The 70,834-nt window shown below is 53.5% G+C and overlaps 1 long non-coding RNA gene across 4 annotated transcripts; it reads right to left on the bottom strand.

The window, feature by feature from the left end:
* Positions 38,682 to 70,431, bottom strand: LOC100628214. 4 transcript variants are annotated; one of them, XR_002337429.1, is made up of 6 exons: positions 70,269 to 70,431; positions 55,350 to 55,442; positions 54,510 to 54,588; positions 54,264 to 54,393; positions 51,196 to 51,320; positions 38,682 to 41,072 (listed from the first exon to the last, which is right to left on the bottom strand). It is a non-coding gene; the product is annotated as an uncharacterized LOC100628214 (long non-coding RNA). The 4 variants fall into 4 exon arrangements; XR_002337426.1 differs by lacking the exon at positions 38,682 to 41,072 and having other exon boundaries at positions 49,140 to 51,320; XR_002337427.1 differs by lacking the exons at positions 38,682 to 41,072; positions 70,269 to 70,431 and adding an exon at positions 61,343 to 63,672 and having other exon boundaries at positions 49,140 to 51,320.

The raw sequence follows: 70,834 nt of genomic DNA, 5'->3' as shown, positions 1-70,834 counted from the left end.
AGTAGGAAACAATAGCTAGGACGGGAGAGACAAATCCATCCTACGTCTCTCGTGAGCCAATAGCTTGGGTGGGAGTGGGTTGGAAGTGCCAGCCTGGGGGATGGCCAGCCTGGGAGTGGATGCTTTTGCCCCAGCAGAGTGGATCTGCATGCCGCACACGGGTGCAGGGGAACACCTGGGCAAGTCCATCCACTTCCAGACGAAGCATGTCTTTATCCTCATCACTTCCTCCTCGCCAGGGAATTTCGGTTGGGTCCGATGGCTAGGCTCGGCAATCTGGGACGGGATGCACGGAGTCCTTCGGCCCGTCTTCTTTCCGAGGGGCAGCACTCCCGAGCGGGACACCTTCTGTGGGGAGCGCTGAGACGCTCCTGTGTTGGGTGGAATGGTCAGGACTCCTTTTTGGCTGGTCGCTGAGCGAAGTGGATCCATTGCAGTTTCCCAACAAAGGGATCCCATCGGCCATGGCTATCCATCCTGTTTGGCTCCCCTTCGCTCCCTTGGGTTCCAAGAAGAGGGACTAGACCTCGTAGCATCTGCTCCATGGAAGGAGGGCTGTGGCACCCCCGTCCAGGGCAAGGGTTTGGATCTCGGACCTCCCCAATGCCAGGCATTCCCACAGCCTCACCCGCCCATTTGGCAAGCACCATCTGGATGGCAGTCCAGGGCTTGCTTCCTGGAAGACCGTTCCTGGGTGTCCCTGGTGAGATGGAGAAGGGCAGGGGTTCCCATGGGCTGGTGTCTCCCTCCCAGACTCTTTCATTTCGTGTGAGCATTTCTCTCCGCAACACGTGGCTGCCCTGGCACCGTTTCTGCGCAGGTTGATGCTGAGTCCGCTTTGTTGGGGCGAAGGACAGCTGCTTGCTCAGCCAAGCATCTGTCCATGGAATCGAATGTCTTTCCATGTGTTGCTTCGGGAAGAGGCTGCCTGAACGAGTGGGCGTTTCGCGCTGAGAAGAGACCCTTTGTCTGGGTCTATGGCCGTGAGGGGTAGCGCTGGGTCTGCGGTGGTTCAGGGTTCTTTTGGGGAGGCCCTGGATCCTGTGGTCCATCGCGTTGAACAACGGACGTCCACGCCCACCCGGTGGGAGGGCCCCTTCTTGCACAGCCTGCCCAGGGGTTGTCTGGAAAGGCGTCCTCAGGATGGCCATGGGGACAGGGCTGGAGGGCTGTCGAGCTGGTTGGGGTTTGGACTTCTCTAGGCATGCGTGATGGTGTTCCTTTGTCTGGTGCTGGCTGCCGGCTGGCTATTGGATTTGGCAGTGTTTCTTCAGGCCCCCTCCCCACCTGTGGCCTGGGTGGGTGGGTTTCTGTTCTCGTTCCTGGGTTCCGTGCTGGAGCTGATCCGTGTGGAAGCCCAGGGTGACCTGGGTTTTGGGATGCGCATCCAGGGCTGTGAGGCTTCCCCGGTGGTGCCCAAAGGGAGAGCGATTGGGAGAGCAGCGGTGCCAGGCGCTGGGCCTTGTTCTCTCAAGAGGGCTCAGGAACCTCCCTTTGTCTTTCCCAGGGAGGCTCGGCTCTTCTTTTCACGCACCTGGGAGATGATGGGAGCTCGAGCCAGGCCGGGCATTGCAGGCCGCTCTCTGACGGATCCCAAACCTCTGCCTGAGCTTCCTTCCGGCCCCTGGGAGAAGGGCTGATTGGGTCGGTTTTGTGTGGTTGGAAACTCTGTGCCTTGGGAAGCACAATGGGGATCCAGAGCAGGCACACTCCAGGTGGGGTCAGAAGAGTTTGGAAACAAAGGGAGAAAGCGAGACCTGGCCAGATGAACCAAGCCAGAAGGAAAGAATCGAGGCAAGCCTCATGGCAAGGAGATGGAATCCCAGGGCATGATTGAAGGGGGGAAAAACGACTCGTTCCATCCTTCCACACCTAGTCTTCCTAACTCCCAATATGGAGCCAGGCTCCTATCCACCCCGGTAGGCAAGGCTGGCAAACACCCCTGATGGATGGGGCAAGAGATTTCACAGGGCGAGGCATGCCTAGTGGGCATCGGCACGAAGAACGGCTTGAGAGAGGGAGTAGAGCCACAGGTGGAGAAGGGCCCTTCTTGGCGGGGATGGAGCCCCCAGCACTCGTCTGGGCCCCAGGCCCAAGGCAAGCCCACGGGGAACTTGCTGAAGCCCGAAGAGAAAGGACAAGCCTGAGAGGGGCTGTTCGAGCCTATGTCCACACGAGGGCGCCAGGGCCCCTCCCGGCCCCAGGTGCAGCTCCGAGGCTCAAGAGGTGGGAGTGGCAAGGCTCCAAAGGCGCAGGCTCCAGGTCGGGGCGGGGCGGGGTGGAGGCTTGAGCGGGACGCACCCACAGCAGGCACTCCGAGGATGTGCAGGGGTTTCCTGGGCACCAGGGACTGTCTCCTCGAGACCCTCCTGTCAGGCGCAGGGCGGAGGTGTGCCTTCCGGATTTGGAGGTGGGTTGGCCACCTGGTTGGGTGGCAGTGGGTTTGGAAGGCTTGAAACAGGTCCTGGGCTTTGGCGTGCTTGGGGTTCCTTCGAGGCAGGTGCCCAGTCACACACAGCCTCAGGATTGGGCCCCAGCTGGCCCTGGTCAAGCCCTCCGCATCAGGGCTTCAGGTAGGTGAGAAGGAGTGTGGTGCTGAGGAATCCATGGGGGCTTCGGGGGCAAGAGTGTTGGTAGCTGGGCTCATCCGCCTCTTTCCCTCCCTCTCTCTCTCTCTCTCTCTCTCTCTCTCTCTCTCATACACACACACACACACACACACACACACACACACACACATTGAGGAGGCTGAGGGAAATGTCCTTGTGTCGTTTTGAGAAGAGCCTCTCTTGGCAGCAGGGTGCCAGGCTATGGAGGCCTGATTGAAACCAGGTCTGATGCGTTAAGGACTCTTGATTGGTCTCCTCAAGCAAGCTCTCAGGGGAGTACCCACGTGGCTGCCAAGCTTCAGAGGCTCTCCTGGTCACTGCTGTGGCTGGCTGGGGCAAGAGCTGCACTGGGCGATCCCCCTCTGGCTAGACCACATCTCCGTGTGGCACGGGGCACCCAAATCCATGGACAAGGAATAAGAGGCATTGAAATGAATGAGCTGAATGGATCCAGAAAGGAGTGAAGGTCCATCTCTCGTCCTCTCCCTCGTTCTCTCATTCTCCGTCCCTCTCTCTCTCTCTCTCTCTCTCTCTCTCTCTCTCTCTCCCCAAACACACCCACACGCATACGCATGCAGATAGAGTAGGAAACAATAGCTAGGACCGGGATAGACACATCCATCCTACGTCTCTCGTGAGCCAATAGCTTGGGTGGGAGTGGGTTGGAAGTGCCAGCCTGGGGATGGCCAGCCTGGGAGTGGATGCTTTGGCCGAGCAGAGTGGATCTGCATGCCGCACACGGGTGCAGGAGAACACCTGGGCAAGTCAATCCACTCCAGACGAAGCATGTCTTTATCCTCATCACTTCCTCCTCGCCAGGCAATTCGGTTGGGTCCGATGGGCTAGGCTCGGCAATCTGGACGGGATGCACGGAGTCCTTCGGCCCGTCTCTTTTCCCGAGGGGCAGCACTCCCGAGCGGGACACCTTCTGTGGGGAGCTTTGAGATGCTCCTGTGTTGGGGTGGAATGGTCAGGACTCCTTTTGGCTGGTCGCTCAGCGAAGGGGATCCATTGCAGTTTCCCAACAAAGGGATCCCATCGGCCATGGCTATCCATCCTGTTTGGCTCCCCTTCGCCTCCCTTGGGTTCCAAGAAGAGGGACTAGACCTCGTAGCATCTGCTCCATGGAAGGAGGGTTGTGGCACCCCCGTCCAGGGCAAGGGTTTGGATCTCGGACCTCCCCAATGCCAGGCATCCCACAGCCTCCCCTCCATTTGGCAAGCCCACTGGATGCGGTCCCAGGGCTGCTTCCTGGAAGACCGTCCTGGTGTCCCTGGTGAGATGGGAGAGGGCAGGGGCTTCCATGGGCTGTGTGTTCCTCCCAGACACCTTTCATTTCGTGTGAGCATTTCTCTCCGCAACACTGTGGCTGCCCATGGCCGTTTTCTGCGCAGGTTGATGGCTGAGTCCGCTTGTTTGGGCGAGACAGCTGCTTGCTCAGCCAAGCATCTGTCCATGGACATCGAACGTCTTTCCATGTGTTGCTCTGGGAAAGGGCTGCCTGAACGGAGGGGCGTTTCGCGCTGCGAAGAAGCCTTGTCTGGGTCTATGCGTGAGGGTAGCGCTGGTCTGACGGTGGTTCCAGGTTTTTTGGGGAGGCCCTGGATCCGTGGTCCATCGCGGTTGACAAGACGTCCACGCCACCGGTGGGAGGCCCTTCTTTGACAGCCTGCCCAGGGGTTTCATGGAAAGCGTCCTCAGGATGGCCATGGGACAGGGCTGAGGAGGACTGTCGAGCTGGTTGGGGTTTGGACGTCTCTAGGCATGCGTGATGGTGTTCCTTTGTCTGGTGCTGGCTGCCGGCTGGCTATTGATTTGGCAGTGTTTCTTCAGGCCCCTCCCCACCTGTGGCCTGGGGGGTGGTTTCGTTCTTGCCTGGTTCCGTGCTGGAGCTGATCCGTGTGGAAGCCCAGGGTGACCTGGTTGGATGCGCATCAGGCTGTGAGGCTCCCCGGGTGTGCCCAAAGGAGAGCGAATTGGAGAGCAGCGTGCCAGGCTGGCCTTGTTCTCAAGAGGGCTCAGAACCTCCCTTTTCTTTCCCAGGAGCGGCTCTTCTTTCTCGCACCTGGGGATGATGGGCTCGAGCCAGGCCGGCATATGCAGGCCGCTCTCTTACGGATCCACCAAAGCTCTGCCTGACTTCCTTCCGGCCCCTGGGAGAGGGCTGATTGGGTCGTTTTGTGGTTGGAGACTCGTCCTTGGAAGCACCAAGGGGATCCAGAGCAGGCACACCCAGTGGGGTCAAGAGTTTGAAACAAAGGAGAAAGGAGCCTGGCCAGATGAACCAAGCAGAAGGAAAGAATCGAGGCAAGACTATGGAAGGAGTTGGAATCCCAGGGGATATGAAGGGGAAAACGACTCGTCCATCCTTCCACACCTCTTCCTAACTCCATATGGGCAGGCTCTATCCACACGGTAGCGGTGGCCACCGATGGAGGCTCAGGACCACGGCGAGGATGGCTAGTGTGGCATCGGAGAACGCCATTGAAGGAGCAGAGCCAGGTTGGCAAGGCCCTGTCTTGGCCCCGGGATGGAGCCACACTCGTCTGAGGCAGAAGACACCTGAGCCCAGAGAGAAGGCCAGCCGAGAGGGGCTGTTCGAGCTATGTCCACACGATGGGCGCAGTGGCCCCCCCGATGCATCAGGTTGCTCAGGCGGTCCTGAGTTGGAGTTTGGAAAGCGCGCGCTCCGTGAGGGACGGGGATGCAGCGGGGCGCGGCTACTTGAGCAGGCGCCCGTTCGATCGCGAGGCCCTCTCAGACGCCCCAGGGCAATGATGTCCTCGGTCTGGTAGGCGCAGGGCGGGCTGGCTGGATGGATTTGGCGAGTGGTTGGCCTGTGCTGGCAGTGGTGGGCTCTTCCAGGTTCCGGGCCGCATGGCAGCGATTCCTGTCCTCTTCGGCCGATGCCCACCTAGGCCATGCCTCGCCGTGGAAATCCTGAGCTCCCAATCCATCAGGGTGTGCCAGCCTGCTACCGTGTGGATAGAGCCTTGCCCATATGGAGTTAGGAAGACAGGTGTGGAAGGATGGAACGAGTCGTTTTCCCCCTTCATGATCCCCCTGGGATTCCATACGCCTTGCCATTAGGTCTTGCCTCGATTCTTTCCTTCTGGCTTGGTTCATCTGGCCAGGTCTCGCTTTCTCCCTTTGTTTCCAAACTCTCGTGACCCCACCTGGAGTGTGCCTGCTCTGGATCCCCACTTGTGCTTCCCAAGGCACAGAGTTTCCCAACCACACAAAACCGACCCAATCAGCCCTTCTCCCCAGGCGGCCGCAAGGAAGCTCAGGCAGAGCTTTGGTGGATCCGTCAAGAGAGCGGCCTGCAGATGCCCGGCCTGGCTCGAGCTCCCATCATCTCGCCAGGTGCGTCGAAAGAAGAGCCGAGCCTCCCTGGGAAAGACAAAGGGAGGTTCCTGAGCCCTCTTGAGAGACAAGGCCCAGCGCCTGGCACCGCTGCTCTCCCAATGCGCTCTCCCTTTGGGCACCACCCGGGGAAGCCTCACAGCCCCTGGATGCGCATCCCAAAACCCAGGTCACCCTGGGCTTCCACACGGATCAGCTCCAGCACGGAACCCAGGAACGAGAACAGAAACCCACCCACCCAGGCCACAGGTGGGGAGGGGCCTGAAGAAACACTGCCAAATCCACATAGCCAGCCGGCAGCCAGCACCAGACAAAGGAACACCATCACGCATGCCTAGAGAAGTCCAAACCCCAACCAGCTCGACAGTCCTCCTCAGCCCTGTCCCCATGGCCATCCTGAGGACGCCTTTCCAGGACAACCCTGGGCAGGCTGTGCAAAAGAAGGGGCCCTCCCACCGGGTGGGCGTGGACGTCCGTTGCTTCAACCGCGATGGACCACAGGATCCAGGGCCTCCCCAAAAGAACCCTGGAACCACCGGCAGACCCAGCGCTACCCCTCACGGCCATAGACCCAGACAAAGGGTCTCTTCTCAGCGCGAAACGCCCCACTCGCTTCAGGCAGCCCTCTTCCCGACAGCAACACATGGAAAGACATTCGATGTCCATGGACAGATGCTTGGCTGAGCAAGCAGCTGTCCTTCGCCCCAACAGAAGCGGACTCAGCAATCAACCTGCGCAGAAAACGGTGCCATGGGCAGCCACCGTGTTGCGGAGAGAAATGCTCACACGAAATGAAAGAGGTCTGGGAGGGAGACACACAGCCCATGGGAAACCCCTGCCCTCTCCCATCTCACCAGGGACACCCAGGAACGGTCTTCCAGGAAAGCAAGCCCTGGACTGCCATCCAGATGGTGCTTGCCAAATGGGAGGGCGAGGCTGTGGGCATGCCTGGCATTGGGGAGGTCCGAGAGCCAAACCCTTGCCCTTGACGGGGCTGCCAGAGCCCTCCTTCCATGGAGCAGATGCTACGAGGTCTAGTCCCTCTTCTTGGAACCCAAGGGAGGCGAAGGGGAGCCAAACAGGATGGATAGACATGGCCGATGGGATCCCTTGGTTGGGAAACTGCAATGGATCCACTTCGCTCAGCGACCAGCCAAAAGGAGTCCTGACCATTCCACCCCAACACATGAGCGTCTCAGCGCTCCCCACAGAAGGTGTCCCGCTCGGGAGTGCTGCCCCTCGGGAAAAGAGACGGGCCGAAGGACTCCGTGCATCCCGTCCAGATTGCCGAGCCTAGCCCATCGGACCCGACCGAATTCCCTGGCGAGGAGGAAGTGATGAGGATAAAGACATGCTTCGTCTGGAGGGGATTGACTTGCCCAGGTGTTCTCCTGCACCCGTGTGCGGCATGCAGATCCACTCTGCTCGGCAAAAGCATCCACTCCCAGGCTGGCCATCCCCAGGCTGGCACTTCCAACCCACTCCCACCCAAGATATTGGCTCACGAGAGACGTAGGATGGATTTGTCTCTCCCGGTCCTAGCTATTGTTTCCTACTCTATCTGCATGCGTATGCGTGTGGGTGTGTTTGGAGAGAGAGAGAGGAGAGAGAGAGAGAGAGAGAGAGAGTGAGGGAGACTGAGAGAACGAGGGAGAGAACGCGAGATGGACCTTCACTCATTTCTGGATCCATTCAGCTCATTCATTTCAATGCCTCTTCTTCCTTGTCCATGGATTTGGGTGCCCCGTGCCACACGGAGATGTGGTCTAGCCAGAGGGGGATCGCCCAGTGCAGCTCTTGCCCCAGCCACAGCAGGGACCAGGAGAGCCTCTGAAGCTTGGCAGCCACGTGGGAACTCCCCTGAGAGCTTGCTTGAGGAGACCAATCAAGAGTCCTTAACGCATCAGACCTGGTTTCCATCAGGCCTCCATAGCCTGGCACCCTGCTGCCAAGAGAGGCTCTTCTCAAAACGACACAAGGACATTTCCCTCAGCCTCCTCAGTGTATGTGTGTGTGTGTGTGTGTCTGTGTGTGTCTGTGTGTGAGTGAGAGAGAGAGAGGGAGGGAAACAGGCGGATGAGGCCAGCTACCAACACTCTTGCCCCCGAAGCCCCCCATGGATTCCTCAGCACCACACTCCTTCTCACCGACCTGAAGCCCTGATGCGGAGGGCTTGACCAGGGCCAGCTGGCGGCCCAATCCTGAGGCTGTGTGTGTCTGGGCGCCTACCTCGAAGGAACCCCAAGCACGCCAAAGCCCAGAACCTGTTTCAAGCCTTCCAAACCCACTGCCACCCAACCAGGCGGCGAACCCACCTCCAAATCCGGAAGGCACACCTCCGCCTCCGCCTGACAGGAGGGGTCTCGGAGGAGACAGTCCCTGGTGCCCAGGAAACACCTGCACATCCTCGGAGTGCCTGCTGTGGGTGCGTCCCGCTCAAGCCTCCATCCGCCCCCGCCCCCGACCTGGAGCCTGCGCCTTTGGAGCCTTGCCACTCCCACCTCTTAGAGCCTCGGAGCTGCACCTGGGGCCGGGAGGGGCCCTGGCGCCCTCGTGTGGACATAGGCTCGAACAGCCCCTCTCAGGCTTGCCTTCTCTCTCGGGCTCAGCAGTCCCCGGGGCTGCTTGGGCTGGGGCCCAGACGAGGGTGGGGGCTCCATCCCCCGCCAAGAAGGGCCCTTCCACCTGGGCTCTAGCTCCCTCTCTCAAAGGCGTTCTTCGGGCCGATGCCCACCTAGGCCATGCCTCGCCGTGGAAATCCTGAGCTCCCAATCCATCAGGGTGTGCCAGCCTGCTACCGGGTGGATAGAGCCTGGCCCATATGGAGTTAGGAAGACAGGTGTGGAAGGATGGAACGAGTCGTTTTCCCCCTTCATGATCCCCTGGGATTCCATCCTCCTTGCCATGAGGTCTTGCCTCGATTCTTTCCTTCTGGCTTGGTTCATCTGGCCAGGTCTCGCTTTCTCCCTTTGTTTCCAAACTCTCGTGACCCCACCTGGAGTGTGCCTGCTCTGGATCCCCACTTGTGCTTCCCAAGGCACAGAGTCTCCCAACCACACAAAACCGACCCAATCAGCCCTTCTCCCCAGGGGGCCGGAAGGAAGCTCAGGCAGAGCTTTGGTGGATCCGTCAAGAGAGCGGCCTGCAGATGCCCGGCCTGGCTCGAGCTCCCATCATCTCGCCAGGTGCGTCGAAAGAAGAGCCGAGCCTCCCTGGGAAAGACAAAGGGAGGTTCCTGAGCCCTCTTGAGAGACAAGGCCCAGCGCCTGGCACCGCTGCTCTCCCAATGCGCTCTCCCTTTGGGCACCACCCGGGGAAGCCTCACAGCCCCTGGATGCGCATCCCAAAACCCAGGTCACCCTGGGCTCCCACACGGATCAGCTCCAGCACGGAACCCAGGAACCAGAACAGAAACCCACCCACCCAGGCCACAGGTGGGGAGGGGGCCTGAAGAAACACTGCCAAATCCACATAGCCAGCCGGCAGCCAGCACCAGACAAAGGAACACCATCACGCATGCCTAGAGAAGTCCAAACCCCAACCAGCTCGACAGTCCTCCTCAGCCCTGTCCCCATGGCCATCCTGAGGACGCCTTTCCAGGACAACGCCTGGGCAGGCTGTGCAAAAGAAGGGGCCCTCCCACCGGGTGGGCGTGGACGTCCGTTGCTTCAACCGCGATGGACCACAGGATCCAGGGCCTCCCCAAAAGAACCCTGGAACCACCGGCAGACCCAGCGCTACCCCTCACGGCCATAGACCCAGACAAAGGGTCTCTTCTCAGCGCGAAACGCCCCACTCGCTTCAGGCAGCCCTCTTCCCGACAGCAACACATGGAAAGACATTCGATGTCCATGGACAGATGCTTGGCTGAGCAAGCAGCTGTCCTTCGCCCCAACAGAAGCGGACTCAGCAATCAACCTGCGCAGAAAACGGTGCCATGGGCAGCCACCGTGTTGCGGAGAGAAATGCTCACACGAAATGAAAGAGGTCTGGGAGGGAGACACACAGCCCATGGGAAACCCCTGCCCTCTCCCATCTCACCAGGGACACCCAGGAACGGTCTTCCAGGAAAGCAAGCCCTGGACTGCCATCCAGATGGCGCTTGCCAAATGGGAGGGCGAGGCTGTGGGCATGCCTGGCATTGGGGAGGTCCGAGAGCCAAACCCTTGCCCTTGACGGGGGTGCCAGAGCCCTCCTTCCATGGAGCAGATGCTACGAGGTCTAGTCCCTCTTCTTGGAACCCAAGGGAGGCGAAGGGGAGCCAAACAGGATGGATAGACATGGCCGATGGGATCCCTTGGTTGGGAAACTGCAATGGATCCACTTCGCTCAGCGACCAGCCAAAAGGAGTCCTGACCATTCCACCCCAACACATGAGCGTCTCAGCGCTCCCCACAGAAGGTGTCCCGCTCGGGAGTGCTGCCCCTCGGGAAAAGAGACGGGCCGAAGGACTCCGTGCATCCCGTCCAGATTGCCGAGCCTAGCCCATCGGACCCGACCGAATTCCCTGGCGAGGAGGAAGTGATGAGGATAAAGACATGCTTCGTCTGGAGGGGATTGACTTGCCCAGGTGTTCTCCTGCACCCGTGTGCGGCATGCAGATCCACTCTGCTCGGCAAAAGCATCCACTCCCAGGCTGGCCATCCCCAGGCTGCCACTTCCAACCCACTCCCACCCAAGATATTGGCTCACGAGAGACGTAGGATGGATTTGTCTATCCCGGTCCTAGCTATTGTTTCCTCCTCTATCTGCATGCGTATGCGTGTGGGTGTGTTTGGAGAGAGAGAGAGAGAGAGAGAGAGAGAGAGAGAGAGAGTGAGGGAGACTGAGAGAACGAGGGAGAGAACGCGAGATGGACCTTCACTCATTTCTGGATCCATTCAGCTCATTCATTTCAATGCCTCTTCTTCCTTGTCCATGGATTTGGGTGCCCCGTGCCACACGGAGATGTGGTCTAGCCAGAGGGGGATCGCCCAGTGCAGCTCTTGCCCCAGCCACAGCAGGGACCAGGAGAGCCTCTGAAGCTTGGCAGCCACGTGGGAACTCCCCTGAGAGCTTGCTTGAGGAGACCAATCAAGAGTCCTTAACGCATCAGACCTGGTTTCCATCAGGCCTCCATAGCCTGGCACCCTGCTGCCAAGAGAGGCTCTTCTCAAAACGACACAAGGACATTTCCCTCAGCCTCCTCAGTGTATGTGTGTGTGTGTGTGTGTCTGTGTGTGTCTGTGTGTGAGTGAGAGAGAGAGAGGGAGGGAAACAGGCGGATGAGGCCAGCTACCAACACTCTTGCCCCCGAAGCCCCCCATGGATTCCTCAGCACCACACTCCTTCTCACCGACCTGAAGCCCTGATGCGGAGGGCTTGACCAGGGCCAGCTGGCGGCCCAATCCTGAGGCTGTGTGTGTCTGGGCGCCTACCTCGAAGGAACCCCAAGCACGCCAAAGCCCAGAACCTGTTTCAAGCCTTCCAAACCCACTGCCACCCAACCAGGCGGCGAACCCACCTCCAAATCCGGAAGGCACACCTCCGCCCTCCGCCTGACAGGAGGGGTCTCGGAGGAGACAGTCCCTGGTGCCCAGGAAACACCTGCACATCCTCGGAGTGCCTGCTGTGGGTGCGTCCCGCTCAAGCCTCCATCCGCCCCCGCCCCGCCCCCGACCTGGAGCCTGCGCCTTTGGAGCCTTGCCACTCCCACCTCTTAGAGCCTCGGAGCTGCACCTGGGGCCGGGAGGGGCCCTGGCGCCCTCGTGTGGACATAGGCTCGAACAGCCCCTCTCAGGCTTGCCTTCTCTCTCGGGCTCAGCAGTCCCCGGGGCTGCTTGGGCTGGGGCCCAGACGAGGGTGGGGGCTCCATCCCCCGCCAAGAAGGGCCCTTCCACCTGGGCTCTAGCTCCCTCTCTCAAAGGCGTTCTTCGGGCCGATGCCCACCTAGGCCATGCCTCGCCGTGGAAATCCTGAGCTCCCAATCCATCAGGGTGTGCCAGCCTGCTACCGGGTGGATAGAGCCTGGCCCATATGGAGTTAGGAAGACAGGTGTGGAAGGATGGAACGAGTCGTTTTCCCCCTTCATGATCCCCCTGGGATTCCATCCTCCTTGCCATGAGGTCTTGCCTCGATTCTTTCCTTCTGGCTTGGTTCATCTGGCCAGGTCTCGCTTTCTCCCTTTGTTTCCAAACTCTCGTGACCCCACCTGGAGTGTGCCTGCTCTGGATCCCCACTTGTGCTTCCCAAGGCACAGAGTCTCCCAACCACACAAAACCGACCCAATCAGCCCTTCTCCCCAGGGGGCCGGAAGGAAGCTCAGGCAGAGCTTTGAGCTTTGGTGGATCCGTCAAGAGAGCGGCCTGCAGATGCCCGGCCTGGCTCGAGCTCCCATCATCTCGCCAGGTGCGTCGAAAGAAGAGCCGAGCCTCCCTGGGAAAGACAAAGGGAGGTTCCTGAGCCCTCTTGAGAGACAAGGCCCAGCGCCTGGCACCGCTGCTCTCCCAATGCGCTCTCCCTTTGGGCACCACCCGGGGAAGCCTCACAGCCCCTGGATGCGCATCCCAAAACCCAGGTCACCCTGGGCTTCCACACGGATCAGCTCCAGCACGGAACCCAGGAACGAGAACAGAAACCCACCCACCCAGGCCACAGGTGGGGAGGGGGCCTGAAGAAACACTGCCCAATCCAGATAGCCAGCCGGCAGCCAGCACCAGACAAAGGAACACCATCACGCATGCCTAGAGAAGTCCAAACCCCAACCAGCTCGACAGTCCTCCTCAGCCCTGTCCCCATGGCCATCCTGAGGACGCCTTTCCAGGACAACGCCTGGGCAGGCTGTGCAAAAGAAGGGGCCCTCCCACCGGGTGGGCGTGGACGTCCGTTGCTTCAACCGCGATGGACCACAGGATCCAGGGCCTCCCCAAAAGAACCCTGGAACCACCGGCAGACCCAGCGCTACCCCTCACGGCCATAGACCCAGACAAAGGGTCTCTTCTCAGCGCGAAACGCCCCACTCGCTTCAGGCAGCCCTCTTCCCGACAGCAACACATGGAAAGACATTCGATGTCCATGGACAGATGCTTGGCTGAGCAAGCAGCTGTCCTTCGCCCCAACAGAAGCGGACTCAGCAATCAACCTGCGCAGAAAACGGTGCCATGGGCAGCCACAGTGTTGCGGAGAGAAATGCTCACACGAAATGAAAGAGGTCTGGGAGGGAGACACACAGCCCATGGGAAACCCCTGCCCTCTCCCATCTCACCAGGGACACCCAGGGACTGTCTTCCAGGAAAGCAAGCCCTGGACCGCCATCCAGATGGCGCTTGCCAAATGGGAGGGCGAGGCTGTGGGCATGCCTGGCATTGGGGAGGTCCGAGAGCCAAACCCTTGCCCTTGACGGGGCTGCCAGAGCCCTCCTTCCATGGAGCAGATGCTACGAGGTCTAGTCCCTCTTCTTGGAACCCAAGGGAGGCGAAGGGGAGCCAAACAGGATGGATAGGCATGGCCGATGGGATCCCTTGGTTGGGAAACTGCAATGGATCCACTTCGGTCAGCGGCCAGCCAAAAGGAGTCCTGACCATTCCACCCCAACACAGGAGCGTCTCAGCGCTCCCCACAGAAGGTGTCCCGCTCGGGAGTGCTGCCCCTCGGGAAAAGAGACGGGCCGAAGGACTCCGTGCATCCCGTCCAGATTGCCGAGCCTAGCCCATCGGACCCGACCGAATTCCCTGGCGAGGAGGAAGTGATGAGGATAAAGACATGCTTCGTCTGGAGGGGATTGACTTGCCCAGGTGTTCTCCTGCACCCGTGTGCGGCATGCAGATCCACTCTGCTCGGCAAAAGCATCCACTCCCAGGCTGGCCATCCCCAGGCTGCCACTTCCAACCCACTCCCACCCAAGATATTGGCTCACGAGAGACGTAGGATGGATTTGTCTCTCCCGGTCCTAGCTATTGTTTCCTACTCTATCTGCATGCGTATGCGTGTGGGTGTGTTTGGAGGGAGAGAGGGAGAGAGACAGAGAGAGAGAGAGTGAGGGAGACTGAGAGAACGAGGGAGAGAACGCGAGATGGACCTTCACTCATTTCTGGATCCATTCAGCTCATTCATTTCAATGCCTCTTCTTCCTTGTCCATGGATTTGGGTGCCCCGTGCCACACGGAGATGTGGTCTAGCCAGAGGGGGATCGCCCAGTGCAGCTCTTGCCCCAGCCACAGCAGGGACCAGGAGAGCCTCTGAAGCTTGGCAGCCACGTGGGAACTCCCCTGAGAGCTTGCTTGAGGAGACCAATCAAGAGTCCTTAACGCATCAGACCTGGTTTCCATCAGGCCTCCATAGCCTGGCACCCTGCTGCCAAGAGAGGCTCTTCTCAAAACGACACAAGGACATTTCCCTCAGCCTCCTCAGTGTATGTGTGTGTGTGTGTGTGTGTGTGTGTGTGTGTGTGTGTCTGTGTGTGAGTGAGAGAGAGAGAGGGAGGGAAACAGGCGGATGAGGCCAGCTACCAACACTCTTGCCCCCGAAGCCCCCCATGGATTCCTCAGCACCACACTCCTTCTCACCGACCTGAAGCCCTGATGCGGAGGGCTTGACCAGGGCCAGCTGGCGGCCCAATCCTGAGGCTGTGTGTGTCTGGGCGCCTACCTCGAAGGAACCCCAAGCACGCCAAAGCCCAGAACCTGTTTCAAGCCTTCCAAACCCACTGCCACCCAACCAGGCGGCGAACCCACCTCCAAATCCGGAAGGCACACCTCCGCCCTCCGCCTGACAGGAGGGGTCTCGGAGGAGACAGTCCCTGGTGCCCAGGAAACACCTGCACATCCTCGGAGTGCCTGCTGTGGGTGCGTCCCGCTCAAGCCTCCATCCGCCCCCGCCCCGCCCCCGACCTGGAGCCTGCGCCTTTGGAGCCTTGCCACTCCCACCTCTAGAGCCTCGGAGCTGCACCTGGGGCCGGGAGGGGCCCTGGCGCCCTCGTGTGGACATAGGCTCGAACAGCCCCTCTCAGGCTTGCCTTCTCTCTCGGGCTCAGCAGTCCCCGGGGCTGCTTGGGCTGGGGCCCAGACGAGGGTGGGGGCTCCATCCCCCGCCAAGAAGGGCCCTTCCACCTGGGCTCTAGCTCCCTCTCTCAAAGGCGTTCTTCGGGCCGATGCCCACCTAGGCCATGCCTCGCCGTGGAAATCCTGAGCTCCCAATCCATCAGGGTGTGCCAGCCTGCTACCGGGTGGATAGAGCCTTGCCCATATGGAGTTAGGAAGACAGGTGTGGAAGGATGGAACGAGTCGTTTTCCCCCTTCATGATCCCCCTGGGATTCCATCCTCCTTGCCATGAGGTCTTGCCTCGATTCTTTCCTTCTGGCTTGGTTCATCTGGCCAGGTCTCGCTTTCTCCCTTTGTTTCCAAACTCTCGTGACCCCACCTGGAGTGTGCCTGCTCTGGATCCCCACTTGTGCTTCCCAAGGCACAGAGTTTCCCAACCACACAAAACCGACCCAATCAGCCCTTCTCCCCAGGGGGCCGGAAGGAAGCTCAGGCAGAGCTTTGGTGGATCCGTCAAGAGAGCGGCCTGCAGATGCCCGGCCTGGCTCGAGCTCCCATCATCTCGCCAGGTGCGTCGAAAGAAGAGCCGAGCCTCCCTGGGAAAGACAAAGGGAGGTTCCTGAGCCCTCTTGAGAGACAAGGCCCAGCGCCTGGCACCGCTGCTCTCCCAATGCGCTCTCCCTTTGGGCACCACCCGGGGAAGCCTCACAGCCCCTGGATGCGCATCCCAAAACCCAGGTCACCCTGGGCTTCCACACGGATCAGCTCCAGCACGGAACCCAGGAACCAGAACAGAAACCCACCCACCCAGGCCACAGGTGGGGAGGGGGCCTGAAGAAACACTGCCAAATCCACATAGCCAGCCGGCAGCCAGCACCAGACAAAGGAACACCATCACGCATGCCTAGAGAAGTCCAAACCCCAACCAGCTCGACAGTCCTCCTCAGCCCTGTCCCCATGGCCATCCTGCGGACGCCTTTCCAGGACAACGCCTGGGCAGGCTGTGCAAAAGAAGGGGCCCTCCCACCGGGTGGGCGTGGACGTCCGTTGCTTCAACCGCGATGGACCACAGGATCCAGGGCCTCCCCAAAAGAACCCTGGAACCACCGGCAGACCCAGCGCTACCCCTCACGGCCATAGACCCAGACAAAGGGGCTCTTCTCAGCGCGAAACGCCCCACTCGCTTCAGGCAGCCCTCTTCCCGACAGCAACACGTGGAAAGACATTCGATGTCCATGGACAGATGCTTGGCTGAGCAAGCAGCTGTCCTTCGCCCCAACAGAAGCGGACTCAGCAATCAACCTGCGCAGAAAACGGTGCCATGGGCAGCCACCGTGTTGCGGAGAGAAATGCTCACACGAAATGAAAGAGGTCTGGGAGGGAGACACACAGCCCATGGGAAACCCCTGCCCTCTCCCATCTCACCAGGGACACCCAGGAACGGTCTTCCAGGAAAGCAAGCCCTGGACTGCCATCCAGATGGTGCTTGCCAAATGGGAGGGCGAGGCTGTGGGCATGCCTGGCATTGGGGAGGTCCGAGAGCCAAACCCTTGCCCTTGACGGGGCTGCCAGAGCCCTCCTTCCATGGAGCAGATGCTACGAGGTCTAGTCCCTCTTCTTGGAACCCAAGGGAGGCGAAGGGGAGCCAAACAGGATGGATAGACATGGCCGATGGGATCCCTTGGTTGGGAAACTGCAATGGCTCCCCTTCGCTCAGCGACGAGCCAAAAGGAGTCCTGACCATTCCACCCCAACACAGGAGCGTCTCAGCGCTCCCCACAGAAGGTGTCCCGCTCGGGAGTGCTGCCCCTCGGGAAAAGAGACGGGCCGAAGGACTCCGTGCATCCCGTCCAGATTGCCGAGCCTAGCCCATCGGACCCGACCGAATTCCCTGGCGAGGAGGAAGTGATGAGGATAAAGACATGCTTCGTCTGGAGGGGATGGACTTGCCCAGGTGTTCTCCTGCACCCGTGTGCGGCATGCAGATCCACTCTGCTCGGCAAAAGCATCCACTCCCAGGCTGGCCATCCCCAGGCTGGCACTTCCAACCCACTCCCACCCAAGATATTGGCTCACGAGAGACGTAGGATGGATTTGTCTATCCCGGTCCTAGCTATTGTTTCCTCCTCTATCTGCATGCGTATGCGTGTGGGTGTGTTTGGAGAGAGAGAGAGAGAGAGAGAGAGAGAGAGAGAGAGAGTGAGGGAGACTGAGAGAACGAGGGAGAGAACGCGAGATGAACCTTCACTCATTTCTGGATCCATTCAGCTCATTCATTTCAATGCCTCTTCTTCCTTGTCCATGGATTTGGGTGCCCCGTGCCACATGGAGATGTGGTCTAGCCAGAGGGGGATCGCCCAGTGCAGCTCTTGCCCCAGCCACAGCAGGGACCAGGAGAGCCTCTGAAGCTTGGCAGCCACGTGGGAACTCCCCTGAGAGCTTGCTTGAGGAGACCAATCAAGAGTCCTTAACGCATCAGACCTGGTTTCAATCAGGCCTCCATAGCCTGGCACCCTGCTGCCAAGAGAGGCTCTTCTCAAAAGGACACAAGGACATTTCCCTCAGCCTCCTCAGTGTATGTGTGTGTGTGTGTGTGTGTGTGTGTGTGTGTGTGTCTGTGTGTGTCTGTGTGTGTCTGTGTGTGAGTGAGAGAGAGAGAGGGAGGGAAACAGGCGGATGAGCCCAGCTACCAACACTCTTGCCCCCGAAGCCCCCCATGGATTCCTCAGCACCACACTCCTTCTCACCGACCTGAAGCCCTGATGCGGAGGGCTTGACCAGGGCCAGCTGGCGGCCCAATCCTGAGGCTGTGTGTGTCTTGGTGCCTGCCTCTTTGGAACCGTTTCTTAAGGCGGTTCTCTTTGTCCCTGAAACCTTGTGGCCCCCCCTTCCTCCCTCTACTTCTGATAATTGTCTCTGTGTCTTATTTTATGTTAACTTTTTTACTCACGTTCTGCAGTACCTTTTTTTCAGCCCCATCCTGCTAAGCTGGTCTCAGCAACAGCGTGATGATAAAGCTGGCCCCTGTTTGGTGGCTTCCATCCTGCGCTGATGGGCACACATCACCATACAGGCTGAAGACTGGGTCTGCCTCTGGATCGTCCTCCTGGGGGTTTTTCATGCCCTTGTTTACACTCCACACACCCCCATGTTGCCACCCAGGTACCACCTGGACAAGAAGACGTGGTCTCTGTGCAGATCCAGGAATTCCCTCTGGTGTCATGTTGTTAATGGGCCCCTTGGGTAAGCTGTTCAGAGACTAGAGGAGGAGGGTAACAAAACTGGGATGGGGCTGGGGGCTGCCAGAATGTTTACCATGTAGCTGCGGTGCATGGGAGGGAGTGGGTTACATCCATATAGGTCAGTGCCCAGATGAGGGAACATCGACAGTGGGGTCAGGCCCCAGGCAGGCAGATGTCCAAATAGGCCAGGGTCCAGCTGTATGGACAACCAGAGTGAGGTCAGGGCCCAGATGTGGGGATGTCCATAGTATGGTCAGAGCCCAGATGGGGGACACTTACAGTGAGGTGAGGGCCCAAGTGGGGGCTGAGGTGTGATGCAGATTCCCCTGACTCTCCACTCCAGGCCCTCTTCCTCATGGGCACCCCTCACCTTTACCTGGGCCCCCTCTCCACCATGTGATGCTCTATTGGGAGGAGGACATCATGTGTGTTTGTCTAGATCCCCCAAAATGACACTGGAATGCCCTGAAGCTGCATTCTTCTTCCTAAGGTTGCTCCATCATCAGAATGGGATGTCCAGGTTGTCACATCGATTTAAACCCACAACAGTTACTCTCATTTCTTGATGGAATATTACTCAGCCATGAAAAGTAATGAAGTTCGAACACATGCTTAAGAAGTGGATGAAGCCTGAGGACATGGTGCTCAGTAAGAGAAGCCAGCCACAAAAGTCACATTTTCTTTTTACAAGAAAATTTTTGTTGCAGTTGATTTACAATGTTCTGCCATTTTTTACTGTACAGCAAAGTGAAAAATTCACATTTTCCCGATTCCATTTATTATGAGCCACTCAGAGCAGACAAATCCATTGAGACAGATGTAATCTGGTGTTTTCGGGGTGGGGGGGTAAGGACACTCAGAGTGATCAATGGGACAGGGTCTCCTCCAGGGGGATGAGGATGTGCTGGAACCAGATAGAGGTGGTGCTGGCACAACACTGGGAACGTGCTAAATGCCCCCAAATTGTTCTCTTTAACACAAAACAATTGTTAACAATGAAAAACCCACACCAAGGTTTTGGGTTGGTTTTTTTTGTTTTTGTTTTTCTTTTTCTTTTTAAGGCCACACCTGTGGTATATACAAGCTCCCAGGCTAGGGGGCCAGCCTACACCACAGCCATAGCAATGTCGGATCCTTAACCCACTGAGCAAGGCCAGGGATGGAACCTGCATCCTCATGGAGACTGTGACAAGTTCGTTTCCACTGAGCCACAACTAGAATTCCATAAAACCCACACCAGGGTTTTACAGAAAAGTTGCCCACTGCCCAGGCTTGGGAAATCGCAGTGCCTGTCACCTTGGGTGATGTCAGGGTCTTTATCCATGAGACACAGCTGCTGCTTCTCTGTAGGAGGCATTGCGCTGAGTTTCTGGGCTACAACATACATGGGACCTGTTCCCTGCTCCCTTGTGGGAGCAGCTTTCATCCCTGGTGGCAGGCCAGATGGGTTAGGGCCTATTCTCCAAGTCCATGATTTTCTTTTCTGTGGAAAAGTTCATTTGTGCCATATATTAGATTCCATATGTAAGTGATATCATACGGTATTTGTCTTTCTGACTTACTTCACTCAGGATGAGAGTCTCGAGTTCCATCCATGTTGCTGCAACTGGCATTATTTTGTTCTTTTTTCTGGCTGTGTAGTATTCTATTGTGTATATATACCACATCTTCCTAATCCAATCAGCTGTCAGTGGATATTTAGATTGTTTCCACGTCTTGGTTATTGTGAATAGCTCTGCAGTGAAGATGTGGTTTGCATGTGTCTCTTTTAAGGAGAGTTTTGTCTGGATAGATGCCCAAGAGTGGGATTGCTGGGTCATATGGTAGTTCTATGTGTAGTTTTCTAAGGTATCTCCCCACTGTTTGCCATAGTGGTTGTACTAACTTACATTCCCACCAACAGTGCAGGAGGGTCCCCTTTTCTCCACACCCTCTCCAGCCGTTGTTATTTGTGGAGTTATTAATAAGCGATGGTGTGAGGTGGTACTTCATGGTAGTTTTGACCTGAATTTCTCTAATCATCAGTGACGCCGAGCATTTTTTCATGTGCTTATTGGCCATCTGTATATCTTCTTTGCAGAAATGTGTATTCAGGTCTTTTGGGAAAAAACCCAGACACTTATGGTCAATTACTCTTTGACAAAGGAGGCAAGAACATACAATGGGAAAAAGACAGTCTTTTCAGCAAGTATTGCTGGGAAACCTGGACAGCTGCATGCAAATCAATGAAACTAGAACACACCCTCACACCATGCACAAAAACACCTCAAAATGGCTTAAATACTGAAATATAAGACAAGACACCATCAAATTCCTGGAAGAGAACATAGGCAAAACATTCTCTGACATCCACCTTACAAATGATTTCTCAGGTCAGTCTCTCAAAGCATCAGAAATAAAAGCAAAAATAAACCAATGGGAGCTAATCAAACAGGCGAGCTTTTGCATAGCAAAGGAAACCAAAAAGAAAACAAAAAGACAACTTAGGAATGGGAGAAAAGAGTGTCAAATCATAGAATGTACAAGGGCTTCATCTCTAAAATATGCAAACAACTTATACAACTCAATAGCATAAAACCCAACAACCCAATTGAAAAATGGGCAAAAGACCCCCATGCATTTGTGAAAGCCTCTCCTCATGCTCACTGAGTCCCATGTTGACTGAGAAGGCAGAGGGTGGCGTGGATACAGCTGAGGAAGTGCTCAGTGGAGGAGGCAGCAGGATGTGCAGGTGCACCTGGCTGACTCCCAGGGGTGCTGCCCGAGGGCTCGAGGCCAGGGCATGGGGTCACCTGGGTGGTTCTCGGCACCAGTGCTGAGCGCACCTGAATCTGTACTTGGAAACCAGAGATCTGGGGTCTGCAGCAAGGGAGAGGATGGGTGACCATATCTGTGCACCTGGGAGGAGGTGAGTGCCCCCTGGCAATTGCGGGATTGGTGTCCATGGGGATGGGACAATTTTCCTCCCATTACGGACAAACTCATGACCTTCTCAGGAGGGGGGGCAAATGGGAGGATGAGGCACTTAATACAAAGTGACACAGATTCTGATGAAACAGAGGCCTGGGGACATGGGGACAGAAGGGGACAGGGACCCAGAGATCAGATAACCGCAGTTATGGACCAGAGTAAACAGGATCCTCTTAGTGTCACATGACTTGTGTTTGGGGAGAGGTGCCCTTTGCAGTGGAGAAGCAGACACACATATGGGTCCCCACAATAGTGACAGACACAGAGGTGCCCCCGATGGTGACACAGGGCACACCAACAGGCACTCTACCTGATGGGGGACACGCATCCACAGGTGCCTCAGACTGCATGCCTGGACCCTGCAAGAGGTGATTTGCTGTATGTCACCTCTGCAGTCCCTTGAGGCCTATGAAATTCAAACCCAGTTAGAAAGGAAACTTTTATTTCCAAAGAATTACTGTGAGAAACCAGTCAGAATGGCCATCATTAATAAATCCACAAATAACAAGTGCTGGAGGGGCTGTGGAGAAAAGGGAACCCTCCTGCACTGCTGGTGGGAATGTAAACTGGTACAGCCGCTTTGGAGAACAGTTTGGAGATACCTTAGAAATCTATACATAGAAATTCCATATGACCCTGCAATCCCACTCTTGGGCATCTATCCGGACAAAACTCTATTTAAAAGAGACACGTGCACCCGCATGTTCATTGCAGCACTATTCACAATAGCCAGGACATGGAAACAATCCAAATGTCCATCGACAGATGATTGGATTCGGAAGATGTGGTATATACACACAATGGAATACTACTCAGCCATAAAAAAAGGATGACATCATGCCATTTGCAGCAACATGGATGGAACTAGAGAATCTCATACTGAGTGAAATGAGCCAGAAAGACAAAGACAAATACCATATGATATCACTTATAACTGGAATCTAATATCCAGCACAAATGAACATCTCCTCAGAAGAGAAAATCATGGACTTGGAGAAGAGACTTGTGGTTGCCTGATGGGAGGGGGAGGGAGTGGGAGGGATCGGGAGCTTGGGCTCATCAGACACAACCTAGAATAGATTTACAAGGAGATCCTGCTGAATAGCATTGAGAACTATGTCTAGATACTCATGTTGCAACAGAAGAAATGGTGGGGGAAAAACTGTAATTGTAATGCATACATGTAAGGATAACCTGACCCCCTTGCTGTACAGTGGGAAAATAAAAAAAAAATTACTGTGAGGAGGAAGGGGGACGATTACCTGGGATGAGGGTACTAATGGGGGGACCATTACAATAGAGGGGGGACGGTTACTGAAGAGGAAGGACTATATCCCTACAAGGAACACTAGGGAGGGGACTCCTGTACAGAGGTGATGAATGTGATGGGGATGTGACACTGAGTTGGGGCCAAGACAATGTGGGGCATGATACCCTGGTGAGGGGACTCTCACCGTAAAGGAGGACCACTGCTATACTGGGGGGAAGGTTCCTGCGGGGGGAAAGTTACGATGGGGGACTAGGATGACGTGGGGGTGCTGCAACAGGGAAGGGACTGTGACAGTACAGGGGGCTGCTGTGATAAAGGGAATTAACCCAGTAGAGGAGGCCCCTTCTGCAGAGAGTAATGATGACAGTACAGGAGGCAGTATTTCTGTGGGGTATTCTTACCATAGAGGGGGGTTATCACTGAAAGGGGGTTCATTCATGCTGTAGCTTGTGACAGAATTTCCTTCATTTTTAGGTGGAAAAACCTTCCATTGTGTGGGTGGACAGCATTCTGCTTCTCTATCCATCCATCAATAGGCGGTAATGTAACATCTACGTTAATTTCCCGTGTCATAAATTTGTGGAATAACTTCAGAAAGTCCTATGAATCAAAGGTCATTGACTAGTAACTTTTTTCTTAAACTTTTTATTTTGAAAAACAGTAAATTGAAGAAAAAGGGAGGAATACATGTGATCTTCACTTGTGTTCAGGAATTAACACTTTATGATAGTTCCCTGTGTGCGAAGTGTGTGCATGGACTGTGTGCATAGCTGTGTGTGGGAGCAAATGTTAGTGTGTGCAGGGCATATGTATGCTATGCATTGTGTGCATGGTAATGTGCTAGTGTGTGTGTATTTGTGCTGTGTATGTGCATATGTTAGAGTGTGTGTTCACCTGTGTGTTGGCCGGAACCACTTGCAAGTTGGTTGCAGACTAAATTGGGCCCCAAATACATCAGCACATCCTGCTCAGTAGATCCCGTGTTGCCATGTGAGATCACAGATCTTGGGCATTTAAGTGGATGGAGCAGGCTGTCCTAACAGAGTCTGTCTCCCCGCCATGGTGGCTGTCTCAGGAATGTCCTTCATGCCTTCTCCAAACCCCATTCAAGGTTCCACCTAGGCCCCCATTACATTCAGCCACCTGTCCCGGATCTCCTTTAAGCCACAATGTCGTGATGGGAGAGCCTGGCCAGGGCTGTGGACTCCCCTCCTGTGGGCCTCACCTCCAGGCCCTGAAAGTAGCCCCAGTGTCTACAACACTAAGCATGGCCCCGACTTGGATCAGCCAAACAGACTCCTTCCTTGGAGGGTCCTGAAACCCAGTCAAGGGGTTGATTCTCCCAAAACTCAGCATGAGGAGTGGGGGTTGATGGCCCCTCTGGGTGTGAGAGCCTGTGCTTTTGAAAGAGCAGGCAGTGGGCATGTGGGGTGGATGCAGGCCAGCTGAAGGGGGCAGGTGGGTGCAGGTGCAAACAGGCAGGTGCCCAAGGAGCTCAGGCTCTGGGTTCCCCAGTTGAGCAGCTTCTGTGCCCCAACCTCTCCCTGTGATCCCCCCACTCTGCACATGTTGCCATGAAGAAGAACATGGGGTCCAGGTTCTCAGCACCCTGAACACGCTCCACCCAGACTGTGTGGGACCATCCTGCCCCGGCTTCCAGGGCAGCCACTCCTGAGGAGACCAGGATGCTGGCATCAGGCCATATCTGGTCTGTCCTTGCTGGAGCCTAGGCTGCACTATGAAAAGCTCCTGGCTGATGCCTGGGTCCTAACCATCCTGTGGCCAGACAAATTGGGAACACTTTTTTTTTTTTTTGTCTTTTGTCTTTTTGTTGTTGTTGTTGTTGTTGTTGCTATTTCTTGGGCTGCTCCCGCGGCATATGGAGGTTCCCAGGCTAGGGGTTGAATCGGAGCTGTAGCCACCGGCCTATGCCAGAGCCACAGCAACGCGGGATCCGAGCCGCGTCTGCAACCTACACCACAGCTCACGGCAATGCCGGATCGTTAACCCATTGAGCAAGGGCAGGGACCGAACCCGCAACCTCATGGTTCCTAGTCGGATTCGTTAACCACTGCGCCACAATGGGAACTCCTGGGAACACTTTTTGTTTTGCATGGTGAAATGTTTAGTGACAGAGAGACTGTGCAGTTGCTTGAGGAGGGGGAGGTGTAGAGCCCAGTGTGGATTTATTCACTGAGAAATGGACATCCTACCTCCCACAGGAGCCTGAGCCCCTGTCCAAAGATGAGAGACTCCACGTGGGTGACCTGTGCCTCCCAGGAGAACAGCCCTAAGCCAGTTTAAACCTGACCAAGTTCTGGTTACACAGTAGATTTAGTCCTCTCCATGTGCTGTCTACACTAAGTGTGTTTAGACCTGACCATGTGCTGTCTACACTGAGAACACTTAGATTGCCCACACTAGGATGTGGGGACCTGGGTGGAGACCCGGCCTCAGTCCTGGGAAGTTCCACGGCTCTGTCTGAATGTCAGTGCTGAAGGGTTGGGTCTAGAGTTATGCGGGCTTGTCTGTTCGCAGTGTCTGCTCTGAGCATGGTGACCTGGCCTCCCAGGGGTCAGCGCCATGGAGGGCCCGAGTCCTACCCCTGCAATGGTCACCTTCCCTTGGGGTGGGTGCAGACCCCTCACCTGGGCTACCTCACAATGACTCCCATTCAGCAGCACACACAGGGCAAGGAGGGGGCAGGTTTCCCTGGTGAACTGATTGCTGGGCTCGTGGAGCTCAGTTTAAGGCCAAAGGGCAGAGGTGAGGCAGCCTTTAGAATCTCCTTCCGGTTGCCCGTCCCATTCAGCCGAGCCCAGACCTGTGTCTTCACTTTCAGCTCTGCTGTCCCATGAGTTTTCTCATCACCTCAGTGAGACGAAAGGGCTGAGCCTGCCGGAGTCAAGGTAATGTGTTCAACTTTATCATGAAAGCTTTAAAAGCAGTGACGATAACCCAGAATCAAGTGAGAAGAGGAGGGGACTGACTTCTCTGGGACAAGTGTTGGGGGAGGAGATGGACCCCGCATTTCTTTCTACGGTCCTAGCAGCTCCCAGAGACCCAGCTCACAACGGGGGCCCACCCAGCACAGCCCTGGTATCAACCAAGGGGATGTGAGCCGAGGCACAGGGTTTGGGGAGGTGGGGTCACTCTAAGGGTGGATGTGGTACCCAGGTAGGGAGGCTGGGGAGTTGGGGTGGAAGTCTCACTCCCCCCACCCAACCCCCCACAGTCCTGGCTCTGTGGTCCATGAGTTGTCAACTCCAGGCCCCCATTTGAGCGGATTCCTGCAGTGTTTGCTGAGGGGTCAGTTTGGAAGAGCCGAATTTCAGTGTGAAGCTCAGCCTGTTTGCATCTCAAGACCCTGCATTTAGGGATGGCATATGAGGGACAGTGTGTCTGGGGCTCAGATGAACCATGACCTGACTGGCCATGTGGGTCCCCCTGGTCCCATTTCTTGGGCTGAGCCTCATCTGTGTCATCTCTGTCCCTACTGGTGCTCTGGGGACTTAGGTGTCCCTGCTCCCCTCTCCCTGCAGGTTGGGGAGAGGCTGCTTCCTGGGTGGTCTCTGTTCCTGTGGCAGGAAGGACCCTGCAGGGGGGACCGCAGAGTGTGGGCTCTGATGCCAAGAGCATGGGGCCCGCATAGCACACAGCAGCAGGGCTGTGACAAGTGCTTGGGCTGTCCCATCACACAGAGTGTTCCCAAGATCCCATGGAGGAGGGCATGATGGAGGGAGACAGCACATCCACCCTGGACTCCGGGTTCACCCCGCGTCTCGGCCATCTCCCTCTGTCATGTCTTGAACCCAGGAAAACAACATGAACTGATCATTTTCCACAATATAGGCCTGGTCATGTCAGAATCAGGGTCTCTAATTTAGGCGTCCTGGAATAGGAGCTGTGTTTAGGTCTAAAGAGGGAACACCTAATGAATGTAAAACATTTTCAGGTGAAATTAATATTCAATGATTCTATTATTCAGCTGTTGACTTCTATTAGTCATAATTCTCCTGGTTCTCTGATGTAGAGGTTTAAATCTTCCCCATCTGTGTATTAGCAGCTTCAGTGTCATTGATGACCTGCGGTTTTTAGGGAGGAGTGACTGATTTCATGTATCATGTAAAGGACTGGCAATGCAGATGGGAAGTTAAGATTAGAACCGTGGGGCTTCCCGCTGTGGTGAAACGGGGTCACCAGCGTCTCTGGAGCAATGGGAAGCGGTTTCCATCCCCAGCCCTGCACAGTGGGTTAAGAACCCAGCATTGCCACAGCTGCAGCATAGGCTGCATCTGCAGCTCAGATCTGATCCCTTGCCTGGGAACTCCATATGCTGCAGTGTGGCCAGAAGAAGAAGAAAAAAATTGCATCCCAGTTCGTGGTGGATTCTGTAGGTCATAGACGGTGTCATGAATTTCCTCGCGCTGTAACAGGAAGCCAGTAAGGCATTTAAGAGCCAGAGTCACATAATTAGATTGACTTGAGGGGCAGACACAGGCACAATCGTGAGGTATTTGTGAAATGTAAGAATTCCGCTCTGACCTGAATAGAAGACGGCCACTAGAAAACCATGAAAAATGGGGTTATGATAGATAATGCCACCCAGAAATGGGTTTAGACTTTATGTATTTTTTTAAAAAAGATTAGAACAGCAGCTGGTAAATGGTTCAGATTGTCCATTCATACACATCTAGTGTATGTGTATGAATCAGTTTCATTGTCAATATTAGTAAAATAATATAAAAGACTAGAGAACTTATCCAACCATGGTTACTGATATGTGATCATGAAAATGTATGTCCTTCCATGATGGGTGATATCGCCTCTTAAGAGCCTACCTGAAATGGATACGCCTGGTGATATACAGGATTTCTGCCTATGGTTTGACTTTGACAAAGCAACGTAATTTTTACCTGATACGTCACTTACTGAGAAAGACAAAATGGTTATGGTGCTGGCTTGACACCTGTGGACAAGGATTGGATTCCTTTTTTATTTCACATGTACATGGGTAGCCTCTGCAAACACAGCACACGGAGGAGGCATCGTGTAACCATTCTAGGTTGGTAACCATTTCTCTGTGAGTAGTGGTAGTTGTAGTTGAAGAGAAGTCTTATCTGGATGCAAATACTTCTGAGATGATGAAGATAATTAGCATCACTGCTGCTACTGAGTGAATGAGCCTATAGATGAAGTATGTCATGTTGTGTGTGCATCGGGGTAATGGGAGTAATGTGGTGACATCGCTGAAAAACAAAGAAAGCACTGAGGGAAGGAGGTCATATTTACCACTACAAATGCAATTGCAAAGTGAATTTTTGCTCACGTTAACTGTAAATCTGAGAATAGTGGAACTCAGTGTACAAAGACTCCTGTAACAGTGCAGGCTGCTCCTGCTGACATTACATAATGGAAGTGCCCTGCCACAGAGTGTGTGCCATGGAGGACAGTGTCCAGGGATGAATGGAATAAGATGCTTCCTGTAAAACCACCTGTTGTAAAAAAGAAGAATAAAGTCTCAAGCTCAAGGGAGTTCCCATCATGGCTCAGTGGTTAATGAATCCGACTAGGAACCATGAGGTTGTGGGTTCAATCCCTGGCCTTGTTCAGTGGGTTAAGGATCTGGCATTGCTGTGAGCTGTGGTGTAGGTCACAGGCATGGCTCGGATCCCACGTTGCTGTGGCTGTGGTGTAGGTTGGCAGCTATGGCTCCGATACAACTTCTAGCCTGGGAACCTCCACATGCCACAGCAGCAGCCCAAGAAATGGCAAAAAGACCAAAAAAAAGTCTAAAGCTCACACAGATGTCATAATATACTACTTCAATGAAGAGTTGCTAATCAGTAAATGCTATTACTCCTATAGGAATAACAATATTTGTTACCAGAATCTGGGTTCTTGTTCACAGAGCCAAAGAATGAACTTCGCAAACACATACAGGCAGCAAGCAAGCAGAAAGTCTTTATTTCAGGAAAGCAAATAGCCCCCAGCACAGACACTGGGAGGGGGAGGAAGATTCCCCTTCTCTCATCTCTATGGAGGTTTTATCTCTTAGAGACAGAGGTACCAACATGGGGTCCTACCATCAGTTCTTTTTCACGTTGGCCTTGCCCACTTTACCTATATCAGGCCTTGTCCAGCAGGGACTTTAGAGTCAGGGTGTGTTCCATTAGTTTTATGGTACTTTTACTCTTCTTTCCCCTAGACTTAGAGTCGCCACTCTTTACATTCTTTTGATAATTGAATGTATAGGTCAGGGGTTAATTCCCACCTTGACCTAAAACAAATGTACTTTCAATAGTCATCTTGCACCAAGCAAGGCCTGTTTGTCTTGATTCATTTTTACAAATCTTAAACCGTGGACATTAATCACGGAATATAACAAAGCCCTTGTTCCTACACTACCTGAATTATGATTCTGCCTCATAATTATAGCAGCTGATGTAAAGTAAGTTCATGGGTCCACATCTATCTGTAGGGTAGATGGCCCCACAAGATAAATCCTAAAAAGCCAGTGCATGTGATTCATACCATTCCCATGTATCTGAAAAGCACTTTTTGATCTAAAGAGTATGTACTGATATGTGAGATAATTCCAAACCCTGGCAGGCTATGAGTACAGACTTCGGTGTGACTAAAAATCAAATTAGGTGTTGGTATAGAATTGGGTTTCCTCCTGCAGGGTCAAAGAAAGTATTTAGATTTTTGACCTAACAGTATGGTCATTCTGGCTGCTAGTGTTGCCAGAACTTGGCCGCTGCTCACCAGTGCTGAATACAAATGCAGAGACAGAGTTTTGGGTGAAGGAGAAAAAATATCTTTACTGTTTGCCTGGCAAAGGAGGGTCACAGCAGGCTAAGGCCTTAAAAACTGTGCCCACCCCCTGCCCCCACCCCCACCCACCCCAGGAGTGATTGGGAGGTGGTTTTATAGTTTTAGGAGGGAAAAATAGGGCTGCAGATAAGGATCAGAGTAGAGGCAAGCTTGCATTGTTTTCAAAGCTGGTGTTCAATGGTCTTCCTTCTGGAATAGAGAATGTTTCATTAACACCTTCCATGTGTTGGGGGTTCTGGTTCTGCAGAAGAACTCAAAGATCTTATTTTCCATATTCCTTGAGGGGGGACCAAGACCCTGCCCCAAAGCTGCACCATTGTTTCTTAATTGCTCCTCTCTGATCTCTGCATCCCCTCCCTTCCCTGTTTAGCAACTGTTTTAACCTGCCCTTTGGAACCCAGGGAAGGTCATGGAGGTGGAAGTGTATTCCCTAAAACCAAGCAGTGGAGGGCACAGAAAAGCTTGTGTGCCTAGGAGCCCTGCAGGGCACTGGCTTGGTCACACTAGGGCTGAGAATGATAATTATAGTGATATGGCTTTAACTGGGGCTGGTCAAACAATCATGTTTGGCATTGGAATAATGGCTGGTGGTTTTATATTAAAGATTGCAGTTATAAAAGTAATAGCAGCAAGATTTGAGGAAACATCTGCTAAAATTAAGGAGAAAATGGTTAGGTCGACAGAGGTTTCTGCATGTGCCAGATTGCCCGCTATAGGTGGATGTGTGCTTCCACTGGTACCAAAACCGGCTCTACTAGTGATGACACAAGTAGGAGTAAGAATGAGGGGGGATGTATCCAAAAGCTTATATTATGTATGTGGGGGAAAATGTGACATCAGGTGACCCAGTTATTAGTGGAACAAGACGGGAGTTCCCGTCGTGGCGCAGTGGTTAACGAATCCGACTAGGAACCATGAGGTTGCGGGTTCGGTCCCTGCCCTTGCTCAGTGGGTTAACGATCCGGCGTTGCCGTGAGCTGTGGTGTAGGTTGCAGACGTGGCTCGGATCCCGAGTTGCTGTGGCTCTGGCGTAGGCTGGTGGCTACAGCTCCGATTCATCCCCTAGCCTGGGAACCTCCATATGCCGCGGGAGCGGCCCAAGAAATAGCAACAACAACAACAAAAAAAAAAAGACAAAAGACAAAAAGACAAAAAAAAAAAAAAAAAAAGATGGTTCCAAACCTTCCAATCATAATAGGCACAACTATAAAGAAAATTGTTACACAAATGCAGGGGCTGCCGTGACTACATTACAGATTTGCTCATCTCCCGGAGGCTCCAGATCAGCCCAGCTCAGCATGGATTCCTGGACTTCAGGTGTTGCTTACTGTTCCAGCTCAGGCACCAAATAGTAAATACAAAGTGCCAATATCTTTGTGATGTGTTGAAAACAATCAGCAGTGTATGGACACAGGTAAAATGGCTGAGCAAGCATTAGAGTATAAATCTAAAGAAAGAGATGGAGCCCTCTTTTTGCCAAACCCTGTGACGAATCAACCAATTGATTTGCAAATTCAAAGAAGTAGCTTCAATTCTACACCTGCTTTTCCAGACTTTTACTTCTCTTGAAGGTGAGACAAGTAGATTATAGCCAACTGACTAGAATATTTACCTGTTAACCTAAAATTTCCTAGATCAGAAGCCCATCTTAAAGAGTGTGATTTGCAGGCTAGAGGTGTAGGCTAGAGGCTTGCAATCCTTATTTTCAGGAATTCAATTATATTTGCTTAGGATTTTCAAAACTCTTGGTCAAAACAAACCTAAATTCCTAGTCCAGCACTGATAGAATGGGTGTTAATTGTAGTAATAGAGGGAGTTCCCATTGTGGCTTTCTGGGTTAAGAATCCAGCTAGTATCCATTAGGATGCAGGTTCAATCCCTGGCCTTACTCGGTGGGTTAAGGATCAAGCACTGCTGTGAGCTGTGATGTAGGTCACAGAGGCAGCTCTGATCTGCCATTGTGCCTGTGGTGTAGGCTGGCAGCTACAGCTCTGATTCAGCCCCTAGCCTGGGAATGTCCATATGCCATAGGTATGGCCCAAAAAAGATAAATAAATAAATAAATGAAATAATTGTAATAATAGAGTTGATGTTAAGATTGGTAATCAAGGAAGGTTACTTGTTTTGTGACAAAGCCTGCTTGTCAACACAGGTCCTAAAGTTGGCAGTACCACAGAAATAAGAAGAAAGAGACAAAGAACTAGAGTGGGGATGAGGGGTCTACTGCCTTCAAGAGGCAATAGTAACCCTCGAGCCAATTCATGGTTTTTGTTGTTTTTTTAAATTTTATTTATTTATTTATTTATTTGTCTTTTTGCTATTTCTTGGGCCGCTCCCGCGGCATATGGAGTTTCTCAGGCTAGGGGTCCAATCGGAGCTGTAGCCACCGGCCTATGCCAGAGACACAGCAACGCGGGATCCGAGCCCAGAGACACAGCAACGCGGGATCCGAGCCGCGTCTGCAACCTACACCACAGCGGCAACACCAGATCGTCAACCCACTGAGCAAGGGCAGGGACCGAACCCGCAACCTTATGGTTCCTAGTCGGATTCGTTAACCACTGCACCATGACGGGAACTCTAATTCATGGTTTTTATTTAGTATTTTCCACTTCCTTGTACGTGCAGGGGATACATTGGTATTTTACTTCAAACAGATTGGAAGCAAGATATGCTAGGACAGGCATTCCTAAGCACATAAAGTAATCATAAATGTTTTAGCCCTCCCAGGCCTTAATTTGTTGTTTGCGTCAAGCCATCTATGGCCTCTTCCAAAAATCCCCCAAGGCTCCAGTCCTGGGAGGGTCAGAGCTGATGGTTTTCCATCAGCACCATCAATACTTCAGCAGTCTTGTTCTCAAGATGCCATTCTTTGATGATGTTCTCATTTGCCTTGCCTCAAGGGTCATGAGAGAGTCACAAGACTTTGTATAGACTGACTTCTACAGCCACTCTATGGTGCCAGCCTTTTCTTTCCATTCTGTGTCACGTCTCATATTCATGCCTCCAACAGTTTGGTATGTGCAAATTGTCATTGTGTCTTTATGTTTATTGAAGGGAATATAGTGATGGGGAGAATGATAGCCACAAGTAGAAATATATGCTGAGTAGTGCTCTGATGGCTACTAGAATGATGATACTAGAATGATGTAATCATTTTTGTTATTTCTTGAATAATTACGCACTTGGGTAAAGACTCTCATAGTGGTGGGAGACCTCCAATTGGTGCTCCTGTGGTGAGGAGAAGGGCTGTGGTGGGAGGTGTGTGTTTTTATGTGTGTGATGATGATGCTGTTGTGGCACCTGAGCTGGACATCGGTAGTAAGAAGACAGTGTTATGATGATATCAATCAGTGCATTAAGGATTGTGACAGCTGGATTGTGCATTGTAATAGCTGTCACTCATGCTTTGTAGACACTTGGTGCACAGGCCATAATTTCTGTAGTTGATCCTGGTTGAATCCCCTGCAGCCTCCACTTGTGATTCATGATAGAGCTGACTGATGGTATGTTTAGGTCATGAAGCAGGAGATAGCAAGGCTCCAGGGTAGACATTTACAACTAACCTCTTGCGGACCCTTCCCGAGGCGGGAGAAAGGTGTAACTAGCCTCTTGTTTTCATTTCCTGAGGCAGGAGATAGGTGGGCTCTGGGATAAATATTTACAAGAGTCACCTGTCTGTACTTCAGGATGGACATAACAATGGGCACAAGGCAAATACCTGGTGCTTGTCTTCTGTGACCTTGTTAAACAATGGCAATGACAGGATCACAAGAGAGGCTGAGCCCTGCTTGGTCAAAACACCAAGAGGTCACATACCTCCCATCCTCAGGGTCAGGGAGACCCCGACTGCACATGCCCAGAAAGACCCCTCTGGGTCAAGAAGTGAGGGATGCCAAGCCATAGTAAGTCTAGATAACCTTCCCACAGGCCTGACTTTGGAATCCATATCGGCCAAAAGATGTGCACACAGATCAGGGAGGGCCCTGGGTGTGAAAGATAAAACAGTTGGCCAAAGGAAAACAAAGACCCAGAAGAACAGGCCCGTGTAAGGGGTTTCCACCACCTCTCTGGGTGCTCCTCGTTCAGGGGGAGGCCTGAGTCTTGCTCCTCCTCTGGATGTGTTTTACTGCTTTGCTTCTGCCTCAGAGAAATAGGCTGCTTCTCTCTGTGCTTTCCCACGTGTTGGACTTTGTCTCTGACTCTAAACTTTATGCCTGTTTTTACAGTCTTTGCCTCCTTGAAATATTTTGCTTTCAACAGGGGGCAAGAATCAGGGGATTCTTTTTTTTTTTTTTTTTTTTGGTCTTTAGGGCCACACCAAGGCATATGGAAGTTCCCAGACTAGGGGTCAAATCAGAGCTGTAGCAGGCAGCCTACACCACAGCAACATGGGCTCCAAGCTGCATCTATGACCTATACCACAGCTCATGGCAATGCCAGGTCCCTAATTCACTGGGTGGGGCCTGGGATCAACCTGGCATCCTCATGGATACCAGCCACATTCATTTCCCCGGTGTCACAACAGGAACTCCCAAGAATCAGGGTATTCTGCTTCTAGCCTCTAGCTAGTCTAGTAGCCAGGGCTTCTCGTTCTCACCCAGGCTGCCCAGGTTCAATTCCTGAGCAGAGAATTAAGATCCTGCTTCAAGCCATCATTCATTGCTGTCTCTCTGAGATCAGATGAATGGTAAGATTTGGTATAAAACTGTTAGGGGTGCAGGTCTGTCCCATTATAGCATCGGGCCTGCTCTTCATGGAAGCCTTATGTCACCTCAGGCAGTCAGAGATGAAATTGGGAGTGTTCCAATTTTATGACAAAAGCTGTTGTTTTGATGGTAGATGCTGTTGTACTAAAGATTTTTGTAATTTATTGTGTTCCCTGAACAGAGTATATTAGATTAATAATAATAGCCATCATAAGTAGTATTGATGTGTTTTGGAAAATATTTGCTGGATGCTTCTATGGCTTATGGGTTAATTTTTTTTACTAGAATGTGGCTAATGTTAATAATTGTGCACCTGGGAGTTCCCATCATGGCTCAGTGGTTAACAAATCCAACAAGGAACCATGAGGTTGCGGGTTCAATCCCTGGCTTGGTTAGGGATCCGGTGTTGCTGTGAGCTGTGGTGTAGGTTGCAGACATGGCTTGGATCCCCGCATTCCTGTGGCTCTGGTGTAGGCCAGTGACTGCAGCTCTGATTCAACCCCTAGCCTGGGAACCTCCATATGCTGTGGGAGTGGCCCAAGAAATGCAAAAAGACAAAAACAATAATAATAATTGTGCGCCTGTTACTGCGATTATGCTTCCTGAACTGATGGTCAGTAGAATGACAGTAAAAGCAATAGGGTTCATTAGCACAGGAAGGATCTAAGCAACCTCTTGGGGGTATAGGCCTGAGAGCTCACTCTGTGGACCTCTCTCTCGCATGTGATATAACATGGAAGCAGGGAGCATGTAAAACTCTTAACAGTAGGTTCAGTTCCTAGAATTCTAGGAATAAGAGGGTTTAGACCTTTTTTATTTGCTCTAAGTAACTTTTTTGTCAGACATACTAAATTTATGGTGGGATTTCTGATGTGAGGACAGGTAGTGAAACCTCTCATTTACGGGGGCTAATGGTAAAAAAAAAAAAAACATTATTAGATATGTAAGTGGATCATATCAAAACTGTGGGTAAGGTGCTCAAATTCATAGAAGGGAGATTGTTAGGGAATGTTTTAATTATGACATTGGCTGTATGTAATTCTGACCTGTAGGGGTTGTGAAATGCTCCTAAAAGTAGGATTATTATGAAAAATTCATTACAATGATGTTGACACAGTATCTAGGAAGAACAAGGAGATGGGCCTGCTACACTTTCTATATTGAAGCCTAATACAGATTTTGATTCTACTTCTGTTAAATTACAGGGGACTCCACTGGATTTCTGCTAGAAGAATCAAGTTCTGGTCAGGGGGTCAAGGTGGGAAAATCAGCCCAGGTGCTCTTGTGTAACAGTTACTGGTGAAAGCGTAAAGGTCCATTTATCAGTAGGACTGATAAGAGAATAACTGCTGGTGTTACTTTGAATGAGATGGTCTGTGCTGTTGCCCACAGAGAGCTGCAATGAGTGTGCATTTTGAATCTGAAGCTCATCCAGACCAGCAGATGGAATAAACGGCTAGGCTTCATATAACTAATATAAAGGTATAGCTGGGTTTATGTCACTGAGTGGATGTGACATGGGGAGAGGAATTCATAATGGGACAGCCAGTGTTAATGGTAGCATTACTGCCACAATGTACAAGTTGATGATGGTGTTGGTCGTAGTAGCTCTTTAATAAGCAACTTGACTGCGTGAGTAATGGGTTATGATAAGCCATAGGGGCTGACGCTATTTGACCCTTTCTGGATTGGTAGACAGCCTAGGAGTTTTAATTCACTTAATGTGAGGAACACTATAGCAGGTCAGACTGGGTGATTAGTGGAAGAATGCTGATTGTAAGCATATTAGGAAGAGGACTTGAACCACTGTGGATAAAGGTTCCAGTTTTATGCACTTGCTGGGCTCTGAAAACCGTAACAAACCCTGTTCTACAGTAGGGGGTGTATAAATTAATCGAAGGTAGATTATATCCTCAATTAGTTTGAAGACATTTTGAAAATTAGGCCTCATCTCTCTTTTCCTTTCTTACTGGGAGAAATCTATAGTAGATAGAAGGTGACCAGGACCGCTCCATTCTGAACTCAAGCCGTGTAGGACTTTCACTGTGGGACAGACAGGCCCTTCATAGCAGTTACACCATTGGGGTGTCCTGATCCAGCATTGAGGTTGTAACCCTACTGTGGAAATCTAGAATAGGATTATGGGAGTTCCCATCGTGGCTCAGTGGTTAATGAATCCAACTAGGAACCATGAGGTTGGAGGTTCGAACCCTGGCCTTGCTCGATGGGCTGAGGGTCCAGTGTTCCCATGAACTGTTGTGTAGGTTTCAGATGTGGCTCAGATCCCCCATTGCTGTGGCTCTGGCATAGGCTGGCGGCTACAGCTCCGATTTGACCCCTAGCTTGGGAACCTCCATATGCCACGGGAGCAGCCCTAGAAAAGGAAAAAAAAAAAAAAATGAATAGGATTATCCTGTTATCCCTAAGGTAACTTGTTCCAATGGTCAGTCCTTTAGATCAGTAGGTGATAAGATGTTTTGATTAACTGGTCTGAATTTTAATCACTCCAAGATTGTTTTGAGGCAGAAGATAAATAGGCTCAAGGTTATATATTTACAACTGCCTCCTGCTTATACTTCAAGAGAAAATAACAGGAGCAGGATAAATAGCTGGGCTTTTTCTCCTGTGGACACTTTAAAATAATGGTAAGGCAGGGCAGAGAGGGGCTAAGCCCTGCTTGGGTAAAAGATCAAGAGGTCACATACTTCCCATCCTTGGGGTCAGGGAGACCCCAACTACACATGTGCAGAAAGACTCTTAGCATTAAAAAGGGAGGGGTACCACCCCGTAATTGATGCTCTCAGCCTTCCCATAAACCCCTGTGCTGGAATCCGTCTGGGCTAAAAGATACACACACACACCTAGGAGGGCCCTGGGTTCAATCGAGTGTGAGAAAGCAAGATAGCTGGCCAGAGGAAAACCAAGACCTGGGAGATCTACTCTGTGTAAGTGATTTAATGATGCTGTGGCACTCTCCCCACCAGCAGGAGAGTGTGCTGTTGTGCTTCTAAATACTTCCCTGCATGTTCTTCCACATGTGCTGTGCTTATAATAATAAACTTTATGACTCTTTCTATAGTTTTTGCCTCCTTGAAACACTTGCTTTCAATGGGGGCAAAGTCAGGGCAGCTCTGATTTTAGCCTCTGGCCCCTGATGGTCTAGAGGCTAGGGTTCCTGGTTTTCAGCCAGCCTGCCTAAGTTCAATTCCTGAGCAGGAAATTAAGATGTCACACAAGCCAGTGCTCGCTGCTGTCTCCCGAGATCAGGTTTATTCTCTATGGGCATCCCAACCAAAATTGCTAATCCATTAAAAACTATGGTACCCTTAAAGTTGTTACTGGTTTTTTAATTACTTAAAGCTCCATAGGGTCTTCTCAACTTAAATTATTCCTGCCTTTACTTGGGAAGGTCAATTTCACTGATTAAAAAGAGAGAGTAAAACCCTCATGTAACCAGTCACACAGTCCCTATTTGGAGAACAGATGGCTGTGCCACCTTTCCACACTCAGGATGTAGTGACCATAAACAGATAGCACTGTGCAGGCAGAGCCTCGAATGCCAGAAGTGCTAGAGGCAATGTTTCTTATAAAGAGGCCAGGTGTGTAGTTGTAGAGTTCCTTTTGCCTTTTTAAAAATCATTCCTTAAATGCATACTTTTGTTGGGTTAACAAAGTTTGAATAGATTAAGTATTAGTTTAGGTTTATTTCATTGTAACTTTAGGTTTGATTCATTGTTAACTATCAGTGACATCACTTTTTCCCTTTTTTAAAATGAATCTTCTTACATTTATAGCTGTACAAGCATCATCACAACCAATTTTAAAGCATTTCCATCCCAAACCTCCAGCCGTCCCCCAACCCCCCAACCTGTCTCCTTTAGAAACTAAGTTTTTCAAAGTCTGTGAGTCAATATCTGTTCTGCAAAAAATTCATTGTGTCCTAATTTTTTTTTGATTCCAGATGTAAGTGATAGCATATGATGTTGGTGTCTCACTGTCTCACAAACTTCACTTAGCATGATAGTTTCTAGGTCCATCCAGGCTGTTATTTTATTCCTTTTAATGGCTGAGTAATATTCTATTGTGTATATGTACCACGTCTTCTTTAACCACTCCCCTTCAAGGGACATTTAGGTTGTTTCCATGTCTTGGCTACTGTAAATAGTGCTGCAATGAACATTGGAATACATGTATCTTTTCAAGTCATGGTTTTTTCTGGATAGATGCCCAGAAGTGGAATTGCTGGGTCAAATGGTAAATCTGTTTTTAGTTTTCTGAGGAATCTCCATACCATTTTCCACAGTGGTCGTGTTGTGGAAACCACAAAAACCGTGGCAATGGAAGGAGACAAACAGCACTCGGAGCTATGGAAAAGCAAGGTTTTTTCAGCACCGGTGCGGGCTCAGAGGAGTCACCTCCAGAGTCTGAGCACCAGGTCTTTGTTCTCAGTAACTTCTATACACTACAAGGTCTTGATTTTCCCACATAAGCTTCCCGGACCGCCCCCATCCCCAAGCAGACAGTGTTCCTCCCTGAGAAACTGAGCAAGCAAGGTTACAGAAGCAGAACTGATGAGCAATGCTGGGTACTTGACTAGCAGGGCTGCTGGCTTGGACAGAGGGCACACAGTTGTGACATTATTACAAGAAGGGCGGCATAGTGATGAGCACAGCTGGAAAGGCTTGCAGCTGCCTTCTTAGCCGAGGGGGGGTTGTTCTTTAGTTAAAAGTCCATTTCATTCCCCCCTCTTGATGTTCAGGGTGCATCTGCACCCTTTACACATCATCATCAGGCATAACCCTTTGGTAGCCTCTGATAAGTAGCAGGTGGGAGGCTGTTTTTCTTTCAACCATGGTTCTTATAAAACCTTTTAGTACTTATCAGGAGACGTACAAAGCAGGGAATAAGTAGGCACCCTGCGAGTATAACCATGACTAGTCCGACCATTGTCTTACTTCCTCCCAACCAAGAGAACCGTTTACCAAAGAGACTGTCTGCATCCCATCCTTTCCAAGCTTGTACAGGTACATGGGCAAGTTTAGTCATGCGGTCAGCAATTTCTTTTACTACCTTTCCAGTGTCATCTATTTGTAGAAAGCAATTACTTAAGTTAAATTTTCCACAAACCCCTCCTTCAGAAGCAAGTAGATAATCCAAGGCCAAGTGATTTTGGTAGATTGCACTGTGCATTTTAGTTTGTTGTTGGGCCAATATAGTCAAGGCCCTTGCAGTGTCATTTGCTATAAGTTCCAAAACCGCCTGTGGTCTGATGATGTGGTTCAGCATATAGATAGGGGTGGGATACCCTCAAGAGCCATCCTCTGCCCAGGTGGCAGGTCCTTAATATTGAATTATCCGTTCTGGGGCCATTCATCATCTTTCCAGTCTCCAATTTGGAGAGCCCTCCGGTCTCTCTGGGCACCCTGTGCCCTATATATAGGAACTCCCAGTTGTTCCCCTAGTGATGGTGGGAGCAGGAAGAAGGAAGGTCTCATTGTTCCCAGTACACAGGCCCCAGCCCAATTCGGGGGGAGTATGGAATAGGCCATTTTCCCACAAATCCAATATAATCCCTTTGGTAGCCGCCATTGGATATTAGCACTGATATCTTCCAATGCTGGTCAGAAGTGGGAAAAGTTGGACAGGGGATTAGGCTTGGGCTCTGAGAGCTTGGAGGATGGCCACCGTTGAGGCTTTTGGGCAGTCAGATTATAATACCTTAGGCCTAAACATGTTAGGCATCCAACTGAAACATTAAACCGTCCTCCCCGCCTTGCAAGAGAGTTTCTGCCTATGATAGCAGTTCTGAGGAGCCATACCCCATTGGTGAGTTGGGGGAATGTAGGCTCATTATGAGGCTCTAATGGGTCCAGTTCTCTGGCTTGCCAAGGCCAGTGGTCTCCTGTGTTCATTCCCCCGCATACATAACAAGAGGAGACCTTGAGAGTTTGTGCAATAGTTTCTGCCAGGGCTAAGAACAAGTTCTTAGTTGTGGCCGGAATGGGAGGTGGGGTGCTTCTTACCTCTTCATAAAGGGAATGAAAGACGCTGTGAGAGGCAGCTTGGAGCGCAAACATGATTCTCTGGAAATGTAACACAGCTCCAGGGTCTAGGCCTCTTCTGTCAATGCGAATGCTTATTTTGAAACCCTCCTTCTATTTGGGCTCACTGGAATTGAAAATAGTGAAATTAACTGGGTTACAAGCTTTAGTCTGGCAGTCTGGAGGGGCTGTACCCTTTGGAAGGCCAGCTGTTTTGTCTCCCTTATTTTAGGTTGCCAGGCCACGCAGCTCCAGTAAGTGCATTCCTGGCAACCGCTCCAGGTGGTCCCCCAGCACATATATTTATGCTGGAGCCTACATTCTCTTTCCCATGACGGGCTTCCACATGATCTAGCAGAAGTCCACGACCCATTTATAGCTTCACAGGCATCAAAAATATTGATACTGACAACTTGGAGTTGATAATTTGGGTCTGATTAATTAGCTGCCCTGATTTATGAGAGCGCCGGACTTCTAACCATTCCTCAGTTGGTGAGTATCGTGGATCAAAGCAAGTGTACTGGTCCCCCTGTTGACAGATAGAATAAGTGGTCCTGTTGTGAGTACAACTTCCATGAATTTCTCCAGAACAGGAGAAACGAGTGGAGCAAAGCAAAGTCCATGTAACCCCTTGATCTGATCGGGTCACTTGAATGCATGGGGCACATGAGGATGTGGATCCTGGCAGAACCAAAGGGGACAGATTAACAGCAACAGGCAGCAAACAGACATGTTGGTCATAAGATAACAGTATATGACAGTAACAGAGTCTCTTGTGGAAGGGAGGTAAGGCAGTTTATTTTACCAGGCAGCCAATTCCTCAAGCTTCAGCCGTGCGTTGACTGACCAGCTTCCGGTGTGGTCAGGGCAGGGCTTTGAGATCGTCGTCTCCTCCTCTGTATTGTCAGGCGAAGAGGTCTCTCCGGATCGAGGGCAGTCTCCCACTCTCCACAGTCCTCAGCTGGGCCAGCCGGTTGAACTCTGGAATGATGGATCCACTATTCCTGTTACTTTAAGAGCAGTGGGAGTGGTTAGAATTACAGTATAGGGGCCCTTCCATACCGGCCTCAAAGGCTCCTTTTTCCAGTCCTTTATCCACACCTGGTCCCCCGGCTTGTGGGGGTGAACTCTTATACCTAAGGACACAGGTATTCTGTCTGTGATCCATTTAGGTATCTGAGAAATAGTGAGCCACAGTCCTTGTAATTGTTTATGTAATTCCAAGTCTCCCAACTCCCTGGTGTTTCCTTTTAAACTGATTAGTGGAGGTGGCCTTCCATGTAAGATTTTAAATGGCGAGAATTGTATTCCCATAGGGGTGAGCATCTCACTTTTAGGAAGGCCACCAGCAACATGTCTACCCAGGGCAAGCCAGTTTCCTGACATAACTTTCCCAGTGTCTGTTTAAGGGTCCGGTTCATGCATTCTACTTTCCCTGAACTTTGAGGGCGATGAGCAGAATGCAGTTTCCATCGGATCTGTAAAGCTTTTGCCACCTGCTGTACTGTTTCAGCCACAAATGTCGGTCCATTATCCGACCCGATGGTCAGAGGCATTCCATATCCGGGAATAATGTCTCTCAGGGGTGCCTTAGTTACTTCCCTTGCCTTTTCAGTTCGGGTAGGGAAGGCCTCTACCCATCCTGAAAAAGTACAGATAAAGACTAGTAAATATTTGTTCCCCTCACTAGGGGTGACCTCAGTGAAGTCCACTCCCATATCTTCAAATGGGGACAGTCCACAGTGTTGTGCCCCAGTTGGTCTGTGGGGCCCCTGGCGGGCATTATTCTCTAAACAGGTTATGCATCTTTGGGAGACAGAGGAGCAGAGTGCAGGAAGACGAGTAATGAGATAGTACCGGCCCAGTAGGGTCTCTAAGGCAGTTTTGCCCATGTGGGTTAGCTTATGTTGTTGGTGGACTAGTCTGTAGGCCAGGTGTTCTGGAACGTAAACTCAGTGGTCCCGTGTGACCCACCATCCCGTTTTAGTTTTAGCTTCTCTTTCCTCCCTTATCCATTTTTCTTCCTCTGGAGAATATCTGGGGACAGCTGGCACTTCTGGGGCCAGCAAGACCTTAGGTTTGTCTGGCTGTTGTCCCCGGGCTGCCTGTCTGGCAGCTGTATCAGCACTACAGTTTCCTTTTGTCACTGGGCCGTCTCCCTTTTGGTGGCCTTTACAGTGGATAACTGCAGCTTCTTTAGGTTCCCATACTGCCTCTAGGGGCTTTAAGATTTCAGCCTGGTTTTTAATCCCTTTTCCTTCAGCAGTGAGGAGTCCTCTTTCTTTATATAAAGCTCCGTGAACATGCAAAGTTGCAAAGGCATACGGTATAGATGTTAACTCGCTGGTCTCGGCTGAGCTCCAATGCTCTGATTAAGGCCCATAATTCTGCTCTCGGTGCTGACCAGCCTTGAGGAAGCACCTCTGCTTCTATCACTTTTAAGTCAGATACCACAGCATATCCTGCCATCCTTTTTCCATCCTCCATAAAGCTGCTGCCATCAGTATATAAAACCAGGTCAGGATTTTGGAGTGGTTTGTCAGTCAAGTCAGGCCTGCTGGAAAACACCTCATCTAGTACCTCCAAGCAGTTATGGTCTGGGGGCCCCGCTTCATCTGGCAGAAAAGTGGCTGGGTTCAGAGTTCGTACAACCTCCAGTCTTACCCGTGGATTTTCACAAAGTAACCCTTGATACTGAGTCACTCGTGCATGTGTGAGCCAATGGTGGCCCCTGGTATCCATCAGGGTTACAACTGAGTGTGGGACTTTAACATTCAGGTTTTGTCCCAGAGTCAACTTGTCAGCCTCTCTCACCAACAAGATGGTACCTGTCAGTGCTTGGAGGCAGGGAGGCCATCCGGCCACAACTGAGTCAATTTGTTTAGACACATATGGCACTGGCCTCTGCCAAGGCCCAAATTCTTGAGTTAGGACTCCTAAAGCCACCCCATTTTTTCCATGAACAAAAAGGTTAAATTCTCTGGTTACATCAGGAAGTCCCAAGGCTGGAGCCTCAGTGAGTTTGGTTTTGATTGTCTGAAATGCTGCCTCCTGGCTTGGTCCCCATTCAAGGGGAGCCTTTTCTTCCCCTTTTAGAGCCTCACACAGAGGCCTGGCCAAGTCTGAAAACCCGGGGATCCATAACTGGCAGAATCCTGTTGCCGCAGGAACTCATGAACCTTTCGGCGGGTGGTAGGGACAGGAATGGCACAAACTGCAGGCTTTCTTTCAGTCCCCAGCATTCGTCGGCCCTGCATGATGTTGAAGCCCAGATACTTGGCTTGTTTTTTGCAGATTTGTGCCTTTTTCTTTGATACCTGCTACCCTGCCTCCATCAGTAGGGAAAGGAGAGCTCTTTTCCCTCTAGGCACTGAGCCTCCGTGGTGCCAGCTAGTAAGAGGTCGTCAACATACTGTAGCAAAATACAGCCCAGCTTTTGTCCAGGAAATTCAGCCAGGTCAGCGGCTAGGGTGCCGCTAAAAAGAGTGGGAGAGTTTTTGAATCCTTGTGGGAGTCTAGTCCAGGTGAGCTGTTCCTTTGTCCCTGTATGTGGATTCTCCCATTCAAAAGCAAACAAGGGCTGACTGGCAGGTGCCACCCGGAGGCAGAAAAAAGCATCTTTTAAGTCCAGGCAAGTAAACCACTCAGCAGTGGAGGGGATCAGCCCTAGCAGGGTACACGGGTCAGGGACGGACAGGTGTAATGTGACTGTTGCTTCATTTATGGCTCTCAAGTCCTGTACTGGGCGGTAGTCCTGTGTTCCCGGTTTTTTCACAGGCAGTAAAGGGGTGTTCCAAGGAGACTGACATTTTATTAACAGTCCATGCTGAAGCAGCCAATCCAGGTGGACCTGGATTCCCAGTCGAGCTTCTCTGGGAATTGAGTATTGCCGTAGCTTTACCGGTTGAGCTCCGGGTTTTAGATCAATTAAGACAGGAGCGTGGCGCTTTGCCAGTCCTGGTGGGTTTCCTTCAAGCTAAACCAATGGGTATTTTAGTCTCTAGTTCTGGGGGAATGGTCCCCATTTCTGAAGGGGGAGAGTACAAGAGCCATTCCTCTTCCCTTTCTACAGCAAGAGCCATGATTAAAAGAGAGGGGGGTTCTGTCAATTTGAGTTGGGCTGATCCATCAGTAGAAAAGGAAATTTGTGCCCCCATTTTAGCCAGCAGGTCTCTTCCCATCAGGGGGACTGGGCAGTCAGGCAGGTGAAGAAATTCATGTATGACTTCATGGCCTCCTAACCGACATCGTCGAGGACCGCAGAAGGGCCTGTGGGTTTGGTTACCTGTGGCCCCAACAGTGGTGGTTTCTTTCCCCGAGAGGGGAGCCACAGGTTGTGTCACCACAGAAATTTCGGCACCTGTGTCAACCTTAAAGTCTATGGGGTGGCCCCCTACTTGAATTCTGAGCATAGGCTCTTGGGGGCCCAGTTGGAGAGAGCCTGGTCCCCCCTAATCAGACTCAGCTAGGCCAATCAGGTTGGTGCTGACTGGCTCAGGTCGGCACTGGCTAGGTGGGGCCTTGGTCTTTTTCTCAGGACAGTTGGGGCATTCATTTTTCCAATGTCCCTTTTCTTTGCAGTAAGCACATTGGTCATGTTCCAGGGGACTCCTTTTCCCTGGCCTTGTTCCTTGTCCCCTATGGGGTGGTCCCACTGGGGGCACCGGTTTTGACAAGGCGGCTGCCAGAAGAGTCACTTTTTGTTTCATTCTCTTTTCTGCATCACGGCCGGCCACCTGGTCTCAGTTAATAAAAACCTTGTTGGCTATTTCCAACAGTTTAGGAGCATTCTCTCCTGCAAAGCCTTCTAATTTCTGTAGCTTTGTACGGATATCTGATTGGGCTTGTCCCACAAAGGCAGCATTTATCATCCGTTGGTTCTCAGGGGCCTTGGGATTAAAAGGGGTGTAGGTTCCGAAAGCCTCACATAGGCTCTCATAGAATTTGGCTGGGCTTTCATTCGGCTCTTGTAGTATCTCACTGATCTTAGCTATATTAGTGGGCTTTTTAGCGCCAGCTTTTGCCCCCTGTAGGAAGGGCTGCCGGTACCTCTCTAGATTACGTTTCCCTTCCTCGGTGTCATAGTCCCAGTGGGGGTTTTCTTCTGGGAGGGCTTCCCTCACCCAGTTTGCCAAGTCTGCTCGACCCCCGCATTGGCCTGAAGCCATTTTTGGGCTTCTGTTACAATTCGCCAGCACTCTTCAGTGTCAAACGGAGTAAAAAGGAATTGCCAGCAGTCTATCCAGGTGGGACAGTGTGTCTGGAAAATGAATTCTAAGCGATCAATCAGCGCCTGAGGCTTTTCAGAATATGAGGGAGTGTGGTGTTTCCCGTTGAGGAGGTCAGCAGTGGAAAAGGGCTGGTAATAATAAAAACGTCCCCCCTCTTGTATGGTCCCATCGGGGGCGACTTGCTGTGGTCCCCGTGTCTCCAGTAAGGGCATTTGTAATGCTGGAGTGGCTGCTCCCTGAGCTGAACGGAGGCACCTGCTCATAGGTTCTGGAGAATCTGGCTGCAGAGGTGATATCGCCTCAGGAACTTCAGAAGCAGAAGGAGGAGGAGAAACAGAAGGCGGTGGGCTATCTGGCATCTGGGGACCTTCGGCTCCTGGAGGTGGGGCTGGCAGCACATAACGTGGTGGCATAGGGGGCGAGTCATCAGGTTCCCCTTGCTAAATAGGTGGCACCTTCTTTTGAGACAAGGTTTTCTTCTTGGACTGGGCTACTAGCACCCTACACTGTCCCTGGTCTGTGGTGCAGAACCGAACCCATGGGGGCCTCAAATAGGCAATTTCCAACCATTGATCAATGTACGGAAATGGGTCTGGGTGTCCAGGGTCTCCTGTTATAACATTATATGCTGCTGCAACTGTGAACACATCTAAGGTCCCTTCCAGAGGCCAGCCAACACCAAAGGAGGGCCACTCTAGCGTAGAGGGTACACAGTTTTCCAGGACTCAACTTAACACCAGAATCTCTAGAAAATCCTTCCTTAAAATTCTTAACCATACACTCTAAGACAGTGGGCTTGGAAGCCGATTTACCCATTGTGTGAAGTCCCACCCTGTGCCGGTGCCGCAAGACAAACAGTGAGGACAAGGCCTCAGGTAACAATCACTTCGTCCGCCTGACGGCTCCCCCAGAGGAGACATTTCAGGCGTCTCTTAGCATAGGTGGGACTGTATAAACCCCAACGTCAGGACCCCCCCGAAGAGGGCCACCAGAAGCCGTATGAGGTCGCCGCGGAACTGCAGGTTAGGACTCACTCTGGCTCCGTAGTCCAAAGACGGTGGAGCACGGGCGCTCGTTCTCTCCAGTCACTCACACACACACACACACCAGAACTGACAAGCCTCCCGATGCCAAGGGAGCAAACCCTGACCTGAGTGGCCCTTTGGTCACTGAGAGGTGATCAGTCTCTCCTTCCGCTGTATGGCAGGTCCTAACTTGGGCAGATGTCCCCGGGGCACTCACCAGTCTGACGTCCTGTCCAGGAACCTGTTTCCACTCTCCTTCTGAGTCTGTTCGGGAAGCGGTGTGGCCCAAGGCCCCGGCCCAAGTGAGGGTCTGGATCCGGCAAAATGGCCAGTGCGCGCTATCCACCTGTCACCGGGCCGGCGACCATGGCCTCCCCGGTTCCCTGACAACGGTAGCACAAGAGGCCAGCTCGGTTATCGGCTTCCCGGCCAAAGCACCAAAATGTTGCAGAAACCGCAAAAACTGTGGCAATGGAAGGAGACAAACAGCACTCGGAGATATGGAAAAGCCAGGTTTTTTCAGCACCGGTGCAGGCTCAGAGGAGTCACCTCCAGAGTCTGAGCACCAGGTCTTTGTTCTCAGTAACTTCTATACACTACAAGGTCTTGATTTTCCCACGTAAGCTTCACGGACCTCCCCCATCCCCAAGCAGACAGTGTGCCTCCCTAAGAGACTGAGCAAGCAAGGTTACAGAAGCAGAACTGATGAGCAATGCTGGGTACCTAATTAGCAGGTCTGAGGGCTTGGACAGAGGGCACAGTTGTTACATTATTACAAGAAGGGTGGTATAGTGACGAGCATAGCTGGAAAGGCCTGCACCTGCCTTCTTGGCCAAGGGGGGGTTGTTCTTTAGTTAAAACTCCATTTCAAGGGAAAGAGGGGAAGGGTGAAGAGTTGTCGTTAGAGGGGCCTGCCGCCAGATGGCGCCAGAGCACAGGCAGAGCCCATCTGCAGCTCCCTGTCCACACCTCTAGGCTCAGAGGTGGGCTCAGAGGTGGGCTTGAATTCGGGTTGGTAAGTACCCCAGGACATGCCCGGAGAGTTGGGTTAATTCCAGGGTGCCTCTGACACTCTATCCTAAATTGCCTCACCTCAGGAAGGGGAAATACATGTGCCCCCATCCTCTGGTGGGTATTTCCAGTGTAGTTCAGCTGCCCTCAGGTGCGGAGAGTCGGACAGGTTCTCTGAGGTCGGGTTGCCCTTGTTTCTCAAGGGGCAGAACCCTGGACCACACGTATCTGTCCTGAGTCCTGGACTGGCAATCTTTACGCCTCCAGCTTCCATGAAGGTGTCATGTAAAAAAAAAAACCTGGCTGGTAGTTGTGAACAGAGCATGGAAAAGGGGTGGGTTTTGCTGGGCTGCCATGCTAATTTCTGTGCTTTTTCTCTCAAAGTCCTCGCCAAACATCCTTCTTGCCCATCCGAGTCTCTTTTTTCTCTCTGACTCCAGTTACAGGGAGTGGACCTGAAGGCAGTTCTCAAGAATTAAGGCAGGATGACTCATTCTGTGAAGACTCTCAAGACCCAGTGGGTGGGGAGGCAGAAGGTTTTAATGGACGGGGTGGGGTCGGTTGGCCTGAGTGCTCTGGGGGACTTTGAGAGAGAAAGAGAGACACTCCAGGCTGTAGGGCCCTTCGTTGCACTCAGAGTGTGAGGAGGAGTGAAATGCAGCTGGCAGGGGTCTAAGGGCAGTGCAGGCCCACCCCCTGATGGGTGGTGGGTGCTGCTGAGGGAAACAGGCGGAAGGGCTGAGAGTCGATGTTAGAGCTGAGGGCCACCAGACAGCACCAGGGCACGGGCAGGTCCCCCTGCTCTTCCTTGGCTGCACCTCCAGGCTCAGAGCTAAGGTTGGAGATGGGTTGGTAGGACCCCCGAGAGGTGCCCAGCCTGTTGGGGTTGGTTACAGGGTGCACTGGCCTAAATTGCCTAACTTCAGGGAGGGGACAGGCCTGTGCCTTCAGCATCGGATGGGCATGTCAAGCCCAGGCAGGCAGCCCGGGGGCCAGAGTGTTTGACAAGTTCTCTGGCGTCAGACTGGTTTTTCTTTCTCAAAAGGCAGGACTCTGGATGTGAAATACCTGTCTGAATCCTGAGCTTGCCGTTTTCAAGTCTCCAGCTTCAGGGAAGTTGCTATGTTAAAGGAAATATTCAGCGGAAGTTTGTGAATGGCGCATGTGAAGGGGGCGGTTTTGGGGGGCAGCTGTGCCGATCTGTGTACTTTGCCCCTCAAGAGTTCCGCCTGCATTTCTAACCGCGCTTCCATCTGAGCTTTCTGCCTGCTTCTAACCCGTGTTCTGGGGCAGACCTGGATGCGGGTGGCGGGAAGTAAGGGAGAGTGGTGGAAACAAGCCAGGCTCTCGTGGGGGGGAGGCAGAGAAATGTCATGGATGGGCGTGGAGCAGGCTGAGGTGAGGCCTCCAGGAGACGGAGACAGAAGTGCCCCCATCTGATGGGCCCCTCATTGCACTAAAAGGGCGAGGAGGAAGGAAATCAAGCTGCCAGGGTCCGAGGCCAGCTTGTCCCGTTGTGCTGCTGAGGGATACAGAAGCGAGAGCTGAGAGGTGTCGTTAGAGGGAAAAACACCCTTTGCTTTTTCAGAGGCAGGACTCTGGACGCACAAAGAGCTGTCTTGAGTCCTGAACTTAGAAATTTTCAAGCCGCTGGCCTCCGTGAAGTTGCGGGGTGTAAAAGGGGGCTGGTGGTCATGAATGGAGCTCAGAACGGTTGTGATAATTTTGGTGGGAGGCTGTTAGAAGCACTGGATTTTTTCCTCAAGATGTTTCCCCAAACTTCTTCCCTGAGCCTTTTTTTTGGAGGGGGGCCTCTACCTCTGTATCATAAGGAGCTAACTTTAATACAGGTCTTGTGAATGAAAGCGGATTGATTTAAAGCTCTCAAGACACAGCGGGTGGGGAGGCAGAGGGTTTGAATGTATTGGGGTCCGTTAGGATGGGGTGAGTGCTCTGGGCTGTGAGAATTACCCCAGTGTCCAGGGTACTTCATTGTGTTGGGTGGCAGAGGAGCAATGAAATCAAGCTGCCAGGGCCCAAGGAGCGTGTGCCTTCAGGGGCTGCTGAGGGAACCAGGAGGAAGCGCTGAGAGATGGAGTCAGAGCAGAGGGTCAGCAGGCCGCACCACAGCACTGGCAGAGACCACGTGTACCTGCCTGGCAGCACACCCAGACTCGGGGGTGGAGTTGCAGAAGGAGTGTCGGAACACTCAGTACCTGCTCAGAGACCTGGGGCTGCTTACAGGGTGCCTCTAACACTCTGTCCCAGGTCACCTCACCTCAGGGAGGGACAGAGCTGTGCCTTCAGCACCCGATGGGCATTTCTGGCCTGCCTGGGTGGCCCAGGGCCAGAGAGTGTGACGGGTTCTCTGGGGTAAGATTACTCTTTGGACCCCAAATGTCTGTCTTGAATCTTGGCCTTGCAGTTGCCAAGCCTCCCACTCCATGTGGTTGTCAGCTGACAAAAGGGGTGGTGGTCGTGAATGGAGCACGTGAAAGGGGTGCTGCTTTGATTGGGCGACTGTGCAATTCGCTAGGATTTGTGCTTCCAGACCCCTCCCCTAACTCCCTCCTCTCTTTCCCTTGGGGCCTTGTTTTCCTGTCCCCAACCCCTGTTCAGGGAGCAGACTTAAAGGTGGTTCTCGGGAATTAAAGTAGGGTAATCGATTGAAAGGATGCTCTCATGGCACATGTGGGTGGAGAAAACAGAGGGTTGAAGGCCTTACGTTGGGGTGTGGGGTGCGTGCTGGGAGTCTTTGAGAATCTACCCCTCTCTCTGGGCACTTCACTGGGCTTAGAAGGTGAGGAGGAATTCCATCAAGCTGGCAGCTGCCCAAGGCCAGGAGAGCCCTGGGGGGCCGCTGAGGGAAACCGGAGGAAAGGCTGAGAGTCAGTGGTAGGGGAGATGACCTCCGGGAGGGGCCAGAGCACAGACAAAGCCCATCTGAAGCCCCCTGGCTGCACCTCCAGGCTACGAGGTGGTGCCAAGAGGGGTTAGTGGGAGCCCTAGGATGTGTTAAGATGACTCTCTGGCACAAATTGACTGACCTCGGGGAACAGAAAGATGTGTGTCTTCTGCCTCTGATGGGTGGTTCCATCCGGCTCTGGTTGCCCAGGGGCCAGAGAGGTGGACGTGTTCTCTGGGGTTGGTTTGCTTTTTGTTTCTCAAGGGGCAAGGACACTGGACCCCCAATATCTGTCTTGAATCTTCGCCTTGAAACTACCAAACCTGCAGCCTCTGTAAAGGCATCACGTGTCCAAAGGGGCCAGTGGTCGTGAATGGAGCTTGTAAAAGTGGTGCTATTTGGGGGGCCAGACAGGATTCCCTGGGCTTTATCTTTCAGGAGTTCTCCCCAAATGTCTTTGTTCCCCTTCCCTCTGAACCTCTATGTCCTGTCTGCAATCGCGGTTTCAAGGAGCAGAACTAGGGGAAGGTCCTGAGCGGGAAGGCAGCTGGGACTGATTTAAAGGAGGCTCTCGGTACCCCATGGGTGGGGATGCAGAGGTTTTTATGTACTGAGGCGGGGTAAGTTGGGGTGAGCGCTCTGGGGGACTGAGAGAGAAAGACCCCAGTGTCGAGGGCATTCGTTCAGCGCCCCAGCTGAGGAGAAACAAAATGGAGCTTCCCGGGCCCCAGGCCAGGGTAGCTTCTAGGGCTCCTGAGAAACAGGAGGAAGGGCTGAGAGGTGGTGTTAGACTGAAGGTCACCAGGCTGAACCCCAGCCCAGGCAGAGCCCCTGGCAGACGCCTGGCTGAGACTCCAGGCTCAGAGGTGCAGTTCAAGATGGGCTGTGGGACACTCAGAACATGCTTATGGATTTGGGTTGGAGACAGGGCACCGCTCCTGCTCTGGCCAAATGGACTCACCTCAGGGCAGGGACGCAGCTGTGCCTTCAGCATCTGATGGGCACGTCCAGCCTGATCAGGTGCCCCGGGTGCAAGAGTGTGACATGTTCCATGGGCCAGCTTGCCGTGTTTCTCCAGAGGCAGACCTTTGGGCCCAGAAACAACCGTGGTAAACACTGGGCTTGTCGTTTTAAGCGCTGGTCTTGGGCATGGACCAGTGTCATCGTCCTCTTCCTCTCAGAGAACTGAACACACAGCAGGAGAGGAGGGGGTGTCAGCCTGGTTTCAGAAAACCGCCCATTCGGGATTCAAGCCAGGGACGTGCCTGTCCCCTCAAACGGAGCCCAGAGAGTCTGCCAAGTTTCTGGCCATTTTCCCAGATAAGCATGCTGAATTTGAAATAAAGATGTGATCACAGATTTATGTGGATACGATGAGGTGAAAAAAAAATGGCCAGATAAGAAGAGGTGCCCAGCAACCACAGCTCAGCACGGAGCACTGCCATGGGGTCCCCCCACCCCAGCAGCAGCCATGTATTTCAGCCTGAAGGAGAGGAGGCCCCTTGGGTTCCTAGGGCTCTTTGACCAGAATGTGCTCCAACAGCAACTCGGACACTGACTCAGCCTCCAACAGCCAACCTCTGCGCTGCGGTGGCCTGGGGCAGTGTCCGTGGTGGCTTCCTTGCTGCCCTCCATCTCGGCATACAGCAACACACGACGGGCTAGAGCATGACAATCTTAGACTCAGCCAGGACTCAAGCCACACCCTGAAATCAGTGACCCCACATTGTAACGTACGTGAACAGGCCCCTAATCAATCAGCACCACTGAACTCTGGGACCCAAGGACCATCCAGCCTTTATAAAAGTTACCTGGCTTGAGGTAGCTTCCCTGCAGCAGGTGTCTGGCCGAGGAGGGAGAGCATCAAGTGGGAGGGAAGAAAAAGCTTGAGGAGATCTCTCTCTAGAGAAACCCCTGTACTGACACAGTGCATTCACAACCGGAAGGCCACCTTTCTAGGGGTACAATTCTACATGGACCAGCCTGACTCTAGCAAGTTTTAGGGCTAAAATCCAGGCCAGGTATTTCTAGGTCCAGAGTTGTGTCTCCAAACCGTCAAGGGACTCAGACCAAGTTAGCCTGTCGAACTCTCTAGCCATTGGCCCACTGGACCAAGGACCCATCTCAAGTCTTGAAGGTGAAGGCGCATAGCTCCAGGGGCAAGAGGGGGGCACTCTGGTGCTCTGGTGCCATCTGGTGGCCATCTTCTCTAACAGCAACTCTCAGCCCTTCCTTGGCCTCCCAGATCAAAACCCTGGCTACACTGGCCTGGGCCTCTTGCCAGCCTGATTTCCTAAGTCTTCTCCCTCACAGTGCACTGAAAGGCATGATGGGTGGGGTGGGACTATCTCAAAGTCACCCAGGGCCCTCACCCCAACTGAGACCACCCCACTCCCTGAAATCAGACACCTCACTGGATAAGTTAACAGAAGCAGCTGGCCATCAAAGAGCACCCATCGGCCCTGAACCCAGCTTGAGACCCAGGACCTCCCAGGCATCATTCATGTTCCCTGGATGGAGGTAGGTTCCTGGGCATAGGCTCCCCGGCAGAGGAGGAAGAGGCTCAGGTGGAGCAGGAAGAAGGAGGAGGTGGAGATCTCTAGAGAGAGAGAGAGAGAGAAAGGCACAGGGAGAGGCTGAGACCCGCCCACTGCAACACCACCTCCTGGATGCACTGCATTCATGACCAAAAGCCAGCTTTCCAGAAGCCAAATATCACCCCAGGCTGGTTTACAGCACTGTATATACAAGATTTAAATCAGGGATTTCTGGGTCCAGTGATGTTCTTCAAACTAGCAAAGGGCACTCAGGCCCGAGGCCGCCTGTCAAACTCTCCAGCCATTGGGCCACCTGATCATGCACAGATTGAACCTGAAATGTGGGGGAAGAACCTTAATCTTTCTCTGAGTCGAGGCACCCAGGGCTCTCACCCCAACTGAGGCCACAGCATAAGAGTCACCAAGTACCCAAGTGCAAAAGTCTGTGTACCTCCTTGGGCCTCCGGCAAGCCTTTTGCACCCTGAATCTGAGCCTGGTGATGTGGTCACGGTGGTGAGAGTAGGTGGGGGTCAGAGGAAGCTCTGCTATTGCTCCGGCTCAGGCTGGTGGACAGAGGCCCTCACAGCAAGTCTCAGCCTTTCCTCTGCCTCCCACAGAGGAACCCGCTCTGCCCAGGCCTGGGGCAGCTGTCAGGTGGCTTCCTTACTGCTCTCCCTCTCAGCACACTCAGATGCATGATGGGTGGGGAGGGACTGTCTCACCGTCAGCCAGGCCCCTCACCCCGCCCACATTTATCCACTCCCTAAAATCAGCACCCTCCTATTTAAGTCAGGCCAGCAGGCTTTGAATGAGCAGCCTACCTATCCCAGGCTCACCTTGGAACACTAAACAACCCAGTCGTGATTCACCTTACATGGATGGAGAGAGCTTCCTTCAAACGGGTGTCACGCAGAGGTGGAAGTGGCTCAGGGGCAGCAGGAATATGAGTTGTGGGCATCTCTGGAGTAAAAGAGCCCAGCCGTGTGCATAGCCCACACACCCCCAAAATACAACAGCACAGACACACCCCATTCATCACCGAAGCCCAGCTTTCCAGAAGCCGAACTCCCCACCAGGCTGATTCTAGAAAACTGAACATCCACCATTGAAGCCAGGTGTTTCTGGGTCCAGAGTTCTGCTTCCAAACAAGTAAAGGACACACAGACCGATAGCCTATCAAACTCCCTAAATTTGGGGCCACCTGACCAGATAGGAACTGAATTAGATATTTAATGGCAGAAATCTGTCCCCTCCCTGCATTGAGGCAAATGGGGCCACAGTGTCAGAGGCACCATGCAAACCAACACCGGGCTCTGGGCCCCTCCCTGAGGTTCCATGGGTCCCTCTTCCAACCCCTTCTGAGCCTGGAGATACAAACAGGGAGCTGCAGAGGCGATGAGGGGCTCTGGTGCCCTCTGGTGGACATGTGCTCTAACAGCGACTCTCAGCCCTTCCTCTGCCTCCCACAGCAAAACTCTGGTCTGCACTGACCTGGGGCACATGCCAGCAGGATGTCTTACTCCTCTTCCTCTCAGGCACACTGAAATCCACTCTTGCGGTGGGAGTATGGATTCTTCACTGTCACCCTGGATACTCAACCTTCACGACACAAGCCCACACCCTGAAATCAAAGACCCAGCTCTGTAAGTCACTTCAGCCGGCTCTGAATCAGTCGGCACCCTTCAGCCCTGCGACCCAGATAGACGCCAAGGACCACCCAGGCTTGATTCATCTTACCTTGTTGCAGGAGCTTCCTTGGAACAGGTGTCTGGTGAGGAGGAAGAGCCTCAGGTGGGAGGGAAAAAATAGGAGATCTCTAGAGAGAAAGGGCACAGGCGTGAGCACAGCCTGCCTCCCCAAAAGCACCAGGATGACAAAGTACATTTGCAACCAGAATGCCGCCTTTCTAGAAGCCCAGCTCCACATGGGCCAGCCAGGTTCTGACAAACTGTACAGCCATCATTCCAGCCCGGTAATTCTGGATCCAGATTTGTGCATGCAACCAAGCAGGGGACTCAGACCCCAGACAGCTTGTCATATGTCCTAGCCATCAGGGCACCAGACCATGTAGGAATTGAACTGGAGATGAGATAGTAGAACTAAGGCCATTCTCCTGAGATGAGGCCCATTGTCTTGAAGGTGCCCAGTAACCCAGCCCCAGATCTAGGCCCTTCTTTGGCTTCCACTAACCCATCTCCAACCAAGTATTTGAGTTTGAAAGTGCAGTCCCGGAGATGCAGAAGGGGTTCTGCTAGTGCTAGGGCGCCATCTGGTGGGCAAGGGCATTCACAGCCAGTCTCAGCCCTTCTATATCCCACAGATGAACCCTGCTCTGCCCTGGCCTGGGGCTCTTGCTAATGTGATTTTCATGCCCACATCTCTCTAGACCCCCTCAGATGCACTACATAGGATGGAGTGCCAATCTCACAGTCAGCCAGGCCAGTCACCACACCCAACTTTATCCAACTCCCTGAAAGAAGCAACCCTCCTATTGAAGTGAGGACAGCAAGCCTTTCATCAGCAGCCTTCCTCCCCGGCACTCAGCTTGGACTCCTAAACAACCCAGCCGTGACTCACCTTACATGGATTTGGACAGGTTCCTTCAAATGGGTGTCCCCCAGAGGCTGAAGCAGCTCAGCTGCAGAAGGCAGGCAGAGGCTTTGGGGAACCCTGGAGATAAAGAACCACACCGTAAGCATAGCTCACACCCTGAACGTGTAGACGTACGACCTTAACACCCTGAAGCTCAGGTTTCTAGGCTTCAAACACCCTGCCAGGCTGATTTGAAAACGGCATGTCCAGGATTCAAGCCAGGTTTCTCTGGGTCCAGCCTCCAAACAAGAAAAGGACACTTAGGCCCCGGAGAGCCAGTCACACTCACTCATACTCTGGCCGCCTGACTGGCAGGAATGGAATCAGATACCTGATGGCAAAATTCCATCCCCTCACTGACTGGAGTCCCACTGGGCCGCAGTGTCAGGGCACCACGAAAACAAACCCCCGGCTCTGGGCCCCTCCTTGGGATTCCATGGGTCCCTTTCCAGTCCAATCTGAGCCTGGAGATGCAGGGAGATGCAGCGGGCTCTGCTGGTGCTCTGTCGCCCTCTGGAGGACATGTCCTCTAACAGCAACTCTCAGACCTTCCTCTGTGTCCCGCAGCTAAATTCTGGTGTGCCCTGGCCTGGGGCAATTGCCAGCATGATATTCTTCCTCCTCTCCCTGTCGGGTGCACTGTCACAGTCAGCCAAGACCCTCACCCAACACACCACCACCCCACACCCTGAAATCCCCTCCATTTTGTAAGTCATGAGAGCAGGCTCCACATTGACCAGCACCCTTCAGCCCTTGGATCCAGCGTGAAGCCAGGGATGACCCAGATTTATATATATTACCCAGTTTCTGGTAGATTCCATGCACCAGGAGACTCCTAGGGGGGGAAGAGACAGGAGACTCCTAGGGGGGAAGAGACTCGGGTGTGAGGGAAGAAGTTTGAGGAGACCTGGAGGGAGAAAGAGCATGGGCATGAGTGCAGCCTGCCCCCTAAAAGCACTGGGTTGACACAGTACACTCACAACCAGAAGGCCAGCTTTCTAGAAGCTCAACTCTATGTGGACCAGCCTGATACGAGCAAACGGGATAGCCAAAATTCATGCCAGGGAATTCTGGGTCCAGCGGTGGGCCTTCCATCAAGCAAAGGGGACTCAAATTTAAGACAGCCTGTCAAACTCTCTAGGCACTGGACGGTGAGGGAATTTACCTGAGATGTGATGGCATTACTCCATCCCCTCTTCTGAGAGGAGGGACATTGCCCAGAGACTTGGAAATGCCCTATAACCAGGCCCCAGCTCTGGGCACCACACTGGGCTTCCACCAACCTATCTCCAACGTATATTTGAGTCTTGAGTTGCAGCCAGGGAGCTGCAGAGGCTCAGGCAAGGGGAGGGGGAGTTTGTGCTGGTGCTCTGTCACCATCTGGTGGACATGCGCTCTAACAGCAATTCCCAGCCCTTCCTCTGCCTCCTCAGCAGAACCCTGCTCTGCTCTGGCCTGGCACACCTTCCAGCAAGACTTTTTATTCCTCTCACTCTCTGCCTACTGAAACACATGACAAGTGGGTTATGACTGTCTCGAGGGCATCAGGGCAATTACCCACAGGCGTGACACAACCCCACTCCTTGAAATCAGCCCCCCCCCACACACCCCTATTGAAATCAAGTGAGCAGTTTTTTAATCAGTCAGCAACCGTCGACTTTGGACCCAACTTGAAATCAAGATCACCCAACCTTTTTCATATCACCTGGATTTGGGTGGGTTCCTTGTCACTGGATTCAGTAGAGGCTAACATGGGAGGGAAGGAGGGGGGTGTGGAGGAGACGGCTGGAGAGAAAAGGCACAGACACCAGCACTGTACATCCCAAGACAACTGCCATTTGGATCGTCGGGTCATCTTCATAACCTGAAGTCCACTTTTCCAGAGGTCAAGCTGCACTCCATCGTGATTCTAGAAAACTGCACACCCAAGCCTCAAACCAGGTACCTGTGGATCCAGAGATCTGCCTCCAGACAGTCAGAGGGCACTCAGAACCCAGACCAGTCTGTCAAAATCTCTAGCCGTTGGGCCAAGTGACCAGGAAGGAATTACACCACAGATGTGATGGCAGACTTATTTCCCCACTCTCAGAGGAGGCCAAATGGGCCGGAGGTTCAGGGGCACAAGGTACCAAGATGGAAGGCTCTGGGCACCTCCTTGGGGTGCCGGGGGCACATCGCCAACCTTGCGCCTGAGCCTGAGGTGAGGTCTGTAAGCTCAGGGGAGGGGCTCTGCTGGTGCCCGGCCCCCATCTCTGATAATCTGCTCCAAAACAGCCACTCCCAGGCCTTCCCCAGCAGACCCAGGTCTGCACAGGCCTGGGTAGTTTCCAGCCTGATTCCCTGATTCCTCTCCCTCGCAGTGCACTGAAATGCATGATGCGCAGGGGTAGGACTATTCAAAGTTGGCCAGGGCACTCACCCCAACTGAGAACACCCCACTCCCTGAATCAGACACCCCACTTGGTAAGTCAACAGAGCCGGCTGGCCTCAGTCAGCGCCCCTCCGCCCTGCGCCCACCTTGAGATCCAGGATCCCAGGCTTTATACACCGCATCTGGATCAAGGTAGGTTCCTTGGCACAGGGGTCCCCCGAAGAGGAGTAGGCAGCTCAGGCGGAGTGGGAGGGAGGAGGATGTAGACAGCTCTAGAGTGAAAGGGCACAGGGAGAGGCTGAGACCTGCCCCCCGTATACAAGTGCATTGATATGCTGCATTCACAACAAAAAACCCAGGCTTCCAGAAACCAAATTTCACAGCATCCTGATTCCAAACCACTTCATGACACCAGACTGAAGCCAGGGATTTCTGGGTCCAGTGTTGTCCTCCAAACCAGCAAAGGGCACTCAGGCCCCAGGGAGCCTGACAAACTCTCTAGACATTGGGCCACAGGACAGTCCAGAGACTGAGCCTGAGATGGGGTGGCAGGACCTTAATCCCTCTCTGAGTTGAGGCACCCTGGGCAAGTGTCCACTGAACCACGTGCCCCGAGGAAAACATCTGAACGTATTGGGCCGCCACCAATCCCTTTCCACTCTGAATCTGCGCCTGTTGATGCAGCCATGGAGCTGCGGGGGGGACATGGGTGGGGGGGCAGGAACTCTGCTCTCACTCTGGCGCCATCTGCTGGGCAGGGGCCCTAACACCAGATCTCAGCCCTTCCTCCGCCTCCCGCAGACGAACCCTGCTCTGCACGCGCCTGGAGCACTTGCAAGGGAGATTTTCTTTCTTTCTTCCTCTTCGTCTTTTCTAGGGCCGCACCTGGGGCATATGGAGGTTCCCAGGCTAGGGGTCTAACTGGAGCTGTTGCTTCTGGCCTACGCCAGAACCACAGCAACGCAGGATCCGAGCCGCATCTGCGACCTCCACCACAGCTCATGGCAACGCCAGATCCTTAACCCACTGAGCGCCTCACTCAGGGATCAAAACCACAAACTCGGGGTTCCTGTTTGGATTTGTTAACCACTGAGCCACAATGGAAACTCCCAAGTGAGATTTTTCTGACTCCACTTCCACTCAGCACACTCAAATGCACGATATGCAGGGCATGGCTCACTCATAGTCGGCCAGGCCACTCAACCCCCCTGACTTTACCTCACTCCCTGAAACCAGCAACCCTGCTATTTATGTCAGGGCAGAAGGCTTTGAATCAGCAGCCTTCCTCCCTGGGATTCTGCTTGGAATCCTCAACAACCCAGCTGTGATTCACCTTACATGGATTTAGACAGCTGCCTTCAAATGTGTGTCCTGAAAAGGCTGAAGCAACTCAGGCAAGTGCAGAGGGAAGATGGAGGTTGTGCAGATCTCAGGAGAGAAAAATCCAGCCATGGGTGCAGCCCACCCCCAAAAGGCCACCACAGGTGCACCCTGCATTCATGACCAGAAGCCAAACTCCCCACAGGGATTATTCTAAAGGGCTGCATGTCTAACATTCAAGCCAGGTGTCTCTGGGTCCAGAATTGCCTCCAAACAAGCAAAGGACACTCAGACCCCAGGCAGCCTGTCCATTTCTCTCATGTTGTGGTCACCTCACCAGCCTGGAATTCAATTAGACTTGCGGTGGCAGAACTCTGTCCCCTCAATGAGTTGAGGCCAATTGAGCACAGGGTGAGAGGTACCAAGAACACAAGTGCCAGGCTCCAGGAATCACCCTTGAAGATCCATGAGCGAAACTCCAATTCCTTCTGAGCCTGGAGATACAAACAAGCAGGTACATAGTGCTCTGCTCTGGCGCCCTCTGGCGGACACGCGCTCAAACAGCATCTCCCAGACCTTCCTCTGCCTCCCTCAGCAGAAGCCTGGTCTCCTCTGGCCCGGGGCACCTGCCAGCAGGATGTCCTTGCTGGTCTCCCTTTGGAGCAGTGAGATACACTACAGGTTGGGGTATGACTACCTCACATGCCAGCAAGACACTCACCTCCCCATGACAGCACCACACATCCTGAAAACAATGACCCCACTTTATGAGTCATGCAAGCAGGCTCTGAACAAATCACTCTTAAGCCCTGTGAACCAGCATGAAACCCAGGACCACCAGCCTCTATTCACAGTATCCGGTGGCAGGTAGCTTCCTTGTAACAGGTGTCAGGCAAAGGATGAAGAGTCTCAGGTGAGAGAGAAGAAAATCTGTGAGATCTCTAGACAGAAAGAGCATGGGTATGAGCACAGCCTGTGCCCCAAACAACTGGGATGCCACAGCGCTTTCACCACCATAAAGACATTTCTGGAAGCCCAGCTCCACATGGACCAGCCTGATCCTAGCAAACTGTACCAGCAAAATTCCAGCCAGGTATTTCTGGGTCCAGAGTTGTGCCTCCAAACAATCAGAGGAGGAGTTCCCCTGGTGACGCAGTGGAAATGAACCTGACTAGTAACCATGAGGTTGTGGGTTCAATCCCTGGCCTCACTCAGTGGGTTAAGGATCCAGCGTTGCTGAGAGCTGTAGCGTAGGTCGCAGACATGGTTCAGATCCCATGTTGCTGTGGCTGTGGTATAGGCCAGCAGCTGCAGCTCCAATTTGACCCCTAGCCTGGGAACCTCCATATGCTGCAGGTGCAGCCCCAAAGAACAACAACAACAAAAAACAACAACAACAAAGAAGACTCAGACTCAAAACAGCCTGTCAAATTCCCCAGCCACTGGGCCACCAGACCAAGCAGGAATCGAACCTGAGATGTGACGCCAGAACTATGTCCCTCTTCTGAGATGAGGCCCATTGTCCAGAGACTCGGAGGTGCCCTGTAACCAGAACGAGCTCTGGGCCCCTCTTTTGGCCTCCCCAACCCATCCCCAACTTTGTGTTTGAGTCTGAAGGTGCAGCCAGGGAGGCTGCAGATGGGGCTCTGCCGGTGCCCCAGCACATTCTGTTGAGACTTGGGCTCTAACAGCAGCTCCCAGCCCTTCCTCTGCCTCCCTCAGTGGAGCCCAGCTCTGCTCTGACCTGCTGCCAGTGTAATTTCCTTCTCTCCCTCTCTGCCTCCTGAAATACCCTGTAGGCGGGGTTATGACGATCTCAAAGTCACCAGGGCAATTCCCTCCACACCGACCCAAACCCACTCCCTGAAATCAGACACAAACATGCCCCTTTTGAGGTCAAATGTGCAGGCTTTGCATCAGGCAGCACCCTTCAGCCCTGGACCCAGCTTGAAATCAAGGCTCACCCAGCATTTCTACACATTACCCGGACCTGGCTGGGTTCTTTGTCCCCGGGCTCGGCAGGGGAGGAAGAGGCTCGGGTGGGAGGGAAGGAGGAGGCTGTGGAGGAGACCTCTGGAGAGAAAATTCGCAGGGAGGAGCACAGACCATCCCCAAATAGCCACTGGCTGTAAACCCTGGTACCTTTCTCAACCAGAAGCCCAGAGTTCCAGGAGTCAAACTGCACTCCAGCTCGATTCTGGAAAACAGACTCGAGCCAGGTATTTCTGGATCCAGAGAGCTGCCTCCAGACAGGCTGTCAAACCCTCTAGGCACTGGGCCAACTGACCTTGCAGGAACTGAACCACAGATGTGACGGCAGAATTATTTCTCGTCTCTCAGAGGAGGCAAATGTGGTTAGAGGGTCAGAGGCACCACATACCAAAACGGAAGACTCTGGGTATCTCCTAGGGGTGCCAAGGACCCATTTTCAACCTTGCCTTGGAGCCTGAAGGTCAAGTCTGGGAGCTGCCCGAGGAGCAGCTCTGCCAGTGCTCGGCCGCCATCTGGTGGCCATGTGCTCTAACAGCAACTCAGCCCTTCTGCCTCCCAAGCAGGCCTCTGGTCTGCACTGGCCTGGGCCCCTTGCCGCCCTGATTTCCTAACTCCTCTCCCTCGCAGCACAGGGTGGGGGCAGAACTATCTCAAAGTCAGCCAGGGCCCTCACCCCAAACGAGACCACCGCACTCCCTGAATCTGACACCCCACTTTGTCAGTAAACAGAACCAGCTGGCCATCCATCAGCACCCCTCGGCCCTGCACCCAGCTTGAGAGATCCAGGACCTCTGAGGCGTCATTCACTTTCCCTGGATGTTGGTAGGTTCCTTGGTACAGGGTCCCCCGCAGAGGAGAAAGAGGCTCAGGTGGGGAGGAAAGAGGTGGAGGTATCTAGAGAGAAAGGGCACAAGAATTGCTAAGACCGCCCCCCCCCCAGTACCACCCCACTGACGCACTGCACTGACCACTCAGAGCCTTGCTTTCCAGAAGCAAGTGTCACAGCAGCGTGATTCTGAAACACTGCAGGCCCAAGATATAAGCCAAGGATTTCTGGAGCCAGTGTTGTACTTCAAACAAGCAAAGGGCACTCATGCCCTAGGCAGCCTGTCAGACTTTCTATCCCTTGGACCACACGATTACACAGAGACTGGAACTGAGATGTGACGGGAGAACCGTAATCCTCTGAGCTGAAGCACCGTGTAACCAAAGGCAAACGTCTGGGACATCCTCGGGCCTCCACCAATCATGTTCTACCCTGTCCCGGGCTTGGTTCTGTGGTCAGGGAGCTGGTGGGGAGCTCGGCTGTCACTCAGGCGCCACCTGCTGGACGTGGCATCTAACTGCCAGCCTCAGCCCTTCCTCTGCCTCCCAGAAGAACCCTGGTCTGCTCTTGCCTGGGCCACGTGCCTGCATGGTTTTCCTACCCGTCTCCCTCTCATCACACTCAGAATAACGATGGTGGGGGTTGTGGCGCACAGTCCACGGTCGGCCAGGCCACTCACCACACCTGACCTTATCCCACTCCCTGAAATCAGCAGCCCTCCCATGTACGTCAGGAGAGTAGGTTTGGAATCAGAAGCCTTCCTTCCCAGGACTCTGCTCGGAATCCTAAACAACCCCGCCATAATTCACCTTACATGGATTTAGACAGCGGCCTTCAAATGGGTGTCCTGCAGAGGCTGGAGGGGCTCGGGTGCAGGGGGAAGATCGAGGTTGTGGAGCTCTCTAGAGAGAAAGAGCCCACATGAGCACAGCCCACACCCCAAAAGACCACCGATGGACACAGTGCATTCGTGCCCTGAAGCCCAAGAAGCCAAGCTCCCCACCAGGCTTATTCTAGAAAACTGCACATCGCACATTCAAGCCAGGTGTTTCTGGGTCCAGATTTCTGCCTAAAAACAAGCAAAGGACACTCAGACCCGAGTTAGCCTGTCTCGCTCCCTCACCTTGGGGCCACCCGACCAGAGGAACTGAATTAGACGTGTGATGGCAGAATTCCGTCCCCTGACTGAGTTGAGGCAAATTGGGCCACAGGGTCAGAGGCACCTCTTGGGGTCCCATCGGTGCATCTCCAATCCCCTTCTGAGCCTGGAAATGCCAGCAGGGAGCTGCAGGGGGCTCTGCTGTGCTCTGGCGCCCTCTGGTGGACATGTGCTCTCACAGCAACTCTCAGCCCTGCCTCCGCCTCCCACAGCAAAAGTCTGGTCGGCGCGGGCCTGGGGCAATTGCCTGCGTGCCGCCCTTACCCCGCTCCCCCTGGGCACACTGAAGCACACTACGGGCGGGGTCATGACGACCTCACAGTCGGCCAGGACACCCACCCCACACCCTGAAATGAGTGCCCCAGCTCTGTGAGTGAGGTGAGCGGGCTCTGACCCTGTCAGCGCCCTTCAGCCGTGGGACCCAGCGTGAGACCAAGGACCACTCAGGCTTTCCGTACACCAGCCGGCCTAAGGAAGATGCCTTGTCACGTCTGTGTGACAGAGTAGGAAGGGTCCCAGGTGGGGGGGGAGAAAAAGCTTGAGATTTCTAGAGAGAAAAGCAGGAGTATGCACTCAGCCTGTCCCCCCAAAAACCACCGGGTTGACCCAGCGCACTCACAACCAGAAGAACAGCCTTCTGGAAGCTCAATTCCACCTGGAGCAGCCTGATACTAGCAAACTCTATGGTCACAATTCAAACCAGGTATTTCTTGGTCCAGAGTTGGGCCTCCAAAGTGTCAAAGAGGACTCAAGCCCGAGACAGCCTGTCAAACTGTCCAGCCATTGGGCCACTGGGTCATGCAGGAACTGAACCTGAGCTGCGATGGCAGAACTATGTCCCCTCTTCTGAGAGGAAGCAAACTGTCCAGGACTCTTGGGTGCCCCGTTACCACACCCCAGCTCTGGGCACCACTCTTGGCTTCCCCAACACAACTCCAACCTTAAATCTGAGTCTGCAGGTGCAGCTGGGGAGCAGAAGAGGCAAGGAGTGGGATGTGGGGGGCTGTCTGCAGGTCTCAAGGCGCGTGGACAGAAGCGCAAGTTCTCCAGAAGGATTTGTTCACTCAGGGTCAGAATTCTGTTTTTTTTTTTGTTGTTTCGGTTTGTTTTTTTGTCTTTTTGCTATTTCTTTGGGCCGCTCCCGCAGCATATGGATGTTCCCAGGCTAGGGGTCGAATCAGAGCTGTAGCTGCCAGCCTACACCAGAGCCAGAGCAACGCGGGATCCGAGCCGCGTCTGCAACCCACACCACAGCTCATAGCAACGCCGGATCGTTAACCCACTGAGCAAGGGCAGGGACCGAACCCGCAACCTCATGGTTCCTAGTCGGATTCGTTAACCACTGCGCCACGACAGCAACTCCAGGGTCAGAATTCTGAAAAGATGCTGTATCGAACTCGCTTTTTCTAACTCTATGCCAAGAGAACCAGTTTTGGAATTTTCAAGAGTTTCATTTAGACCAATTTTCTCTGGAATCTAAAGAATATTGCGGCCACACCGTGTTAAAATAAAGCGTCTTTTTCTTAGTCTTAGCCTCATAGCGAAAATCTTCCCAGTCAGACAGAATTCACCCCAGAGGGCACCGCAGTGGAACAGAACCAGAACGTCCCATGTCACAGGGCAGAATGGCCATCACAAGCCACAACATCTCATGCACAAAACACGGGGGGGGGGGGCGTCCTAGTCAGAGACCCCCGAAATACAAGATTGCCGTCTCTCAGAAAACCCTCAGAGACAAGAATGGCAGATCCCAGTACAGTGGCCGAAACTTGGCATCTGTCCACTGGTGTCAAACAGAAACTTGGAGACAGAGTTCGGGGTGAAGGAGGAAAAAACAGCCTTATTGCTTTGCAGGCAGAAGAGGCCACAGCTGGCTCATGCCCTAAGGACTGGGCCCGCCTTCGGGAAAGAACAGGAGGTGCTTTTAGAGTTTGGGGAGAGAAAATAGGGGCCAGACAAGGGTGGGGGTGGATGCAAGCTTTCACTCCCCCTCAGAGTCGGTGTTTCGTGGCCCCAGGACTGGTTCCGGGGGTCCTCCACTCTGGTTGTCACGTGTTGGGGGCTTCGTTCTGCAGAGGGACTCAGGCTGTTATGCGTGTTCCTTGAAGGGGATCCAGGACTCGGTCCCGGGGCTGCCCTGCTGCCTCTTGACTGGTCTCCTGTCTCTGCCTCCCCTCCCTTCCCTGATGAGCAGCAGTTTGAACCTGCCCTTTGGGAGCTCAGGGGAGGTCATGGAGGCTGAAGCTGGTTCCCTAAAAACCCGAAGCAGGGGACACAGGAAGGCTTGTTCCCAGGACGCCCCAGGGCCTGCTCGGCCTCGGCGCCGACGGTAAATGGAAGTATGCGGAGTCTTCCGAGGTTTCAGAGGGAGGGAGAGTGGCCAGACTGAGAGAAGCGGGGGATGAGGGAGCAGAGCTGGGGCCTGATGTTCGGAATATCAGTCCCGGTGAGGAAGGTGCCTTGGCAGAGTCGCCAGCTGCGGCAGAAGGGGACCCCTCCAGGGCCCAGTGTGGGCTCCTGTCTGACACTGGGAAATGAATTGTCTGAGGAGACACACGGCTGGCAGAGGGAGAAGCTTCTTGGGAAGGACGCCCAGGCGGAGGGCAGCAGGGGAGGGAGCCCAGGAGAACGGCTCGGCCATGCGGCTCGAAGCCTCAGGTGTTACGGGACCGGGGGCCTTCCTGGTGTCACACGTGCTTCTCAGCCGAGACGGAGTCTAAGGGTCCTGGAGGCTGGCCGTCTGCCCCCCTCCCGCGCCCTCCCAACCTTCCCACTTTGTCTCCAGGGCAGCACCGCCTTTCTCCTCAGGGCCACCTGCTGTGACACAACTCCTGCAAGGGCTGGGGTCCTGCCTGGCCCAGGGGGGCGGTTTCAGCGGTTCAGTCAACGGTGCCCTAACATGAGCACCATGAAAGGCCCTGCAGAGGGGGCCCGGCTTTCTCGGTCTGCCAGGGCCCTCGCCCCACCTGACACCACCCCCCAGCCTGCCATCACTCAGCCACCCTGCTTTTTAATGCACAGGAGTGGCCGTTAAATCCATCTGGACCCTTCAGCCCTGGGGCCCAGCTTTAAATCAGTAACCTCACACCCTTTCCTCATGTCACCGGGTTTTAGGCATTTTCCCCCCTAACAGGAGTTGGGCAGAGGAGGAGGATTTCAGATGAAGGGAAAAGGAAGCTGGGGATCAATTTCAAGAGAAAGGGCACAAGGACGAGCATAGCTCCCCCACCCAAATAGCACCCCTTTCACACCCTCCATTCACGACCACCAGCCCAGCTTTCCTGAGGCCAAACCCCTTGCAAGCCTGATTCTAGAAAACAGCACACCCAGGATTCAAGCCAGGTATTTCTGGGCCCAGAGTTCTGCCTCTGGACAACCAGAGGGCACTCGGACCCCAGACAGCCTGTCCAACTGTATTGCCAAAGGGCCACGAGAGCAGGCTGGAAGTCACCCACATATCTGAAGGCAGAACTATGTCCCCTCTGTGAGGTGAGGCAGTTTGGGCCAGAGGGTCAGAAGCCACCCGGTACCAAGCCTTTTTCTGGGGGCACATCCTTGGGATTCGGCTCACTCCAGCTCTGAGGCTGGAGGGGCCTCCAGAACGCAGCAGGGGGGCTCAGCTGGTGCTGCGACGCCCTCTAGCGGCCACCCGCTCTAAAACAACTCTCCGCCCTTCCTCCTGCCTCCCTCCCCTGTCCCAGAGGCTGAAAGGAGGGACCTGGGGACCTGCCAGGCTTACTTCGTTCCTCCGCTCCTACTAAACACCATATAGTGAAATGCCAAACAGAGCGGGTATTTTTTTCTCACTGTCTCCCAGGGCACATACCCCTCCCTACCCACCCCGCTATTTGGAGTCTGACACTCTATGTCACAAGACTGGCTTTAAATCAATCAGCCCCCCTCTTAATTCACGTGATTTGGCTTTAGATCAGGTTCCCCCAAGACGGTCAAGGACAGAAGGAAGCAGCTCAGACGGAAGAAGAAGGGTCTTTGGAGAGAACTCTCAAGAGAAAGGGCACAGGGATGAGCACAGACCCCTCCCCCAAAGACCCCCACGCTGACACACTGCATTCACGACCAGAAGCCCAGCTTCCAGAAGCCAAATGCCACGCTAGCCTGAGTCTAGAAAACCGCACGTCCAAGATTCGAGCCAGGTAATTCCGGGTGTGGAGCTGTGCCTCCAAACAATCAAAGGGGACTCAGACCACAGACAGCCTGTCACTCTCTAGCCACTGGGCCACCCCACCAGACAAAAACTGAACCACTGATGTGAAGGCAGAGGTGTGCCTGCTCTCTGAGGTGAGGGAAATGGGGGCAGGTGGTCAGAGGTGCCCTGTACCCAAGCCCCAAGCTCTGGGCACCCCCTGGGGCTCCATTGACCCAGCTCCTACCTCGGAGACTGGAGGTGCCGCCAGGGAGCTGCAAGGGGGCAGGGGCGCTGCTGGCGCTCTGGCGCCCTCTGGTGGCCATGTGCTCTAACAGCAACTCTCGGTCCTTCCTGGGGGCACTAATCCTGGGCACCTGCCAGCTCGATTTGGGTCGTCCTCTCCCTCTAAGCACAGTGAAGAGCCCTACAGGTGGGGTATTTCTCAAAACCTCCCAGGATACCCACCCCAACCTACCACATCCCACGACCTTAAAACACTCAGCTGCCCTGCTGCCCCACTGAGTCAGGAGAGCCAGCTTTAGGTCACCCTGCCTTAAGCAACGAGACACGCCTTGAGGTCAGATCCCCATGACGCCAGTCGGGGACAGGAAGAGGCTCAGGTGCAAAGGCGAGCAGGACGTTGGGGAGAAATCTCAAGAGAAAGGGCACAGAGATGAGCACAGCCTGCCCACCAAAATACCGCTGCACTCCCACCCTTCGTTCATGACCTCAGCCTCCGTGTGTCCCTAACTGGACTTCAGTGTCCCTAACTAAGGCCCTGTGCTGTCCCTACCTAAGCCCTGAGCTGTCCCTAACAAAGGCTGGGCAAGGTCCCTCACTCAGGCCCCGTGCTTTGGCTGACTGCGGTCCTGCACGGCACCTAAGGAGAGCCTGCCCTGCTCCGAACTAAAGCCTTGTGCTGTGCCCAACTACACTTACGCTGTCCCTAACTACGGCTCTGCGCTGTCACTAATAAGGCCCAATACTGTCCCTAGCTAATGCCCTAAGCTCTCCCTAAGTAAGGCTTTTCGGGCTCCCTAACTAGACTAAGCTGTCCCTATCCAAGGCCCAGCTCTATGCCCAACAAATGCCCTAAACTATGCCTAACTCAGTCCCTGCCCTCTCCCTAACTAAGGCCCTGCACTGTCCCCAACTAAGGTCCTGTCCCCAACTAAGACCTGGACAAGTGACCTCTTCTTGGGCTGTCGCACACCCACCCCCACCTCCATGGAATTTGAGGGAAGGAGGCACAGAGGCCCAGACAGCTCCTAAGCAGGAGGGTGTGGGCTCAGCTGTGTCCCCACAAAACTCACGTGCTGGATCCCTAACCGCCAGGAACCCAGGATGTGACTGTCTTTGGAAATGGGGGTTTTCAAGAGGTGTCAGGGTAAAATGATGCCACTGGGTAGATCCCGATCCAGTAGGGCTGAGGTCCTACAGGAAGAGAGGAGGACACAGGCACAGGGCGACCAGGTGAGGACATGGGGAGAAGCGGGAGGTCCACAGGCCAAGGAGAGAAGCAGACACCTTGATCTCAGACAGCATCCAGGCGAGGAGACAGGTCTGCTGTGTAAGCGCCTGGTCTCGGGTATCCGCTGTGGCAGCGCCGAGCGGACTCGGACACAGGGTAAATCGGGTCTCAGACTGGACAGGGCCCCCCCTCCACTCCCTGTACGTGAGTTTCGGGAGCCTCGGGAGCAGAGGCAGGCGTCCCCGAGGAGCGCACAAGAGGCGGCGTTCAGGCAGGAACGTGGCTGCGCTCACGCTCCTCGTGCCCGATCCGCACGCACACGCCGTCGTTTTGTCCCGGGTGAGCACCCACGTCCGTCTGAACGGCAGCTCTTCGGCTTGGCCACCTCCACGGAACGCATTAGCTTAACCTGCGGTGGGACGTCTCCCATAGGATTTCCAGAGCCAGAAAGCAGGAAAGAGCTCAGGCCGACACGAGCCACATTCACAGGGCCCAGCGACTGGGAGCTAGCGCCCCGGGGACCCTGCGCAGCAGAGCCACCCAGCCCCCACCAAACCCGTTGTGCCCTTTCCAGCTGGGGCTGCCCTGCACCTCCCAGCCTGCCCACCCCTGCAGCTGGACCAGTGTTTCCTGTCACCAAAGGGATGGAGCGGAGGTGGTGAGGGCCTTGGCCAGCCTGCATCCTAGGGCGGAGGGCAACGTGCCCACGTGGTCACCCCACCCAGAAGCAGGGAGGAGAAACAAGGGGGTCAGAGCCTGGGCCCCAACATCCACCTGCTCTGGACTCGCCCACGAATGCCGACAGAGACATCGTGAGCGCCAGCCCGTGGGGTGGGGGGCACTTTGTTCCAGTAACAAATCTTTTTATTAATTTTTTTGCTTGCTTTTTAAGGCCTCGCCCACAGCATATGTAAATTCCCAGGCTGCATATGAAGGTTTCCAGGCTGGGGGTCCAGTTGGAGCTACAGCCGACGGCCTACACCACAGCCACAGCAACGCTGGATCCTTAAACCCACGGAGCGAGGCCAGGGATCGAACCTGCATCCTCGTGGATGCTCGTCAGATTCGTTTAGCTGAGCCACGCTGGAACTCCAACACTGGGATTTTTGAGTTCCAATTTTCCACGTCATTCCGCCAAAAAAATCCTTGAATAGATGAAATGACTCAAATGGGAACATCAACACCCAGAAATCAACCGCACTTCTAAACATGAGCAAACCGTCAGCAAGAGAAAGGAAACAACCCCGCTCACAACTGCATCCAAACGAACTCAAGACCTGGGGGTAAATTTAACCGAGGACGGGAGAGGCCCGAGAACCTGAAGACCTGGATGCAGACGCTGAAAAGACGCAACGGGCCCCAAGGGAGGCCAGAACCCGACTTCCCACCACTGCGAAGCTTCAGGCACCAAAACCGCGTGCAACCGCCTCAAAAGAGGCGCCCGGAGCAGCGGGACCGACGGAGAGCCCAGAACGAAGCCCACGGGGTCAGTTCACTTAGGGCCCAGGGGCCAAGGACACACCGCGGGGAAGTGCCGGGAACCCGACCCCCACGCCGTCTATACCGCACGCAAAACTAAATCCCAGCTTCCCCCTGAGCCCTTCCCGCGTCTCCTCACCTTTTCCTCCCGCGTCGCCCAGTCGGCAGGGAACCCGGCTCGCGACGGCACAGACGCAGCTCCACACCATCCTGAGCCGAGGTCCCAGAGGGGCCCCAGGAGACGGAGCTCCCTCTGCAGAGACGCCGCAGCTGTACCCGCGCAGCCGCGGGGCCGGAGGGGACAAAACTACCCGCAGCTGCGCGGAGCCCCGCCCGCCCGGGCCGCGCAAGCGCTGTGGGCGGGCGAGGCGCTCGCCCCCTGTGGTCAGGGCGGGAAGTGCAGGCCGGGCCTCCCTCTCGGTCACTGGGCACAGCGCCCCTGCTGGCAGAACTGCCGAACCCATTAAACCCTGGACGTTCAACCTGAAAGGGAGACGGTATCTGCTAATTTTTCTTTTTTCTTTCTGTCTTTTGAGGGCTGCACCCGCGGCATATGGAAGTTCCCAGGCTAGACGGTTCAACTGGAGCTGTAGCCACCCGCCTACAGCCACAGCAGATCTGAGCCCATCTGTGACCTACACCACAGCTCATGGCAAGGCTGGATCGTTTCACCCGTGGAGCGAGGCCAGGGATCGAACCCACATC

Source organism: Sus scrofa, chromosome 12 (assembly GCF_000003025.6).
Source record: "Sus scrofa isolate TJ Tabasco breed Duroc chromosome 12, Sscrofa11.1, whole genome shotgun sequence".
Taxonomy (NCBI): Eukaryota; Metazoa; Chordata; class Mammalia; order Artiodactyla; family Suidae; genus Sus; species Sus scrofa.
This window is presented reverse-complemented; position numbering and strand designations above follow the sequence as displayed.